The 72,089-nt window shown below is 36.8% G+C and overlaps 1 protein-coding gene across 1 annotated transcript; it reads right to left on the bottom strand.

The window, feature by feature from the left end:
• Positions 1-64,709: 64,709 nt before the first annotated feature.
• On the bottom strand, positions 64,710-69,810 carry LOC128132566 (uncharacterized). Its single transcript, XM_052769121.1, has 7 exons — positions 69,331-69,810; positions 68,984-69,225; positions 68,239-68,620; positions 67,189-67,842; positions 65,928-66,753; positions 64,825-65,531; positions 64,710-64,781 (listed from the first exon to the last, which is right to left on the bottom strand). Exons 1-7 carry the CDS (start codon positions 69,808-69,810, stop codon positions 64,710-64,712), a joined length of 3,363 nt encoding a protein of 1,120 aa, XP_052625081.1.
• Between the last annotated feature and the right edge of the window lie 2,279 nt (positions 69,811-72,089).

Raw genomic sequence — 72,089 nt, 5'->3', positions numbered from 1 at the left:
CTCCAGAGTTGGGATGTCCTTTCCTATGAGTAGTATGTCATCCACAGCGAATACCAAAAAGCAAACTATACTTCCACTAGCTTTGACATACACACAAGATTCATTTTCACTCCTATAAAAGCCAAACTCTTTGACTTTCTCATCAAAGCAAAGATTCCATCTGCGAGGTGCTTGCATTAATCCATAAATAAATTTCTCCAGCTTACACACTCTAATAGGGTACTTTGTATTGACAAACCCCTCTGGTTGACTCATGTAAATATCCTCAGCAAACTTTTCATTAAGGAAAGCGTTTTTGACATCCATTTGCCTTATTTCATAGTCATGAAATGCGGCTATGGCTAACAGAACCCTAATAGACTTAATCTTGGCCACTGGAGAAAAGGTATCATCATAATCAACTCCTGGAGTTTGTGAGAAACCTTTGCAACTAGTCGTGCCTTATAAGTGTGTACATTACCATCCATGTCGGGCTTCTTCTTGAAGATCCATTTGCACCCTGCAGTCTTACGACCTGGTACATTCTCAACCAAGTTCCAAACATGATTGTCATACATGGACTGTATCTCGCTGTCGATTGCCTCTTTCCACTTGGCTGACTCAGGGCCTGCCATGGCTTCCGCGTAACGTTTTGGTTCATCCAGACCTATCAGTGTCTCATCACTGATAAGTGTATCACCTTCTGCAGTAATATGGAATCCATAGTAATGCTCAGGTGCATTCCTAACCCTTGTGGAACGCCTCAAAGGTACAGACTTGTCAATTGGCTCAACAGGAGTTTCCTCCTCAAGATGAGTGCAAGAGTTTGAAGTTCCTTCACCACTTGACTCTTGAATTTCTTCAAGGTCAACTTGCCTCCCACTATTTCCTTGGATTATAAACTCTCTCTCTCTCTCTCTCTCTCTCTCTCGAAAGACAACCCTTCTTGCTACAAATACCACATTTTCACTAGGTCTGAAGAAGAGGTAACCAAAGGATTGCTATGGGTAGCCGATGAAAATACACCTCTCGCTTCGAGGTTCGAAGTTATCATGAGTCTCGCGTCTCACGAAAGCCTCGCAACCCCAAATCTTGATGTGGTCTAGTTTGGTTACTTTACCAGTCCACATATCATGAGGAGTTTTGGCAACTTTCTTTGTAGGGACCAGATTAAGGATATGTGCGGCAGTCTCTAAGGCATACCCCCAAAATGAGATTGGTAGAGAAGCTCAACTCATCATGGAATGAACCATATCTAACAAGGTTTGATTACTCCTCTCAGCCACACCGTTCAACTGCGGTGTCCTGGGAGGTGTCAATTGTGAGACAATCCCACATTCCCTAAGATAGTCGAGGAACTCTGAACTAAGATACTCACCACTTCGATCGGATCGAAGCATCTTAATGTTCCTGCCAAATTGATTCTCGACTTCCTTTTCTAAACTCTTTAAACCTTTCGAAAGTCTCTGACTTATGCTTGATTAAGTAGACATATCCATATCTACTGTAATCATCAGTAAAAGTCAAATAATAACGATTATCTGTAACGCCCCGGTTTTTCTCGGCACGTTTGGTTATTTTAATTTAATTATCCTTGTAACCTTGGATTAATTTATTTAACCAATGTCTGATTTCTTATGTTATTGGACTCTTTTGATCATCTTGTAAACTCCTTTTATTGAAGTCCATGGACTATGGGCCTATTTGCAAAGTCCATTTAGTAAACAGTACTTAATGTGTTAATTGAGTCATTTGGAACACACACAAGAAAAACACTCTAAACCCTCCCTCTCCCTCTCTAAAATCGTCCTCTATCTCTATCAGATCAAGAGCAGCCAAGGGGATGTTGTTTGGAGCTTAATTCTTATTCATTTCCAGCCTTGATTCATGTTGGTATGAACCTCCTTATCATTTCTTACAACTTGATTCTTAACCTTGTTCTAGTTTTATGATTTCATCTTCACTTCTTCTCCTTATTTCATTTGTAATTGTATGTTATACATCATCTCAAGGTCCTATCCTCACCCCATATATGGTGGATGATGGATCTCTGGGATTACATGTGGCAAAAGATCATGGAAACCCTAAAAGGGAGAATGGTGATTTTATGTGCTTTATGTTCATTTTCATGTTGATTGTTATTACAATCTAGTGGCAAAATGAAATCCTAATGATACCTAACGCTTTTTAGTACCACCATGATCATGGGGACTAAATTGGGATGATGAACACATCTTAAAATGTGTTTCAAAGGGAGAAGGATGGAAAAGCCAAAAAGGAATCACGGGTGGCTACGATTCTGTTTTCCAGCAGATCTGTAGTCATTTTGTAAAACTCATATCTTAAGCTCTAGAACTCAAACGGACCCCAAACCAGTTCCAAAAGTTCAAAAATTGAGTTGGATAACTTTCGTAAGAAGGCCAACCTCACTGATAAGGACTTTATCTATGGGAAAGAATGGCATCTTTTCTGTTAGGTCTGATCCGGGTCTGTTCTGATATGTCCTTTTGTTTTCATCATTTCTAAGGCTTGGAAAAGGATCCAGAGTGCTTCCAAGTTTCTATATGTTCCTTATATTATGAGTCTAAGATCTGGAGAATATGGGATGTTATTTCCAATTATAAATTGGTTAGGATGGATCCACACTCCAGATTAGTGGGCAGTCACCAGCTTTTGCTAGTGCTGTGATTGTCCACAATGTGAATTTTATATCTGGAGTTTGGGAGATGCTTTTCATTCAATTCCAACTCTGAGACTTTCAGTTGTATGTCCTTTACTTCTATTAATTTTGGTTTGGACGAATTCTACTCATAAGTTAGGTAGAATTGGCCAACATCACTTGACTGTATTGTTGGAGACAGAAGTGATACACCAGTTTGTAAAATTCATATTTAATTCATATTTTGGAGTTAGAATGAGTGCTTTATAGTTGTGGAATCCTGAGCAATCATAGTTTCCTATAAAATTTAGTTAAAGCTATGTTTCTGTTTTAGATTTTGGAGTAAATCCGTTTTAAACAGCAGGTCTGTTTTGGAGACCTTGCTGTGATTACTCCTTTCTCAACTCATAGTTTCATTACTTCTCCTTTCTAACCTTTGGTCCTTCTTAGGTGAGGTTTTGAAGTTTACTCAAGCCTGGTAGCATTACTTGATTCTTAGCTATCCTTACTACTCACTCAAGGTGAGTTCTCTCTCACCGCTCACCGTTGTATTGATGATTGTGTTTGCTAGTTAGCTCGTGTGTGATTATTTGAATTTATTATAAAAGCATCCTATATAAGTATTGTTTCAATTCGTACATGTGCACTGTATGTAACTAATCATGGATATGGGGACACCACCAAAGGATACGGATTTACCGGTGCGGTGGGTAGGTAAGATCACCAACATAATACTCATCGTGAGGTGCAGTGATTAGGGCCAAGTGATACGGGATCTTCCCGGTGCGGCTCAAACCTACTAGTCCTTCTTGTATTATTGGCGTTGATTCTTTCTTTTCCCTTATTATAAAACTATAATTGGAAAATGGATTAGGGTTAGTAAACATGAATGTTAGTACAATGTCTGTGTTTGAATTCACTAAGCTTTGTGCTTACGGTTTCCCCTTATAACTTTTCAGGTGTTAAGATTAAAGAGGCTGGGGCTTGACATGGAGCACCGGGACATCACTACTAGTTATTTTTGTTGGGACCTTATTATTATTATTACTTATGCACTTATTTTATAAGATTTTTAAGTAGATGGATTATGTTATGACTATTTCAGTTGTTTTGATTTAATGTAAGATGGATTTTAAAAGTTTAAAATTTTTGCAAAAAAATTTGGGTGTCACAAGTTGGTATCAGAGCGGCAGTTTGAGGGAACTAGGCATTCTTGTGGATGTTCTAGACTCAAATTTGTGGCTCTATAAGAGTTTATTTTCTTTTTAAAATATTTTTCAAACCTTCTGAAGACTAGTAGTGGAAGATGTCGCGGTGTGCCAGTCAGCCAGCCAAGTAAGCCTTATTTCTTATGTTAAATGTTTATGTTAAATTGTTGACTATGAATTGGATTCTACAAGCCTTAAAATATTAGATTACACACTTAGTTAGTATTTACATGTGAGAGAGTTGTAAAATTAACAGCTAGAGCGAACTAGAAATTTTGAAACTAGACGCGAATGCGAAATTGGAACTTGTGTGGAAGGTAGTAGAAGGGCCCCTACTATTTGAAACATCGGTGTCAGTTTTGGGTCGGGGCAAGGTTGAAAAATTTTCAGCAAGCTGTGTGTTTTGTCTTCCTAGAAATATGTAGGCTGAATTGTTTCTAAGATTTTCCTTCTTCTGTGGATACCAATGGCTCCGCCTGCTCGACTTAATCAGCTCCAAATGGAGCAAGTTAGGGATATTGTCGCTGAGGAATTCAATAACACTTTCAACGAACTAATCCCGGGTGTGACCAACGACATAATCAACCAAGTCGGTGCTCTTTTGGATGAGCGCCTCGCGGCTATTCTCGGGGGAGCATTACCGGCTTTGCCTGTTTAGGATTCGGCATACTACTTCGAGAAGTTCAGCAAGTGTAGCCCTCCTCTTTGGAACGGTGAATCCGACCTAGTTGCTGCTAAGCATTGGGTGTCAGATGTTGAGGGCGCCTTCATAACTGTTGGGTGTCCGGACCAGTACAAAGTAGTGATCGCCATGAATCAGCTGCGAAAAAGAAGAAAGACATGGTGGAACACCATCACCGCTCTATTGAACGAAGAATAAGTGAGGGCCATGTCTTGGGCCCAATTTGTGGAGAGGTTCGAGGCACAATATATGCCTAAGGTGGAGCAGCAGCGGATGCAGCAAGAGTTCATGGCCTTGCAGCAGACTACGGAGTCCTTTAGTGACCTGAACGCCAAGTTCTTGGAGATGCTATCTTTTTTCCCCTCGTTTGCAGGGAACGACGCCTGGTTTGTCAGCCGGTACACGACCACTGTACCGAGATTCGGGAATTCGTTAGCATGCAGGAGTTCCTGACTTTATCCGCGATCATGGATGCAGCGAGGAGGAGGGAAATCGAGTTGCAGACCCAGTCCAAGAGGAAGGCCAATGACACCTGCTCCAAGACATCCGGAGATGCCCAGAAAAAGCAAAAGCAGGGTGGTAAGTCAAGGTATGAGTACAGGCTGTCTTCAGGTCAGGGCGAGAAAAATCTGTTGATATGCTACAACTGCAAAAAGCCAGGGCATCATTGAAAGAATTGTAGGGCTCCCCTGCGAGTGCAGTTCCTCAGATTACTTCTGCTGCTCCCGTCTGCTATCACTGCAACGAGATGGGACACAAGAAGCCCGAATGCCCGAAGTTGAAGGTTGGAAAAGGAGGTGGGGGTACAAATCATGCAATTGCATCGTCTTCTAAGGGACCCACTATGGTGACACGAGGCCGTGCTCACCGGATGACTGCGGATGAGCCGGTGATTACCGCGACAGTGGCAAGTAAATTTCTTTTTTCTCTCCTGCCATTATTTAATAAATGGTAGTTAGAATTGTTTACATGATTGTATGTGGTAAATCAGGCACTTATTTGCTAGTTTCCGAGCCCGTTGTTGTTATGTTTGATAGTGGTACTACCCATTCTTTTGTATCTCACATGTTTATTAATCGTTTGGGGTGTAGTATCAGAAAATTGGCTCGCCCAATGGTTGTAGAAGTTGCGGACAACCGCACGATTTATGTCATCGATGTTTATCGGGGTTGCACTCTCGAGTTTTCTGGACTTAAATTCCCTATTGATCTTATCCCTATTGCGATGCGAGAGCTCTGCGTTATCATAGACATGGATTGGCTTGATGCGTTTGATGCGGAAATCCACTGTCGTAAGAAGCAAGTTCGTGTTCGAAACACTAGATGTGGAGAACTTATTATTCATGGGGACATTCCCCGCCTGGCTATGGATTTTTGCTCTTCTGCTATAGCACTAGACGACATTCCTATCGTTTCTGACTTCAACGACGTCTTTCTAGAGGAACTCCCTAGCTTGCCACCTATTCGGCAAGTGGAGTTTCACATTGATTTGGTGCTAGGTGCGACTCCGGTAGCGAAATATCCTTACCGCTTAGCACCACCTGAAATGAAAGAGCTCCAAGATCAACTTCAAGAACTAAGTGATAAAGGGTTTATATGGCCAAGCTGCTCGCCTTGGGGTGCTCCTATTCTCTTTGTGAAGAAGAAAGATGGATCCCAGCGAATGTGTATTGATTATAAGGAGCTGAACAAGCGCACGATAAAGAATAGGTACCCGTTGCCACGTATTGACGATCTTTTCGATCAGCTTCAGGGAGCATCTTGGTTTTCCAAGATTGATTTACGTTCCAGTTACCATCAGATGCGGGTTCGTGAAGAAGACATTGAGAAAACAACATTACGTACTCGCTATAGGCATTTTGAGTTCGTGGTGATGCCTTTTGGGCTCACCAATGCACCCGTAGTGTTTATGGATCTCATGAACCGGGTGTGTAGCCCGATGCTTAACCGTTCGGTCTTAGTGTTCATTGATGACATCTTGGTCTATTCTAAGACCAAAGAAGAGCATGAGCAACACCTTCGGGAGATTCTAGAAACTCTGGCAAGAGAAAGGCTTTATGCTAAATTCTCAAAATGTGAATTTTGGTTAGAAGAAGTTCAGTTCTTGGGGCATGTGGTAAAAAAACACCGTATTAAGGTCAATCAAGCCAAGGTTAATGCGGTTAAACAATGGGAGATTCCAAAAACACCTTCTGAAATTTGCAGTTTCTATGGTTTAGCCGGTTATTACCATAGGTTCATTAGAAAATTCTCTAAAATTGCCTTGCCATTCACCCGATTGACCATGAAATCAGTGAAATTCATTTGGGGTTCGGAGCAACAATTTGCGTTTGATGAGCTGAGGAAGCGATTGTGTGATGCTCTAATTTTGGCCTTACCTGATAGGGTTAAGGATATGGTGGTTTATTGTGATGCATCGCTTCAGGGTCTTGGTGTCGTGTTAATACAACAGGACAGGGTGATAGCCTATGCCTCCCAACAGTTGAAACCCCACGAACGGAACTATTCCACTCATGATTTAGAGCTTGGGGCTGTTGTTTCGCTCTTAAGATTTGGAGGCACTATCTCTATGGAGTGAAGTGTATCATATACACTGACCATAAGAGTCTGAAATATTTGTTCGAGCAGCGGGATTTGAACATGAGGCAGATCCGATGGTTAGATGTGGTAAAAGATTATGATTGTGAAATTCACTACCAACCCGGTAAAGCTAATGTTGTAGCTGATGCTCTCAGTCGTAAACAATCTGCCGAACCGATTCGAGCTAAGTGTCTCCGGATCACGATGGTGTCGTCTTTGCTAGATCTAATCCGGGACGCCCAAAAGACGGCAATATAGGAGGAAAACATCAGGCGTGAGAAGATTGGGAAAGAGTTGCCTAAGATGGAACAAGACGGGCGGGGTTTGCTGACTCACTACGGTAGGGTTTGGGTTCCATATATCGGGGGAAATCGGAAAACCCTAATGGATGAGTCTCATAAGTCAAAATTTTCTATCCATCCTGGTGCTACTAAAATGTATCGGGACCTTCATGAGGGTTACTGGTGGTATGGAATGAAGAATGATGTGGCACAATTTGTGGAAGAATGTATGACCTGTCGGAAGGTCAAGGCGTAACACCAGAAACCGCATGGGAAGTTGCAACCATTGGAGATTCCTGAATGGAAATGGGAGCATCTAAACATGGACTTCATTACAAAACTTCCTAGAACTACCCGAGGATCCGATACGATATGGGTGATTGTTGATCGTTTGACTAAGAGTGCTCACTTTCTGGCTATAAAGGAGAGCTCATCGGCGGAGAAATTAGTCGAGATCTTTGTTCGGGAGATTGTCTCATTACATGGGGTGCCCGTTTCTATCGTCTCCGATCGAGACACCCGATTTACCTCTCGGTTCTGGAGGAAGTTTCAAGAGGAATTGGGCACACGATTACATTTTAGTACCGCTATCCATCCGCAGACAGACTGGCAGAGTCAGCGGACGATTCAGACCTTGGAGGATATGCTTACGGGCATGTGCGATTGATTTTGGGGGTAGTTGGGATGACCATCTACATCTAGTTGAGTTTTCTTATAACACCGGCTATCACTCGAGCATTAAAATGCCTTCGTATGAAGCCTTGTACAGGAGGATGTGCAGGATGCCCGTTTGTTGGGGCGAGGTTGGGCAGAGGGTACTTGAGAGTACCGATATCGTGCTACGGACAACGGAGAAAATCCAAGTGATTCGGGATCATTTGGTCACAGCGAGCAGTCGTCAGAAAAGTTATGCCGACAAAAGACGCTCCAATCTTGAGTTCTAGGTGGGAGATTATGTGTTGCTTAAAGTCTCCCCTTGGAAAGGTGTGATTCGATTTCGGAAGCAGGGAAAGCTCGGACCCCGATTCATTGGACCCTACAAGGTCATAGCCCGTGCGGGGAAGGTGGCTTACCGTTTAGAGCTTCCTGACGAGCTTAGTCTAATTCATAATACTTTCCACGTGTCTCAGCTACGAAAATGCGTTGTTGATGAGACCGCTGTGATACCACTGGAGGACATACAGATTCACGAGCGTCTGAATTATGTTGAGAAACCAATCGCTATTTTAGAACGAAAGACGAAAGCTCTCCGCAACAAGACTATAAACCTGGTTAAGGTGCAGTGGCAACATAGGAAGGGTTTGGAATGGACTTGGGAACCGGAATGCGAGATGCGGGCTCATTATCCGGATCTGTTTCTAGGTGTTGACTTTGAGGACGAAGTCCGTTCATAGTGGGGGAGAGTTGTAACGCCCCGGTTTTTCTCGGTACGTTTGGTTATTTTAATTTAATTATCCTTGTAACCTTGGGTTAATTTATTTAACCAATGTCTGATTTCTTATGTTATTGGACTCTTTTGATCATCTTGTAAACTCCTTTTATTGAAGTCCATGGACTATGGGCCTATTTGCAAAGTCCATCTAGTAAACAATACTTAATGTGTTAATTGAGTCATTTGGAACACACACAAGAAAAACACTCTAAACCCTCCCTCTCCCTCTCTAAAATCGTCTTCTATCTCTATCGGATCAAGAGCAGCCAAGGGGATGTTGTTTGGAGCTTAATTCTTGTTCATTTCCAGCCTTGATTCATATTGGTATGAACCTCCTTATCATTTCTTACAACTTGATTCATAACCTTGTTCTAGTTTTATGATTTCATCTTCACTTCTTCTCCTTATTTCATTTGTAATTGTATGTTATACATCATCTCAAGGTCCTATCCTCACCCCATATATGGTGGATGATGGATCTCTGGGATTACATGTGGCAAAAGATCATGGAAACCCTAAAAGGGAGAATGGTGATTTTATGTGCTTTATGTTCATTTTCATGTTGATTGTTATTACAATCTAGTGGCAAAATGAAATCCTAATGATACCTAACGCTTTTTAGTACCACCATGATCATGGGGACTAAATTGGGATGATGAACACATCTTAAAATGTCTTTCAAAGGGAGAAGGATGGATAAGCAATGTGAATTTTATATCTGGAGTTTGGGAGATGCTTTTCATTCAATTCTAACTCTAAGACTGTCATTTGTATGTCCTTTACTTCTATTAAATTTTTTTTGGACGAATTCTACTCACAAGTTAGGTAGAATTGGCCAACATCACTTGACTGTATTGTTGGAGACAGAAGTGATACACCAGTTTGTAAAATTCATATTTAATTCATATTTTGGAGTTAGAATGAGTGCTTTATAGTTGTGGAATCCTGAGCAATCATAGTTTCCTATAAAATTTAGTTAAAGCTATGTTTCTGTTTTAGATTTTGGAGTAAATCCGTTTTAAACAGCAGGTCTGTTTTAGAGACCTTGCTGTGATTACTCCTTTCTCAACTCATAGTTTCATTACTTCTCCTTTCTAACCTTTGGTCCTTCTTAGGTGAGGTTTTGAAGTTTACTCAAGCTTGGTAGCATTACTTTATTCTTAGCTATCCTTACTACTCACTCAAGGTGAGTTCTCTCTCACCGTTGTATTGATGATTGTGTTTGCTAGTTAGCTCGTGTGTGATTATTTGAATTTATTATAAAAGCATGCTATATAAGTATTGTTTCAATTCGTACATGTGCACTGTATGTAACTAATCATGGATATGGGGACACCACCAAAGGATACGGATTTACCGGTGCGGTGGGTAGGTAAGATCACAAACGTAATACTCATCGTGAGGTGCGGTGATTAGGGCCAAGTGATACGGGTTCTTCCCGGTGCGGCTCAAACCTACAAGTCCTTCTTGTATTATTGGCGTTGATTCGTTCTTTGCCCTTATTATAAAACTATAATTGGAAAATGGATTAGGGTTAGTAAATATGAATGTTAGTACAATGTCTGTGTTTGAATTCACTAAGCTTTGTGCTTACGGTTTCCCCTTATAACTTTTCAGGTGTTAAGATTAAAGAGGCTGGGACTTGACATGGAGCACCGGGACATCACTACTAGTTATTTTTGTTAGGACCTTATTATTATTATTACTTCTGCACTTATTTTATAAGATTTTTAAGTAGATGGATTATGTTATGACTATTTCAGTTGTTTTGATTTAATGTAAGATGGATTTTAAAAGTTTAAAATTTTTGCAAAAAAATTTGGGTGTCAGATTCGCATCCCTTGTGGCATGTTTGAAGGGTCCACAAAAATCCGTGTGTATAAGATCCAACAAACCTTCACCCCTCTCACAAGAACCTGTGAAGGGTGATTTTGTCATTTTTCCAAGTAAGCATGATTCTCAACTATCATCTGACCTTAGGTCAAATGACTCCAAGACTCCATCATTTTGGAGTTAGCCTATGCGTTTCTTACTTATATGTCCAAGACGACAATGCCACAATGATGCTTTATCCAAGTTATTATCCTTAACAGAATCAATACACAATACATTATTTCCTAAGTTATCAACCACAAATACTGTTTCATACACACCATCACAAGGTATTGCTTTAAAATAAAGAACATTATTAAAGAAAGCATTAATCGAACCAACTTCATTATCAAATGAAAAGGTGAAACCTTGTTTATATAATGCATGAAAGGAAATAATATTTCTTGCCATTTCTGGCGAATAACAACATTTATTCAAATCTAAATTAAACCACTACTAGAAAAACAACCTTTTACGACGCTCATTGCGCGTCGTAAAAGGCTCAGATGACGCGCAAATGCGCGTCAAGGAAGGCCCTGTCATAAAGAGAGACGACACGATTTTGCGTGTCGTCTATAGACGACGCGCATTTACGACGCTAATTTACGACGCGCAATTACGACACGCGTTCACGACACGCAATGCGTATCAAGGAAGGCCCTGTCATAAAGGAAGACGACACGTATTCGAGTGTCATAACCTTACGACGCGCGTGTTAATGACACGCAATGTGTATCAAGAAAACCCTTGTCAAGAAAGGCCATGTCATAAATGAAGATGACACACATTTTTGCGTATCATAATTTTAAATGTTTAAAAAAAATATTATTTATAGATTTACTAATTTTCAAATTAAATAATTCATTAAAAATCTCATAATACAAAATAAAATACCATAAGTAACAAAGATAATTCATTTCACTAATATGTCAAATACAAATAATTAGTCCAATAGTGAGTAAATGTTATAAAAATGTCAAAGCAAAAGAAACACTAGACATATCATCATCATGCAAATGAAAAAGAAAAACAGACAACACAAAACCCCATTTACAAGCTGGAGGCTTCTCCTTTGGATGCTTGGAGCTGTAATGATCAACAAGCTGCTTCTCATTTGCTAACTGCACCAGAAAAGTCAAAACCCCATTTACAAGAACATAGTTCTAAGAACAAAATCAATAGCTGCTCAGCTCCTCCTCCTCTTTACCTCTTATTTATACTAAACTAACAAGTAAAATGACTAAAAGACCCCTAGCCCAAGCCTTGACCTGTTTGACCTTAGTTATTTGACCAGTTGACTTCCCCTTAATTTTCATATCTAACTCATAATTCCTTTGCTAAATTGATAGCCTATATCAGATGAAGACTAAGCTTAGTAACAACAAAGTTAAGGAGGAAAAAAATCATGGGAAACTGCTAACCGGGGAGTCATGTGCGATGCTTGACATTCGCTATCATCAACATTACAAGTTGTGGCAGCCTGATCCAAAGGACTTATTGTGACTTTTCCAGCTTTGGCTTCATTCGTACGTTTGACTTGTTATAATACACTCCATGTACTCCAAAATCTTTCTTGTTCCTGTGTAATGGCATTCTTGCAAGTGCTCCAAGATTATTCTTTCCAAGATTGTTTTCCCCAATAGTTTAAAACCAGTTTTTGTCAAGCTCAACTGATAACTGGATCAAGTAAGAACATCAAAATAAGTTGTTCCAACAGTATTGCTACTGACAATGAAAATGAGATGGGAAAGAACTGATATAACTATATATTATCTGTATATGGAGTAGCTTGTAACAGACATGAGGTTGATAGTTGAGTTAATAGTGATTTCTCCTTAAGGGTTTTCCAGCAACTAATCAAATTATCAATGCAGAAGCAAAATCATATGCTGATATTATACAATGTTTTGTGTATTCTTGAACTTCCTTGCTATATATGTCTAGTGTATATAGTCTAGGTGCTAAATATATGTGGGGTTCATTAAGTTGTCTAGTCATTTTGTATTTGCGCTATTTTGTGTTTGATATCATATGATAAACATTACCTGAGTGAAGTTTCTCATATCTGTGAATTCTTTTTTTTTATTGTAGACTATAATCCTGGAAGTCAATGGGGTATGCTGGATAGCTTTTTTCATCAAGTCCAGTAGACATGAGCAGCATTGCATCTCAGCCATTATCAACACCTCTTCAAATGGAACCTATTTCCAATCAACAGTCATCACTTAGTGTAGGCCAATAGAAGCTATTATTACCTTCAAAGAGTAAAGTTACAGCAGAATCCTTCTCCAATAATCCCTTACCTCTTCATTTATCAATTCCAAACAAACGTGTAGTTCAAATAGATGCTCATGTAAATTCAAGTTCACCTCGTGTGTCACCACTCTCTGCGAACAAGAAACAAACGCAAGTACAAACCACGCCTAATGGTCAACCGAATAAAAGAATGATGAGAAATTAGTCAATGTCAAATAAAACCGTGTCTCCAAGGGTAGAAATGTCAAAAGAGTATTTAAGCAATGATTCATAGTCTAGAATTTAAGTATTTAAGCAATGATTCATAGTCTAGAATTTAAGTATTTAAACCGTGTCTCCATGGGTACAAATGTCAAAAGAGTATTTAAGCAATAATTCATAGAAACTAAACAACCTAACAGCTATTGATACAAAACAACAAAATAAAAAGTCCAGAATTTAAGTATTTAAGCAATGATTCATAGCAAAAAAAAACTAAAGATAACAGTTCATTTTTTTGTTTTCTTTTTCATTTTTCACTTCCAGACATTTTCTAAGAGGCATTTTTAAATCAAAATAATAGATCAACAATCAATCACATAACATAGATTCACAAAAAATAGATTAACAAAAATAACTAAATAAGTTAGAAGAGACTACATGCACAGCAGTCAGCAACTCTCTCTTGGCCGTGTATATCCTCAGTCCTTTGAGCTCAAAACAGAAATTAGAAATCTGAAGATTAGAAAACAGAGATATCAAATTAAAACAAAATCATCTTTAAAATTCATAAATTTCGAATTAATCAAAATCACAAAAAACATATTAGCAAAAAAATTAAAAAGAGTTCTTGTACCCTGCTTAGCTGCTTTCTTAGAGTCTTAGTCTTTCGTTGTTCATACAAAATCGATTTTTGCAGATTCTCTATGAAACAAATTAGCAAAAAAATTCATAAAAATCCTTCCATGGAAACCCAAAAGAAATAAGAAGTCTGAAGTCTAAAAAATAGTTAAATAGAGAAATCGAATTAAGCAATGATTCGGACAAAATCGATTTTGCAGATTCTCTATGAAAAAACGAAATCAGAAAATTCTATTTCTATTTCAATGAATCAATGTCCATAGATAGATTTTGCAGTTGCGGATTCTTAATAAAACGTGTTCACAGTCCACAGATTCAAAAATTAGAGACTTACACATAAAAGCTTTCAATTCTGAAAGAGTACTCTCTACTCTGTTTCAGCCTTCAAAAGTTCACCACCTTAATATTAGAAATAAAATGATTTTTCAAAAATTTATGAAACACTAAAAACCAATTAAAAAAAACTCTGACTTGGACTTTGGCAAATAGAATCGTACATCCCTGGTGAAATTATCCATAATAGTTAAGAAATACTTAAAATGTGAGGATCCCACGCATAAGGATTTACAAGATCACCTAAGGCAATAGTTTTATGTTTACTCAACTAAAAATAATTCCTAGACTACTAGCCTTGTGACATATTTCACAAGGAGGAAGTGACTCACATTTAAAAGAATGTTTATCTTTTATCACATTTAAGGATTAAATAGTTGGATGAACCAACCTATTCTACCAAGTAAACTTAGACACATAGCAAGTAGTTTCAAGAGAAGAAGGACCATTACCTGAACTGTGAATCCTAACAAAACAATTAGATTCATAAAAACAACCTGATATTAATTATATTTATAAAGCTTATGGATAGAAAGTAAATTCACATTAAAATATGGAACCACAAAGACATCAAACAAGGTTATAGATTCAGATAAGTTCATACTCCCAATTTTATAAATTTTGCAGATGAACCATTATAATGATCCACCCTTAAATCAAGTTTTTAAACATCAATTGTACTTGAAAAAGATTCATTTATAGTCCTGTGATGATTTCCTCCTGAATATATAACTCGGCATTTTTAGTCACAAAAGAATTACAACAAAGACCTCTCATATTTGTTGCAACTTCGTTGGTGCCATGTTTGTCATTAATGAGACTATAAAATTTCTTATATTGTTCACCAGTAGGAAAAAAAATTGTTAGAAGAATTATTATACATGACATATGACAAAGAGGTATCAATGAAACCAGAAGTAACAATATTATTTCCAAAAATTGTTTTATTAAAACCTTGAGTCTCGTTTTCTAAACTTAAAATCCTAGGGTAACTAATGAGTTCCAAAAATTAATTTATTAAAACAATGTTCAAAATTATGACCCTTTAGACCATAATTTTTACATTAATATTAAATTCATATTACCACAAATCTTGTTTCATTGTTTTATCATTAAACTTTCCAACAAAGGCAGTAGCTTGAGACTCTGTGGAAGGTTGTGTAGTGGGAAAACTTTTTTGATGTAATTCCTTATGAGATACAATATAAAATTCATCTTTAACATTAGGAAATGGTTCCACAAGTGGAATGTGGCTCTTAACCTGAAACACCATACAACTCTCAGTCCTGTTGTGAATGAAAACCAATTCTGAGAAATTTACTTACCTGCTCCGTTACCTCTCAGTCAAATCACCTTTACGTGCTCACCATTGAAACCAACATCACCAACATCATTAATTGAGCCAGAAAATAGAAAAGTAAAAGGAGAAAAAGAAATAAGAGTGACCTGAGACCCTCCTGCTGCCAATCAAAACAAGAATAAGGAGAAAAAGAAATAATAGTTTTTTTGTTGTTCCCGTGATTTTCGTTTGAAGAAAAATACCAAAGAAAGTTTTTTGTGTGTTTTTCGTATGCATCAAAAGAACAAGAAAAAAACCACAGAACTGGAGGCCACCACCCTCTCAGAGCCCACTGTTCATCATCTTCTTCATCTCGAATATCTCAAACCTGCAACACAAACCGGAAAATGTTTTGCATTCAAAAAAAATAAATGTATAAAATATTATTTCAAACAAACATTAAATAAGTTGATATTTAAATGTTCAATCACTCTAATATTTCATATTTGAACAATCTTGTACTTACTAGACCTTGAGCATATTAAGACATTGACAGCTGCTTTCAGAAACTCCTTAGTTAAGGCATAACCTATTCCTGAAAAACAGTATTTAAATTAGCAAGAAAACCAGAATTTTCATATAAACAATAACTCATCTTTACATACCAATCATCATCCTCAGATTTTTCCTTTAATTTCCATTTTCTCAAAAAAAAATTAAATATCATTTATCTAGACAACAGTTAATAAGATTAAAATAGACCTATTAGTGGATTTCTACCCAATCTTGCTAGTAAGTTCAGTGATGTTCTATACTAATTTTGACTTTTCATCAGTGCTACAATAAGTCGGTCAATATCTCATGAGTCATTTCATAATTTTGGACAAATTTGCATCAAATAAATGAACAAAGTATAGAAATGGATCAGAAATCTCTATAATTCACATCTGATAACCTAACTAATTATAAATTGAACTCAAAAACATAATTATAAAAAGATAGATCCTGACCTTAACTACCTAACAACATAACAAAAGGTTACCCTAACAACCAAAACATTTTTGGAAACCTTGAAGCTCATAAGGATCAGATGAGGTGTCAAGAATATAAAGATGTGCCCTTATGTCACGGGTTACTGGTATCCAGACCCAATCTTTATCCACTTTGTACATAAACCTAGTTACGTTTTCACCAATTGAGTAACTGAAATCTTGTGATTTGCTCACATATGATTCATTTGCAAGTTTATTAAAAAAGAAAGTAAATGATATGTTATATGATTAAAGAAACATGTGTGATTTTTGATAAATGAAACACATGAATCACCTGAAAGTATTGAGGGTCTAATGGAAAAATCCCACCGAATGTTGTTATTATTTTCACCCTTGGTTTTTGACTCAATCTTTGTTGATCTGAGAAAAGAATTGGGCGGAAGAGCTGTTCTGTCGGCTAGGTAAGAAGATATTAGGATCAACGTAAGTAGGTATGGACGAGGTGGCGGTTCCTGCAATTGAAGGTTGTTGATGTGGAGGCAGTTCATCGAATAGATTACATCTTCTTCTTTTGATTACATTTTCTTCTTCTTCTTCTGATTCTAGAAGTGTTTAATTTAAGTCAGGCATTTCATCGAATGGCTAGAATGCATAAATTTTCTGTTCGAATAGATGGGTATCAAAGCATAGAAAACGAAATTAAATCAAATCGGTGATAGGATTGTATAAAGTAACGTAACATATGTATTCTTACCTTGGAGTCGATGCCTATACAGAGAAAGGTTGGAAGGCTAGTGAACAATGTTAAAGAATCTCAACATATAAGATCCAACATGATCCTAAGAGGTAAGATGCATCCTTAGATGATATCTATATACTCGAAATCAGAAGATAAGCAAATAATTTCAATTCACATGGTGATTGAATTGTTGAAGAGTTTAGAGAGAAAACCTTGTAGAACCCTAAGAAATTATGCCAACGATGGAGAGAGAAAGTGAATGATGGGGCTTTTGAAAATTACAAGAGGAGAAAGAATCTTCGTGGAATTATTTGGCGAGAAATGGAGGTTTGAAAAACCGTTGATGAGATTTGGATGTCTGATAAAGCTTATGTGAGAATGTTTCGTAAGTCGACTTAGGCTTAGATTATCAGTCAGATAGGTGGGAATATAAGATCTTTGCCAGACCATCTCTACTAAAAGATGCACCCTCAGATTACGACTTCTCTTCATAACTTCTTCAGGGGTTAACCATCACACGCTTCAGCAATATTCAACAAGGAAATGACGAAGAATTAGTTGGATGGCGAGGAGGAAGAGCGGATATCGTTGTTTTGCCTGAACATGATGATATAAAAGCCCTAGTTCATGGGTGGGCAGTTTTGAGGTCCAGAGCATAAAAGCCCGAGTTCTTCTTTGATATCGGAGACAAAAACCTTAAAATCGCCGACGATTTGAGTGTGAGGAGACGTAGACCCCCAATCGCTGACTCCATGAAAAATATCATGAGCTTTGATTTTTGGGGAAGGCGGGGTACTTGAATCTTTTGGGGATTTCGTTTTCCCCCTTAGTTGTATCAAAATGGGACGCGCGTATTAAAATTTTATAAAACGACATCTGTACACGACGCCCACTTAAATTTAGGTTCCTTCCGTGTTTGTAATTTTTTTTCATTGGACATTAATTTTAGGGCACGGAAAAATGCGTGTCTTCTATCCTTCAGATTTTGGAAAACTGACATTATATTTAGGACATGCCAAAAATGCGTATCGTAAATCACTACGTGTCATTGTTTGCGCGTCATTAAAGGGTTGTTTTCTAGTAGTGAACCCACTACTTAGCGATAAAGTATAAACTCCAATCTTGGTGACAGGTAAAGCTTTCCTATTCCCCATGTTTAAGTTTATTCTTCCATGCTCCACATTCTCACTTCTTCTTAGTCCCTGCAAATCAGAACATATATGAATATCACAACCGGTATCAAGGACCCAAGAGTTAAAATGGGGTGAGTTATTAGATAAGATAGTGTAAATACCTGCATGGTTGGGTATAACTTTCTCATCCTTCACATCTTGCTGGTATTTTGGGCAGTTCCGCTTCCAATGTGACTTTTCATGGCAATAGAAGCATTCAGCCTCTTTTGGGTCAGAAGAAGGAGTGATGAAACCTTTCTTGGTTCCACTTGAATAAGAGCCATCAAGGGTCCTAGCGTTGGTACCCTTCGAAGAGCTCTTTCTCTTCTTCCCTTGACCTTTCCTGATTGCCAAAACCGGGGTGGAGTTTGGAGTAGGAATATTAACAACCGACTTACCCTTAAGATCTGTTTCTGTGGTCTTGAGGAGTCCCTAAAGTTTGCTGAGTGTGACCTCTTCCTTATTCATGTGACATGTCATGCAGAATTGATCATAACACGATGGTAAGGAGTGCAAAATGATATCTATTGCAAGCTCCTCAGGGAAGTTCACATTAAGCTTCAGCAACCGATCCACATACCTTTGCATTTTCTGCATGTGGCTCGTGACGAATTCCCTGTCCTTCATCATGGTTGTTATCATGGAGAAAATGATTTCATACCTCTCTTTTTCATGCACTTTGATGGTATCTTTCCATCAGATCTTGGTGCATTTCAAAAGGGTAGAAGTCCTCATAGGACTTTTGGAGTTCCGCTGTCATGGTGGCCAACATGATGCATGCCACTTTTGTGGCATCCATTTCATGTGCCCGGAAGTCAGCGATCTCTTGGGGAGTTGCAGTGGTCTCATCAATCTCCTTTAGCTCCTTGTCAAGTACATATTCTTTGTCCTCATAGCGGGTAATCATCCTGATGTTTCTGATCCATTCATTGAAGTTGGATCCATCAAAAGTGACTTTCCTACACAAGCTCATAAGGGTAAAGGAGCCATTAGGATTAGAGCCAGAAGCAGCGTTGTTTGAAGACATCTGAAAGAAGAGGACAAGATTAGTTTAGATATTAAGGGAGTCCTTAATAAAACACCCAAATGTAATATTAAGGCTATGATCAAATCACAATATATTATAACTTAGAAGAGGTATGCCGTAATCCAAGCTATAACATATTTGAAAGGTGGGTGAATGACGATTCACTAATTTCCTCCATGAAAAACGAAATATAATTACTAGGTTTTTAATTAGTTATTAGAAATTCCTAGATTCTTTGAGATTCATTGAACTTTTCAAAGGCATGTTTCAGTCTTGAGTGTGCCCTCCAAGTTTTGTGACTGGGATACCGAGGATCACAAAACGAGGTGTGAAGTAACCATGCAAATCACTTGGTACCCTTAAAGTTTGTCACTTAATCGATGTGCCGATAAACCACACATGCTCCACCGATACTATGATAAACCTTAAGTCACCCTTCACCTACCTTGTTAAGTCCAAGTTAGTGTGTCGGTTACCACACACGCTCCACCAACGACTTAAACAAAGTGTAAAGTGTAATTTCATGGATTAGCACCTTATTCACATTTTTCCTAAAGTAACTAAGATTGGGAATTTAATAAAACATTTAGTTACTTTATAATATTCATCATACTTTTAATGAGAATTTATAAGTCCTTGTCTTACCCGTTCGGCTAACGACCCTCCACCGATCAAGGAAGCGGTGTGTGAGAGTGGACACCCATTAAGTTGCCATTTATAGGCAACAACCTTATAACCTCCTTATAGACCGGCTTCGTGAATGAGGCGTACTAGCGGTAAGACAACTTGATCTTATACACACACACACACACACACACACACATATATATATATATATATATATATATATATATATATATATATATATATATATATATTAACTTATAATAATATAAAGTATAAAGGTTGAATTTTAACTTTTAATATTCTAAGGGTTGGAACAAAAGTTTTAATCAAGACTTTACTTGTTCCAAAACTTGAGGGCAAGTTTTGTAAACTTTCGAAACATTTCATTTCTTATAACTTATGAGTTAATTGAGTAATAAAAATGAAGACTCTTCATTTTTTATAACTCTTGTGTTCTTTTAATGGCATTAATAAAAGTGTGACTTTTAGTTTTCCATTAAAACATTAAAACAAGTTATGGACTACATTAAAACACATTATGATCATGAATTAAACTACCATGAAGGTTACAAGCAATTCCTATGATCATCTAATCTTCATAAGTTCAAGAACATGAATATGAACACTTTCAAGAATCAAAAATTACACTTAAAAACTTGTAATTTTGATAATTGCCATTGCAAATGGATTAGCATAAACATTACACCATCTAAAACAAGTTTTCAAGTACCAAAACAGTTTAGGGTAATGTTTCTAGTCCATTTCCAACAACAAAAGTCGAAAATCTGCTGTCAGGGCCTCTTACTCGTCGAGTGCACGAACCTACTCGACGAGTAGGTTGAATACACACTTGAACTCGTCGAGTCCCCCCATGGACTCGGTGAGTTCGCTGATCAGACAGGAAACAGTTTCAATTTTTAACACAATTTTGCATAAATAACAAAAAAAACAAGCCGAGCCTCAGATACCACTAATGGGTTATGAGCATTCTAACACTTCTTGAGTGTATATGCAACCCTAATAACCTTGGATCTATGTTTGTCTAATTATCATACAAAGTTGAATTCCAAGGTTATATTCCTATCTAGCATACTGTTAGATATAGTGTCTAAGTCCATAACTATATTTGGTATGTACTTGACCCAACCCGGCGTGGTCCATTTGGGTTGCACTTCACCCGAACAATTTATGGATAATCTATTGAGAATAGTACAAGTTATGATTTATTAATATACTATAAGTTCTAATATATTAATATAAGATCATATTATTTAATTATTATTGATCTATAATTAATCTAGGATTAATTTAGAGATAAAAGATATTACTAATTAAATATGGGCTTCTATATTTATATAGTGTGGGCTAAGACTTATTTGGAATGGGCTAGTCTTGCATGGAAAAGTCCATGGATACTTCATGGAGCTTTAACCCATGGATCTCATGGAAATGAAGAGACATGGGTATTAGGGTTTACATGGATGTAAACCTAATCCACCACACTATATAAAGAAGGCTTTGGATCTTGAAATCACACTAGTTGACACTTGTTGAGGTGAGGGCCGATTTCAAGATAGTAGTGACTATTCTCTCAAAGTTCCAAGTTTGTGGTGATTTGTGATTTCCATTTGAGGCATCCACACTATTGGTGCTAGGCTCTAAAACTCCAAGGAGTCAACTACAACTACAAGGTAAGTATTTCTACTAGCTTCATTTGATTCAAGTTCCCCATGCCATGCTAGTTAGGATATGAACCTTGGAAAAATAATTATTTGCATGTATCTTAGACAAACATAGATCCAAGGTTTATTAGGGTTGCATGTACACTTAGGAAGTGTTAGAATGCCCATAACCCATCAGTGGTATCAGAGCCTAGGCTTCTTTGTTTGATACTTGATGCAATATATTGGAAAAAGTCGGAAAACTTGCTGTCTGCCTGGTGAACTCGCCGAGTCCATGGGGGGACTAGCCGAGTTCATGTGTATCTTCAACCTACTCGCCGAGTAGGTTCATGCACTCGGCGAGTAGAAGCCACACAGTGCATATTTTCGACTTTAGTTGCTGGAAATGGACTAGAAACATTACCCTAAACTGTTTTGGTACTTGAAAACTTGTTTTAGATGGTGTAATGTCTTTGCTAATCCATTTACAACAACTTGTTATCAAAATTAAAAAGTTTTATGTGTAATTTTTGATTCATGAAAGTGTTCATATTCATGTTCTTGATCTTATGATGTTTAGATGATCATAGGAATTATTTGTAACCTATGTGGTAGTTTAATTCTTGATCATAATGTGTTTTAATGGAGTCCATAACTTGTCCTCAAGTTATGGAAAACCAAAAGTCACTTGAATTAAAAACCATTAAAAGAACACAAGAGTTAGAAAAATGAAGAGTCGTCATTTTTATTACTCTATTAAACTCATAAGTTACAAGAAATGAAAAGTTTTGAAAGTTTACAAAACTTGCCCTCAAGTTTTGGAACAAGTAAAGTCATATCAAAAACTTTAGTTCCAACCCTTAGAATTTTAAAAGTTAAAATTCAACCCTTATACTTATAATATTATAAGTTAATAATATGTATATATATATATATATATATAGAGAGAGAGAGAGAGAGAGAGAGAGTTAGGTTCAAATGTTTTCACTATCTATTGTGTGCCCGTATGATTGATTCTGGACCAATCATTTTAGTTATTTTAAGAAAGTAATTAATGCATATTAAATGCTGAAGATGTAATTAATACCTATTATATCTTCAAAATGTAATATGCATTAATTACTTTCTTAAAATAACTAAAATGATTGGTCCAGAATCAGTCATATGGGCACACAATAGATAATGAAAACAAAATAACCTAACCCTATATATATATATATATATATATATATATATATATATATATATATATAAGATTAAAGTCTTCTTACCGCTACTACGCCTCATTCACGAAGTCGGTCTATAAGGTGGGTATAAGGTTGTTGCCTATAAAATGGTAACTTAATGGGTGTCCACTTTCACCCACCGCTTGCTTGACTAGTGGAGGGTCGTTAGCCGAACGGGTAAGACAAGGACTTATAAATTCTCATTAAAAGTATGATGAATATTATAAAGTAACTAAATGTTTTATTAAATTCCCAATCTTAGTTACTTTAGGAAAAATGTGAATAAGGTGCTAATCCATGAAGTTACACTATACACTTTGTCTAAGTCGTTATCGGAGCGTGTGTGGTTAACCAGCACACTAACTTGGACTTAACAAGGTAGGTAAAGGGTGACTTAATATTTATCATAGTATCGATGGAGCGTGTGTGGTTAACCGGCACATCGATTGAAGGGTAATTTGTTAAGGGTACCAATTAATTTGCATGGTTACTTGCACACTCGAGATTGAAACATGCCTTTGAAAAGTTCATTGAATCTCAAAAGAATCTAGGAATTTCTAAGAACCAAATTAAATATTTTAATATTTCGACTTTGGTGGAAATTGGTGAATCGTCATTCACCTACCTTTCAAATATGTTATTACTTAGATTACGGCATACCTCTTCTAAGTATAATATATTGTGATTGGGTCCCAGCCTTAATATTACATTTGGGTGTTTTATTAAGGACTATCTCTATATCTAAACTAATTATTTCTTTCTTCTCTTACTAGATGTCTACAAACAACGCTGCTTCTGGCTCTAATCCTAGTGGCTCCTTTTCTCTTATGAACTTGTATGGGAAAGTCACTTTTGATGGATCCAACTTTAATGAATGGATCAGAAACATCAGAATGATTACTCGCTACGAGGACAAGGAATATGTCCTCGATAAGGAGCTTAAGGAGATTGATGAGACAGTTGCTACTCCTCAAGAGATCGCTGAGTTTAGGGCACATGAAAGGGATGCCACCATAGTGGCATGCATCATGATGGCCACTATGACTGCGGATCTCCAAAAAACCTATGAAGATTTCTACCCCTATGAGATGCACCAAGACTTGATGGAAAGATACCATCAAAGTGCTCGTCAAGAGAGGTATGAAATCATCTCCTCCATGATAACAACTTGCATGAAGGATGGAGAACCCATCACGGGCCACATGCAGAAAATGCAAAGATGTGTGGACCGTTTGCTGAAGCTTAATGTGAACTTCCCCGAGTAGCTTGCAATAGATATCATTTTGCACTCCTTACCTTCATGTTATGATCAATTCCGCATGACATACCACATGAACAAGGAAGAGGTCACACTCAGCAAACTTCAAGGACTCTTCAAGACCGCAGAAAGTGGTCTTAAGGGTAAGGCGATTGTTACTCCTAATCCTACCAACTCCGCCCCTATCTTGGCAATCGGGAAAGGACGAGGAAAGAAGAGAAAGAGTTCTTCGAAGGGTACCAAGGTTAGGACCCTTGATGGCTCTTCTTTAAGTGGAACCAAGAAAGGTTTCATCACTCCTTCTTCTGACCCAAAAGAGGCTAAATGCTTCTATTGCCATGAAAAGGCACACTGGAAGCGGAACTGCCCAAAGTACCAGCAAGATGTGAAGGATGGGAAAGTTAAACCCAACCATGAAGGTATTTACACTATCTTATCTAATAACTCACCCCATTCTAATTCTTGGGTCCTTGATACCGGTTGTGGTATTCATATATGTTCTGATTTACAGGGACTAAGAAGAAGTGAGGATGTGGAGCAAGGAAGAATAAACTTGATCATGGGAAACAGGAAAGCTTCACCTGTCACCAAGATTGGAGTTTATACTTTATCGCTAAGTAGGGGGTTTAGTTTAGATTTGAATAAGTGTTGTTATTCGCCAGAAATGGCAAGAAATATTGTTTCCTTTCATGCATTGTATAAACAAGGTTTCACTTTTTCATTTGATAATGAAGTTGGTTCGATTAACGCTTTCTTTAATAATGTTTTTTATTTTAAAGCAGTACCTTGTGATGGCGTGTATGAAACAGTATATGTGGTTGATAACTTAGGAAATAATGTATTGTGTATTGATTTTGTTAATAATAATAACTTGGATGAAGCATCATTATGGCATTGTCGTCTTGGACATATAAGCAAGAAACGCATAGGCCAACTCCAAAAGGATGAAGTCTTGGAGTCGTTTGACCTAAAGTCAGATGATAGTTGCGAATCATGCTTACTTGGAAAAATAAAAAAGTCACCCTTCATAGGCTCGTGTGAGAGGGGTGAAGGTTTGTTGGACCTTATACACACGGATGTGTGTGGACCATTCAAACATGCCACAAGGGATGCTAATCGTTATTATTTGACTTTTACTGACGATTACAGTAGATATGGATATGTCTACTTAATCAAGCATAAGTCAGAGATTTTCGAGAGGTTTAAGGAATTTAAACAGGAAGTCGAGAATCAATTGGGCAGGAACATTAAGATGATTCGATCCGATCGAGGAGGTGAGTATCTTAGTTCAGAGTTCCTCGACTATCTTAGGGAATGTGGGATTGTCTCACAATTGACACCTCCCAAAACACCACAGTTGAATGGTGTGGCTGAGAGGCGTAATCGAACCTTGTTGGATATGGTTCGTTCCATGATGAGTCGAGCTACGCTACCAATCTCATTCTGGGGGATGCCTTAGAGACTGCCGCCCATATTCTTAATCTAGTCCCTACAAAGAAAGTTGCCAAAACTCCTCATGAGATGTGGACTGGTAAAGTACCCAACCTAGACCACATCAAGATTTGGGGTTGCGAGGCTTTTGTGAGGCACGAGACTCATGACAAGCTAGAACCCCGAAGCAAGAGGTGTATTTTCATCGGCTACCCATAAAGATCCTTTGGTTACCTCTTCTACAAACCAAGTGATAATGTGGTCTTTGTAGCTAGAAGAGGAGTCTTTCGAGAGAGAGAGAGTTTATAAGCCAAGGAGACAGTGGGAGGAAAATTGATCTTCAAGAAATTCAAGAGTCAAGCGGTGAAGGAACTTCAAACCCTAGCCCTCAACTTGAGGAGGAAACTCTTGTTGAGCCAATTGACGAATCTATACTTCTGAGGCGTTCCACAAGAGTTAGGAATGCACTTGAGCATTACTATGGTTTCCATATGACTGCGGAAGGTGAGACACTTATTAGTGATGAGACACTAGTAGGTCTGGATGAGCCTAACAGCTACACGGAAGCCATGGCAGGCCCTGAGGCTGCTAAATGGAAAGAGGCTATGGATAGCGAGATACAGTCCATGTATGACAATCAAGTTTGGAACTTGGTTGAGAATGTACCAGGTCGTAAGACTTTAGGGTGAAAATGGATCTTCGAGAAGAAGAACGACATGGATGGTAATGTACACACTTATAAGGCTAGACTGGTTGCAAAAGGTTATTCTCAAACTCCGGGAGTTGATTATGATGAAACCTTTTCACCAATGGCCAAGATAAAGTCTATTAGGGTTCTGTTAGCCATTGCTGCATTTCATGACTATGAAATATGGCAAATGGATGTCAAAACTGCTTTCCTTAATGGAAAGTTGGCTGAAGATGTTTACATGGTTCAGCCAGAGGGTTTTGTCAGTACAGAGTACCCCAATAGAGTGTGTAAACTCGAGAAATCCATTTATGGATTGAAACATGCACCTCGCAGATGGAATCTTTGCTTTGATGAGAAAGTCAAGGAATTTGGCTTTTCAAGGAGTGAAGATGAATCTTGTGTCTATATCAAGGCTAGTGGGAGCATAGTCAGCTATTTGGTACTGTATGTGGATGACATACTACTCATAGGAAATGACATCCCAACCCTGCAGCAAGTAAAGTCCTGGCTTGGGAAGTGTTTCACTATGAAGGACCTTGGTGAAGCTGCCTATATCCTAGGGATAAGGATTTTGAGAAACAGGAGTAAAAGACTAATTGGACTTAGTCAAAGCACCTATGTGGACAAAGTGTTGAAAAGATTCAACATGCATAACTCCAAGAAAAGTGAGTTACCCATTCAGAGTAATGCCAGATTGAGTAAGACACAAAGCCCTAGTACTGAGGCTGAGATAGCAGAAATGAGTCGACTACCTTATGCTTCAGCTGTAGGATCGATCATGTATGCTATGACGTGTACTCGACCTGACGTAGCCTTTGCTTTAAGCATGGTTAGCAGGTATCAGGGGAACCCGGGCAAGGCACACTGGACTGCGGTAAAGAATATCCCCAAGTACCTACGGAGGACTAAGGATTGGGTCCTTACCCTCGGTGGGAGTGATAACTTGAGAGTTGTATGGTATAGTGATACTAGCTTCCAAACTGATAGGGATAATTTCCGATCTCAGTCGGGCTGGGTCTTTACCTTAAACGGAGGAGCAATCACTTGGAAGAGTTCCAAGCAGGAGACAATGGCTGATTCCACTTGTGAATCAGAGTATATAGCAGCAAGCGAGGCTGCAAAGGAGGCTATATGGCTAAAAAATTTCATCAGAGACCTTGGAGTTGTACCAGCTATAAAAGAGCCAATGGAAATTTTCTGTGATAGCAATAGTGCGGTTGCCTTAGCCAAGGAACAAAGAGATCATGGGAGATCCAGACACATTGACAGAAAATATCACTTCATCAGACATCGAATAGAAGAAGGAATCCTCGTGGCAAAGAGGGTTTCATCGGATGAGAACCCAGCAGATCCCCACACGAAGGGACTGAGTAGGGTTAAGCATCTCCAGCATGCTCGGAGCATAGGGCTGAAGGATGATATAAGTTTTAGTAGTTAGATAAATTATGAAATTTGTAAAGTGTAATTGACATTAGATGATGAATAAAAGGTGTTTTATTCATGAGTAAAGTGTTGCTATCTCTTTTCGATCGTTTACTATATTTCTTTTGCATGCTTTGACTTCCAGAATAATTATGTTTGGTATATCATATTATTCAAACCTCCACAGTCGGTCTTATGTTGGAAGTAGGTATGAATCAAGACTGTCACGATTGGTTGCAGAGGTCTAAGGTGTTGGACATGGCTACAACAATCATGAGTGCTCATAAGTTCTGAGTATTGGACTCAACCCTCGCTCACTGGAATCACTTCATGGAATTTTATCTCGAGTGATCGTGAGATGGTAATCTCATATAAGTCTTCAAACCGAGAGATATGATTTGTTACTTACGAGTTGGTTATGCATTGATTGTACAAAAACGCATTGGTAACTCAATGTTATAAAACATGCCTTTGTGTATAGTTCAATGAGTGGTAGAACAAACATATGAGTCGAAGTTTATCTGTTCCTTCTTGGATTAGAAGTTGATATCTGGGCCCCTCGATGATTTTGTTTTGACCTATGTATCGGGCCCGGTCAGAACTAAATTGATGTGTTCAGTTAAGTTCTATGTTAAACAAATCGGAAATCGGGAAACAAATGCTGGACAAAAAGTAAGACCATGTTCCATGTATTTGTCCGGCTGATATCTTGAACAGAGGATTATATGATCACTTATCTGAAATGGTGCGTTCTAGTTCAACAGAGTTTAAAGAGCTACGATTGCTAATCGGCTCCTGAAGTCATACTTGCAACTATAGTTATTAGACTTATCCAAGTGGGAGATTGTTGGATATAGTGTCTAAGCCCATAACTATATTTGCTATGTACTTGACCCGACCCGGCATGGTCCATTTGGGTTGCATTTCACCCGAACAATTTATGGATAATCTGTTGAGAATAGTACAAGTTATGATTTATTAATATATTATAAGTTCTAATATATTAATATAAGATCATCTTATTTAATTAGTATTGATCTATAATTAATCTAGGATTAGATTAGAGATCAAAGATATTACTAATTAAATATGCGCTTCTATATTTATATAGTGTGGGCGAAGGCTTATATGGAATGGGCTAGGCTTGCATGGAAAAGTCCATGGATACTCCATGGAGCTTTAACCCATGGATCTCATGGAAATGAAGAGACATGGGTATTAGGGTTTACATGGATGTAACCCTAATCCACCACACTATATAAAGAAGGCTTTGGTTCTTGAAATCACACTAGTTGACACTTGTTAAGGTGAGGGCCGATTTCAAGATAGTAGTGACTATTCTCTCAAAGTAACAAGTTTGTGGTGATTTGTGATTTCCATTTGAGGCATCCACACTATTGGTGCTAGGCTCTAAAACTCCAAGGAGTCAACTACAACTACAAGGTAAGTATTTCTACTAGCTTCATTTGATTCAAGTTCCCCATGCCATGCTAGTTAGGATATGAACCTTGGAAAAATAATTATTTGCATGTATCTTAGACAAACATAGATCCAAGGTTTATTAGGGTTACATGTACACTTAGGAAGTGTTAGAATTCCCATAACCCATCACATACATGGGGAACATTTTTTAACATGAATGAAAGATAGAATAACTTACCTTGTTGTTTATTATGATCCTTGAAACGTTGTGAGCCTAGCACCCCAAGTGCGATGCCTTAAATGCTTCACACAACACCAAATGCAAAGGAGTAAACTTTTTGAGAGAATACACACTTGAAAAATCGGCCCAGCCCTCACTTGTTCTTGTGTAGCCAATTTTGGTGGAGAACATGTTCTTTATATAGTGTTGACACATCTAGGGTTACACCATGTAAGCCCTAATGTGCCATGGCTCTTCATTTCCATTACCCATGGGTTTGTAACTCCGATTGAGCATCCTATGGGTTTAACCCAACTTGATAATCCATGGAGCCTCTTAGCCCGTTGTACAAGTTATGGATGATTTAGATAATCAACCCATATATTTAATTAGTTATCTTTTGATCAATTAATTAATTCTAAATTAATTCTTGTTCAAAACAATTAAATAATACTATTAATATATTAAAAATTATAATATATTAATAAACCACGAGTGTTATTTCTCTCATTTAGTCTATCCAATTGCATGGTGCGATGTAACCCAAATGGACCATGCCAGGTTGGGTCAAGTACATACCAAAAATAGTTATGGACTTAGACACCTTATCCAACAACTTCCTCTAAAACCTGGAAGTCAAGCGAACATCTCGGTCTGAAATCACTGAAACCGGCACCCCATGTCAAACCACCAACTCCCGAATGTAAATCTCATATAGAATCTCAACATATATACTCTCGGCAATAGGTATGATCTGTGCACTCTTGGTTAATCTGTCAATAATAAACTAGATCGAATCAAGTCCACACATCGTCCTTTGTAGCTTTGTGATAAAATCCATGGTGAGCTCCTCTTATTTCCACATGGGAATGGGTAATGGCTACATCATGTCATGGGGTCTCTGATATTCGACCTTGACTTTACGGAAGGTCCTGCACTACTCAACAAACAATGCTATCTTGCTTTTCATACTTGGCCACCAATAACTGAACTTCAGATCCCTATACATCTATGTGGCCCATGGGTGGATTGAAAACTTTAATTTATGAGCCTCTAGCTACTAACACTGTCTGCCTTGCCCCACCAGTAGTCGTGTGACATCCCCTATTTCTCATAATCATTTAAAACATTTTATTTACGCTTTATAAATTGAGATGCCGATACTCCCAATTAAATAAAAGATTTTTAAGATAACAAAAGTTATTTTATTAAAACCTTTAGGATGTTATTCGTTCATATCCAAACATATGTTACAACATAAATATAGAAGGTCCTGGAACTACTATAACCGACACATCTCTTTATTCCACTCAGAATCCTTCTAGACTACTACAACCTTGGTTCCACTACCTATGATGCATAAAATGAGTGGGTTGAGTTTGGGAAAAACCTAGTGAGATATGTAGGGTTTTCAATTTCATAATAATTTATTGATATTAAATAATATCATTTATGCAAAACAATATTATCAGATAATATATATAAAATCTAACCTAATACCAACTACCGAACCCAACCGCTCCTCTTAGATCGTAAAGAAACGATTATAAGGAGGAATCACCCAACCTGATGAATCGTTTAAGCAACTATTTGACTACACAGCTAGGAGTTTCCTTGGCCAATGTTAGTCGTATAAGGCAAACAATGTTCATAGATTTTATAAATATGGTATCCCATTTTATCTACGTCCGTCGGTTATAAGTCCATGCTAGCAACGTAATTCACTAGACTACCTAGAATAGTCATGTGTTTATAATCTACTTGGTTCGATGACACAGACATACTTGTCATCTGTCTGATCTGGACCCACCGTCATGAGACCTAATCGATATCTAACTTAATTTCAACGAAGTATCCTTTATAAGTCTTATTCTTAACCTAAGGCAAGACTTATATTTAAAAGCAATCGATTTCCAATACAATTTCTAATTCGATTATTATCCTCATTATACAAATAGCATATATCACAGATAAAACATGCAAGGATTTAATGTCTCATATAAATAGTACTTTTATTTTAGATTATGATTTTGATAGAAACCACGAACTCACCTGACAATAGTGTCTGATGATTGGTGAATTGGGTAGAGCTTCGCCCTACCCCTTTTCCAAAAAACCTAGATGTAAATAACACTAAGCCTTAGTCTAATATATACTCCATGGAACTATTATCCTAAGGATTTAGGTTCCCCAATAATCCCAAAGTCTACTTCAAGAACAAAACAATGAATAACCGAGTAGGATCAAATTATAGGTAAGATCGGTTTCGTATATAGAGTATACTATTTGGAAATCCCACTTTAAACATCTCATTAAATCCGGCCAAGGAATTATTCCCGTAAATAGATCGAGCAATATTATAATTTGGATAATCACTTGTAAATCTTACTTAGACGTTCCTAGTAATGAATCATAACTTATAATTATAGATTACACAAAGGCAGAGTAAGTGTAGCTCACTTAGAGAGTACAATAGATGAGAACTAGAATCTACGCGGGCAGAATACTGAATCGGGATCTCGTACTTGAAGGCTACTACTTACAGAACTACTCACGGTATCGTAGGGATGTGACGCATAGTAGAAACATAGGAAATGATTTTTTTAAGATTCAGCGTAGTAGTATGCAACTCAGAAATCGAATTTTAGATCGATCTATTTTTAGTCAAAACAATCTAAAAGAGAGTTGAATATCTCACTAATAGGAGTTGAACAATATAAAGTCTGTCAAAAACGGACAGTAGATGAGAAATTATGCATTTGATACGGACTTTAACAGTCTAAGCCTATGTGAAAAATATAAATTCGAAATTAGTCGACAAAGTCTAAATGAAAGTTATAGATCTCATCAAGAGCTTTCCGATGATATAAAGAACCTCACAATGGAATTTGTATGAAGAAGATACATAACTTTGAAGTTTGAAAAACAGTATGTGTGCGCTGATAGCGTCGTACGCCCGACAAGACCACACAACCCCACCTACTTTTTGCCATGTGTCTGGCCAACATTTTGCCACATCATCACTATCGTATTATGTAAGTTATTATAAAAACTAATATGACACATTAAAATTTGTTCGATATTATAAGAGTGTTCGGTAAAAGTAGCTCGTAGTTGGTATGAGGTAGCTGGAAGCTGAAAACAATAATTATTTCTATAAGAGTATTCTCCACAAATAGCTTGAAGCTTTTGAAATATATAAAATTATATAAAATGATATATCAATATAAATTAAAATTTGAAATATATTGATGATAAATTAATTGTAATCTATAGTTATCAAAAGATAAAAGCCATCAAAATTTTAATATCAACTACACTGGTTAACTTTATATATTGGTAAACATGTTTTTGTATGAATTTTAGTAATGAAGAATTTCTTACAAATAAAGTAAATAAGACATTTCAATTATAGTTATGTTTAACGTACTACCTGAAAACCTAATGGGTAGTAGAAAAACAAGTTTGATAGTCGAAAAGCTAGCATCTAGCTTATCAATTAACTTATAAGTTAGCTGATAAAATGATGTTTGGTAAAATATAGTTGATATAAAAAAATTTAGGATAAGGAGTTTTCTATAACTAATTAAGGTATATTTGAAATATTATTTTTATTTTTAAAAAAACTTCTGAAAATCTAATATAAGTAATTTTTTTAGTCCAAGCTCATTATCTATTTTTTGGTTTGCCAAACATAACAGATTAAATAAATAAGTTAGCTTGTCAGCTAAATATGGCGTGCATAACACAACTTTTGTAAGAACCAAAACCAAACTTTTTTACATATTACAAGTGTTTTGGTGTTAAAAAAAAACAATATTATTGTATGATATTAATTTTGATTTATAAATCTATATAACAAATATTTATAATTTTGTTAAATAAATATTATTAAAATATAAAACAATATCAGGTTTTTTCTAATTAAAGCATCGTAATTATTTAATTATATTTATAATTAATCATATAAGATATATTTTGTTTCAAATAAAGGCATCAGATTTGTTAAAATATATTTATATTTATTTTTGAAAGATAATTACAAAAGTATGAATATTGTTTAACTTAAAAGCTAAAAGTTTTTACCCATTTTCTTTTTTATTATTTTATTTATTTATTTATTTTCTTAAAAACTAAAAATTATAAGCTTCTAAGAACTACATGCAGAACACGCCTGTTCCAATGTGAATGGCTTTGGATCTAGTAAACTTCCTTTAATAATTAAGTGGTTAAGCAAAAGGTCTAAACCATTTCCCGTGACTAATCCTTGGCTTATTGAGAAAATAAATTCTAATGCACATGATTACCTCATAGTATTTTGGAATCACGCTGATTTTTTTAGAAGGCCGGATTTGTTTATTTTAGTAAAGAACATTTTATACTCAAGTATGATCTCTCGTATAAATTCATGTGTGGCTTCATAAAGATTTGAATTCAAGTGAAAGGTACATTAAATTTAAAAATCAAACTATATTAAATATTTTTTTGCAACATGTCATCTTCTCATTTATTTGGATACATGACATTTTTTAGATTTTTTTAATTTTCTATTTTTCATTTGTTATTTAATTGTATTTTTCATTTTATTTAATTAAAATTTCATATTTAATATGTAAGGTAATATATATATATATATATATATATATGTAATATATATATATATATATATATATATATATATATATATATATATAGGGTTAGGTTATATTGTTTCTAGTAACTATTGTGTGTCAGAATGCATAGATCTGGACCATCGGATGAATAGAATCAACAATCATAATCTGAGGGTCTATGATATTACAATAGGGTATCATGTATCCTACAATCACACAAATTTCAGCAAAAGAGTATTTTGGTCAATTAACCTATTTTAAAAAAGGAAATTTTCGAATTTTAAGGGATCATTAATTCCCTTATTTTTAAAAAATCTGAATTTTTTAAATTAATTCTAATTCAAATTTTAATATTACTTTTAATAACAACCGATTTTATTCTGTCAGAATGACAAAAAGTCAACAATAAACTAATAAACATATTGCGGTTTTATTATTGCAGAATATTGTTTCGTTTAATATATTATTTATATTAAACATGCTTAAAGAATTATACAACATATTATTAAGAATAACATTTTCTAAAGAATACGGATTTTATTCTTTAAGAATCACTATTTACATTCATCAGTAAAGAAAAATACTATAAACAATTACTACAATCATTCTAAAAAAATTATGACTAATAATGGTTTAATGATTACGTTTATTCTTAAAGATTAAAACTACAAATGGTTAAAAAAGAAAAAAAAAATCATCAAAATCTAACAAAAACACTACTCTATTCTGAAAAAATATTATTGCTAAGAAACAATTTATAAATTCTGACAGAATACATTCTGTCAGAATACAAATATCGTTCTCCATGGTTTCTTCATTTTCCACATTAATGGCAACATCTTCAAAACCTAAAATCACAAGGAAAACATAATCAATTTTCAAAATAATAAAAATTTTAGTGCATTAAATAGAATAAAACAATTAATCCATATTCCATTCCAACAGAACTGGAATTCGTGATTCAAAATCAAAATCAAAAGGCAATTGGTTGAAAAGTTCATAGATGTGATTCATTTTAATTAATAAAGTTTGCAAAGTAAATGAGTTACACAAGAGGGTATACCTCCTGTGTTCGGTTTCTAAGAGAATAAAAACTATAAAAAATATCCATATTCCATTCCAACAGAATTGGAACTCTTGATTCCATTCCGATAGAATTTGAATTCAAGATTCAGTTATCGTATGCATTCTATTGGAAAAATATCAAAGTGAAAAATGCAAAAATCAGTAGAACAATGGAGATGATATGCAGAATCGATAAACATTCGATAAAAATTCAATCACTAACCATGAATACAATTTGAAGCCATGACATGTTGAGCAATCAATACGGTAATATTTCTCTTTGGCATTTCATCAAACACTTTTAGGGCAACTGTTAATTTGGTCCTAACAAAACCATCCAATTGAAGTAAAATCGAAGCACACTGATCAAATCTCAGATAATAGAATATTTTAATCAATAAAGAAAATAAGACACCTGATTGAGTTTTAAATTAACTTTTATTCTGTTTTAACATGTGTTTCCTTTTGATTGACAGTCAATGAATCACTAAAGAAGCAACATCCAGTTACCTTATTTCTTCTTCTGAGTATCACGTTCCAGTCAAGAACACGGTATTGTTCTTGACAAATCAATCAAGAAAATGGGACATCACACCTTCATTGCTTATCCTTCATTTTCCCTGTCAAAACACCAAAGCTCAAACACCCAATCAAAACACCCATGGATTTCCTTCAAAACTCAAACCCATATCCCCTTCATTATATCAATTTTCTAGGAAAACCCAAACACCCCAATGATTTCTATTAAACATCAAATAAAAAAAAGAATTTTTTACCTGATTGGTGATCGACGACCGGTGAACGAGCCAAACACCCCTTGATCGACGAATGATAACACCTCTTGCGGCCAGTCAAAGACCGGAGACCCTTTCCCTTACTTCCCGTCGATCCTCACTGCCAAACCACCCTCATCAGAGATGCTGTAAATGAACAACAACAAAAGACCCATAGAATCATCGACCACCACCAAGTTCTCTCATCCCCCACTCGTTTTCCTGTCGGGTTTAAGGCTTCAAGGGTGGCTCCTTGCCATACACCACTGTCTTCTCCATCGTAAATCTTCGATTAAAACTTCCATTCTCTTACAAGAAATTCTCGAGAAATGATTTTGAGACGAGATGATTTTGTGATCGACGGCGGACTGATAAAGGGATGTTAGTTTGGTAGAGTTTAACTAATTAAGGAGAGATTAATTGAAATATTCTTTTACCATAATTAGATAAACCAAGTTTACCATTATACCATTTTTAATTTATTTAATGATTTATTAATTCCTGAATTCTCATTGCTGCATTTAGGCACACAATACTTGCTAAAAACATTTAAACCTAACTCTCTCTCTCTCTCTCTCTCTCTCTCTATATATATATATATATATATATATATATACACACAAGGTATTTATTAGAAAGAGTTTATATATGTAATGTTTTCAATATATTAAAGTTTCCTTAATTTTAATATTTCAAAAAATTTCTCATTCTCTTTATAAATTCGAACTTTTCAAATTGTTAAAACTTAATATTTAATTTTTTTAAATAAACTCATTTAATACATGGGTCTCACACCTAATCGTTTAATGTATAAATATTTTTTTTTTCAAATGACCAATAAGGAAGATATAGTTATATCTAGTTTTGTGATCTTGGTTTTTTATGAGGACAGTTGACACATAGGCAAACTATTTTATTTTTTTATGTTTATTTATTTTATTTTGAACATATTTTTAAGAAGCAGTCTATATGCAAGGAGTTAGGAAAACAAAAAGAACGAACAATTACAAATAATTCATCGGGTTTTTCAACCAATCAGTCCAAATGAAAGAGATTTTTCAATTTCTATTAGAAAACCACATGAAAGAAAATTTTCTAATGCAATCCAACAACCCATGTTTCTTCAGCTTTCCAACTTCATATAGCGTATCATTTCGTAACTTCCATAAAACCCATAAAGTAGTGCACACTATCAAATCCGCAATGATTCTCTTTTTTGAATTTATACTTAAATTATCGATAACTATAAAAAGACCAAGAACAGAGTCAAATTGAAGCTGAGATATCTCCACCCACCTAAAGATAGCATCCCATGTTTCAGCTGCAACTTCACATTTGACAAAAAAATTGTCTAATTCTTCAACTTCTAAGTTAAAGTTAGGATAGAGGATAGATGGAAAATCTATGTCCCTTTTTGAAAAATTTACACTAGTTGGGAACCTATCAAACAGAATACTCCAAACCATAATGTTTACCCTAAGCAATAACGAATTCCATCTTGAGCATGATCTAATCTGTGATCTTTTTTACTAACGACATCAGTCCAACAACAAACTTAATACCAATATGCTACAAAGTCTTTGGGGGGGGGGGGGGGGGGGGGGGGGTGAAACTTGTTACCTTGAAAATTTGGATATTAATATACTTATTAGAGCTTATATTGACCTTACATTCAATACAATTGTGCAACTTTGTAGAAAACACAATGATATTGCAATGAACTGCAATACACATTTAACATCACGTATGTGCCCTCTCTCTAGTAAACGTGAAACTTATACACAAAATCATACTTTATTCGAGTTCAATTACAATGAAGATGTCTATAGAATTGTCACCAAATTATGGATACATGGAATCGTAGGAAATTCCCATGTTGACAGGCTCTAGTTGTTTGTCAGCTTAGAGGGGATAACCCTTTTTTCATTGTGGATGTTGTTTACACAGCTATGATGTATAAACAATGATATAACTATGGCTTCTCCCTACTTTCTCATATTGATTATTGGTTAGAGGTTAATTGAGAGATTAAAGCATATTACTCGAAATGTTCGATTAATCAAGGTTGAAGATGTTCAAATCGATTTTGTAACGAGATGGACGTTATTCATTTTGACAAACCTTGTAGATATAGAATATGTCATCAATCTGGTCATAATAGGAGAAATTATTCAAATTCTCAACCAAGATTAAATGCGAAGTGAACTACGCAATTGTTTCTTGTAATTTGTGTTTAAGTTATTTTATAATTTGGTCTTGTAATTTTATGTTTAATTAATCTGATAATTTCGTTTCATTGTAATATATTAGATTTTTGTTTAAGTTCTCTTAAATGTGTCGACACGATTTTTCAAATGATATAATTTGCTAAAACATATTCAATTATATATTTTTAATAATTTGTATGTCATATATAATAAAGATCAAAAGTAGGTTCTTTAATATAAAAGATGCAGAAATAAAATAACATAATACTTGAAGGAGTTGACGTATAAAATAAAATCTGAATAAGAAAGATATGTTGTTTTGTGAATATAAAAGGTGTAAAATAGCCTACGAAACCGTAGGTTTTAAGATTGGTCTAATGTTTCACTAATTCGTCTACTATTCATGTTTTGTATAAATGTTTTTTATTTTTTTATTTTCAAGATATATAACCGTAGCTTATTTCAAAACCTAAACGGTTTGGGTAAAATATACGTTTTTTTTTTTTTTTTTTTTTTTTTTTTTTTTTTTTTTTTTAACTATGGTTTTGGGGGTAAAATCTACGGTTTTATTTATATTTATATTTTTATATTTTTTTAATAGAGAAATTTTTTTTGAGAATTATTTTGATTAAAAGTAGTTAAGTTTAACAAAAAAGTAGTCCACTCTCAAAAAAATACTCTCTATTAAAAAAATAAAAATAAATACAAAAATCGTAGTTTTTTTTTTTATCAAAACCGTAGATTTTACCACAAAAAACGTAGATTTTACCTAAACCGTAGGCTACGGTTTGGAAAACTGTAGTTTATACAGAGAAAACCGTAGGTTTTAAAGTAACCTACGGTTTATATCTTCAAAATAAATTTTTATACAAAATATGAAAGAGTAGACGAATTAACAAAACAATAGAAGAATCTTAAAATCTACTCTTTTGTGGGTTAGTTTTGGCTAATGTGTTTTTTTTTTTTTTTTTTTTTTTTTTTTTTTTTTTTTTTTGCTAATTTTAAATAGGTAATTAAGGATTTTGGCTAGATTAATATTTTTCCTTAAAATAAACCATTAAACGAGAGCCAATTGATTTTTGTGTGGGGTAACCCTACAAATAAATAATTCTTACAAATGAATTGAATCAACTTACGTTTGCAAAGGTTTTCTAAAAATAACAGTTTTACCAAAAAAAAAAAAATTGTATTTTCGAAATTCTGGGTAGCTTGCAATTTCTATCGCTCATAATTTCGTTAAATTGATTCAAAATTTTTCATACCCGTCTCACTTTCTCAATCATATTTATGCATGAGCTGATAACATAAATATTAGGTTTTAATTTGAATCCATACATGCATGCATCTGCCTGCCTGTGTACTTGGTATTTCGTAAGAAATTGTGAAAGAAAAATGTCGCCGTGTAATGGCACACATGATTGTTAGAACTTGTTATCTCGTTTTACTCTTAAAACCCTTTTGTTAGCCTCATGTCATCTTTGAGATCCTTGTAAGTGTTTCTATGTCTTTTTATTCCTCAAAATACCGATCATTTTGAGCAAATGACAATGTACATTTCAATTATCATGAATGGATAAAGAAATTATGATTCGATTTTGTTCTCGCAAATTTCATTAAATAATTATCATAATTTGAGATGATCTCAAAATAGGTGTACATTTTATGCTCTTAGAAGATTATATTTTCTATGTAAATAAATTTTCATGCATAATTAGACAATTATCATACATTTTTTTCACTTTGCAAAAACCGTTTTGTTCATCGTAAATCGACTAATTGAAAATCAACCAAAGTGTTGAGAGGTTGTAGTGCTGTTAATGAATTAACCAGTGAAATTAGAACAAGATTACACAAGTGGTTTACAAGGAAAACACTTGATCATTGTTAGGATCTCCGACATAAAACATTGAGAGGTAAGAATGATCACTGTCTTAATGATTTTATTGATTGAAATGAATGATTACAAAGAAAATAGAATGAGTAAGAGTACAAGTGCTAGTATTCTGCCAAAAATCATGTGTAGTGTGATGAATACAAGTGTTTTACATAGTTAAAACCTAATAAATAGAACTCCGAAAATTTCGGGATCCTCCGAGATCAACTTATAGCCATTGCTTGACTTGGTCTTTCGGGTCTTTTTCATGGTTGTGATGACTATTCGTTGAGAGAGTGACTTTGACTAATTATTTCTGCACATGTGAGAAAGACAAATGAATATATGGCCGTTATAAATAAATATTAGTCAAGATCCTGGAGTTTATTCAGGATCCTGAGGTTTGAGGATCCTTAGACTTCAGGATCTCAAAGTAGTTTCGAGATCCTAGCCCTAACAATTGCCCCTAAGTTAATCCTAAAAATAAATAAGTTAGTTTCGAGAATATTGATGGGATAACTTAAAGTAAATAAAAAGAAATTAATATGATAAAGAGTTTTGAATTTTGAACTCTAACAGATAGGATTTATCCATTCAAGAGTCATCATAGCAGGTCTAATCAATCTTTCTCTTTCTTTTGTCGTTAACAGAAATATAGGCAATCGATTAGGGCTACTCCTCCATGTGTCCTTAAGCTTTCTTCCAGTCATCTTGTAAAGTTACATTTCTCCCCTCTTCTCCTTAATTTTTCCTTTCTGTAAGAATGGGTAAGAAAATGATCGTGTCTCGCAAGAACATCCTCGCGTCTACTGATGATGATTTCATTGACCAGAGGATTTTATCGATAAAATACGACGAAATCTGTTCTTTTGACGATGATAATATTGAATCGTTAAAGACAGTTGGAACTTTTTCTAATGAATCTCTCTTCAAACCTTTCGATCTAAAATACCAACCTGACTTCGCTTCCTCATCTTGGGTATGCTTTCCTGGATATCATTTTGGTCTAGGTCTAAAATAGCCTTTTTTTGGGATTATCTCCAAGTTCTTCAAAATCACCCACATTACTTATATGCAAGCTATACCCATCGTCTGGAGAATCTTATTATGGATCGAGAAACTGAAACAATCCAGAGGTTTAGATATATGTTTAGTTGATTTGGCTCACGTGTACGACCTCACTACCTTTAGGAACTCTTGTTTTCTTCTTAGGCTCAAACCCCACAAATCTCATTTTTTTCTGAAAATGAAACATAACGATGGTACTTGGAAGGATAAATACTTCTTTATGGGACTCAATTTGATACCTGGTGGGGATTCCCTACCGAAGACTTGGGTTAAAAAGGGTAGGGATAACTTTTCCTTATTGTGGATCCTGGATTTCACGTTTCGTTACATTGTTTGGTGTTTTGCAGCTTTCAAGTTTGAAGAATTTATTCCTATTGCCAGAGATATTGAAGAGAAGATAGAGAAGCTTTTCTACGTTTCTACTGCTGACAAGTCCTTCAGGTTTGATTGTTCTAGTCTTCATGAAGGTTCATCTGCCACCGCGTCAGTGGCTATTAATGAGGGTCCTAAGTTGATAAGGATCTGATGTGTTGTGTAGGATCCAAGGCTATCCGTTCCAATGCCCGATTTGCTTATCTGATCTTGAATATGATGTGTCCAGTGGCTTGATCATTTCCAAGAGGGAGAAAGTTTCCTTGCCCCTTCCAAGCCCGATTCGCTTTATCAGATCTTGAAGATGATGTTTCTAGTGGCTTGATCATAGCCAAGAGGGAGAAAGCTACCTTTCCCTTCCTCTTAAGAAGTCCCTTATTGATCTTACTGTGAAGGGCTCATGTTCCCGTAAGAGGAAGACCTTAGAAGCCGTAGATCTAAATTTGGAGAATCTTGGAGCCGAAGAGTCGCTTCAGAAATTGGTTTCCTTTTCTCAAGTTGTGAGTGTTTCTTTTATATTAGTTTCTGAGTTCCAGTAGTATCTATTAATGTCATGCTTATTTCAAGTTTTCGCTCATGTTTCCCAATCAATGGTCGATTTAAAGGCCCGAAGGAGGAAGCTGAGCGAGTTCTGAAGGAGGGAGAGAAGGAATGGAAGGTGACCCATGAAGATCTCTTAAAGAGGATCGAGTCACTGATCAAAGAGAAAGCCGAGAAGGAGGAAGAGCAAATTTTGGAGATCGAGGAGGTGATTGCTGATGCAAAGGCAAGCGTGGTGGTGGCTATATGGGAGGCCAAGATCAAGTTGGTTGAAGATCTTGATAATTCAGGATCCGGGAACATAGCTAGCCAAAATAACTGTCAAGCCTGCCACTGCTACCGAGGATCCTGGGTCGCTACTTATAAAAACAGAGAAGAAGAACATGACCACTGATGACCAAGCTAAGGTCTAGGCCTATATGAAATTAGTTTAAGTTTTTTTTTTTTTTTTTTTTTTTTTTTTTTTTGTTTTAGCAATGTCAGACGATTAATCTTTTGGTGGGTTGGTGCGCAACCCCTTTTTCGAATACAATGGTTGCATTTTCTTTTCATATCTTTCTTTTGATCATCTTGCATAATTGTTTATGATACTGGGATCCTTAGATCACTATGATCATGAAGAACTTAGTTCCTACAAACAATCCTAAAAAATATCTTAGTAAATTATAAGTAAACCTTTTAAACTCTAAGACTTAAGTTTTGGTAACTAAATAATCTTTGTTTAGGATCCTAAAAAGTTTATGTAACATCCCGACTCCTAGGTATGATATTTTAAGGATTTTTGTACATCATATAAGACCTGCTCCACGAATTGCAGGCCCAATTCGTCGTGTAGAAGCTAATAAGGCCGCGTGGATTATGGAACCTACTCGACAAGTTGGAGGACCCCAACTCGATGAGTTGAGGCTATGCATGAAAAACCTAATTTTTAGGGTTTGCATCCTATTTAAAGGACTTTAAGCCCCCTCACCGGCGTCCCTTACCACCTTATTGTCCAGAGAGAAACCCTAGCTGTGCTTTAATGTTTTCTTGAGTGTGTGTGAGATTTGCAGAGTAAATCTTGTTTTCTTTTGGAGGAAACTAGAAGCTTGAAGTGGTTGGATTGCGTAGAAGGCCTTAGATCTGGAAGCTTCACTTTTTTTGCAACCATCTGGAGGTAAAAAGTCGCCATCTAGATCACTCATTTGTTAGATCTCTCCATTAGAGAGTTTATGGTCATTTCTAGCTTATTCTTTAGTCATTATTTGTTTTGAGCATGGTTTGAAGCTAGGACTTCAGATCTGAGCATCTTAAGGCCTCCTTGGACTTAAAGTTGCCAACTTTATTATGTCTTGGCCCTCCTTCATGCTCTAAAACCCATAATAAGCTTCATATGAGTGTTTTAATCCCTTTGATGCCTTGCATGCACATAAAGCTAGCAACTTTATGTGGTATCTTAGTCCTAAGGGGCTAGATCTGTAGTTTAGGGCCTTGGATTCGAATGGAAAAGGGTAAATACATTAAGACAACAACACTTGATGAGTTTCTTAGGTAACTCGACGAGTTGGATAGGGTTTCCCGCTTTCTGGATACTAAGTGAACTCGACGAGTTGGTGAGATAACTCGGCGAGTTGGCTAGGGTTTTCCCCGTTTTTTTGGACACTAAAGAGCTCGACGAGTTGCTCTGGTAACTCAGTGAGTTGTCTCGAGCTTTTCACGATCTTCTGAGATACAAAGGAACTCGACGATTCAGTAGATGCATTCGACGTGTTGGGTCAACATGGACTATTGACCCTGACTGTTGACTTTGAATTTGACCATGTTTTCCCAAGTTTGACTTCTGAGGGTATTTTGGTAATTTTGGATTTTAATGGAATTAGTCATATGGTGGTTACAGGCAGTTAAGTTTGGAGCTGTGAGTTGGGATTCGATTTTATCGGTTCAGCACTACTCGTGGGGTGAGTTTTTCTCACTATGCTAACAGGGTCGAAGGCACCAGGGCCGACCCTTTTTGGATTCTTATTCTGGTTATCACATGATGCTATGTTTAGTGATCTGTTACATCTTTGTCCTAGTATATAGGATGGTATTGTGTTCAGTGATCTGCTAGATCTATATCCTGGTATATAGGATGATGTTATGATTAGTGATATGTTAGATCTATATGATTGTTTATACATGCTACATAGCATTTGGTATCTATATGTTGATGGTGTGTTTGCAGGTGGGTTGAGGTCGTCTTGCTTTGTGCTCTAGGCCAATAGATCTAGGGCGGCCCGGATAGACTGAAGGACCAACGAGGCATACTAGTCAGGCCGAAGGCCCGGAGAACGGTCCAGACAGGCTGAAGGCCTGGTAGGATAGACTAGACATACTGAAGGTTCTGAGAGTGGGCCGGATAGGTTGAAGGCCGGTGCGGTGGTCCAATCGACTCTATATGCATGCTGTTTGTTATAATATTGTTATGGTTTATATGGCGTTGGTATTTGGGGGGACTTACTAAGCTTCGAGCTTACAATTTTGGATTTTGTTTCAGGTACTTCGAATGATCGCTGGAAGGCGAAGGCTTGATGTGCACCTCCTCACATTTTATGATTTTGATTTGTGGGATTCTCTGATATGAAACTATTTTGAAAACATTTTGTAATATATAATGGTTTTTAGATGTTTGAAAAAGTTTTAATTTTTTATGAATTTTCTGTGAGTTGGAGGAACACTCGTGTGAATCCAATCTCAAATTAAGGAAAATATTTTCAAAATGGTTTTCAAAATACTAAAGGAGGATGAGAAGTGTACAACCAGCCGGAGCCAATAAGTAGACCCCAAAATACCATACTGTTATTTGATATTGTGATATGTTAGAATAGCATGCTAGTGATTGGCTAGGGATCTTCAGGAATTGCATGGTATAATTTCCTGATTATATGATGCATGATAGCCTAGGGTTTTCCTTATATGAAATTGACATCATTACCATAGTTGCTTAGTGTATGCATCACAGTGTTGGGTTTTAAGCACTATAACACTCCTATGGTGCACATGTAACCCTAGACACCTTGGATCTATGTTTTCTCTAATTAAACATGCAATTTCAATTTTACAAAGCACGCATCCTAAATAGCATGCAATAGAGGATATACAATACAACAACTCATAGTTAGATGAATACCTCTTATGTAGTTGTAGTTCTTGGCCTTAGAAAACTTTAGCACCTCATGTGTGATGCCTCTAATGTGTCACAAACACCAAATGCAAGAGGAGACTTGAGAGAATAGGCTAGTTAGCTCAAAATCAATTATCACTCTCTTAGAATGAATGGTGCAACTGATTTTGGCTCTAGGGGATTGCTTTTATATTGTTACAAAGGCTAGGGTTTCATCCATGCGAACCCTAATGCACTATGACCCTTCATATTACTTAGGCTCCATGGGTTAAACCTCTATGGACTATCATATTGGTTTAGCCCTTCCTAATTAACCATGGATCATTGGCCCACACTATAAGAATCATTGATTTACTTGATCAGTCCTCGTATATTTAATTAGTCTCTTTTGATCACTAAATAAATTACAAATTAATTCTTGATCAATACTAATTTATAGTATAATTTCTCAATTAATATATTATAATTATAATATATTAATAAATCACAAATAACCTTATTCTCAAAGTCCATCCTATCAAATTGCACTAGTGAAGGCAACCTAAAAGGACCACGCTACTATCAGGTCAAGTACATCCCAATTATAGTTATGGGATTAGACACCAAATCCAACACACGATTGTACATAACTAAGATCGTATAGCCTGAGAATGTTTGGTTTTGCCTTATTTCCTATTCTTTTTTGATGAGGGGCTTAGTGTAGGATTGGATATTCGAATGTCTATATGGTCCAGTGTTATGTATGGCTAGCATACACGAGTGTTGTAGGGTTGGTGGAAGTTTCATGGATGAGTTGTGTAGGGTCATTCGACCATTTGTGAGATGTTTAGCCTTCCTCTAGGAGTGAGGATTGAGCATTATCCTATGCATATGTATATTTTTAGGGCATTGTGATGATCCTTGAGACCAATATGGGTAGGTGTGGAAAGTAGTTTGGGCTCGTACTACTGAAAGCACAGTACCCATATGGGTAGTAAGGAAGTCACAAACCCTAGGGCTTTGTTGGGAGTTGGTTCCCCGTTATTATATGAAATGTATGATATCTTCCTCATATATATTTTCAGTATGTTTACTATGAGGCGATTGGAGATCGGACCCGGGACGGGATCAGGAGCTTGCAGATAGGGCGAGCTAGCATTGTCGGGGACTATTGGTCAAATGAGACCAGATGAGTTGGATGTCAGGATTTAGGAGATTCTGCTTGATGAATTTGCTACACTTACCCGGGCTCAGTTGCCAGATATGTTTGGGTCTATTAAGACCGATATGGTTAAGTACTTTGATGAGCGCTATGGAGCCATTGCTGAGACGGCTGCTGCTGCAGCTTCCGTTGTTGTAGCAGCTACAAGTACAGGGACAGGTTGGGCTTCCAGTAACGGGACTTTCATAACACGAAGCCCCTGATTTTTGACAGGATTCAGGACCCGATAATAGCCATGAGGTAGCTATCTGATGTTGAGGGATGCTTTTTCACATGCTCATGTCCTACTGACCAAAAGGTCAGGTGTGCTTTGAACCTACTGAGGTCCGGAGCGAATGACTTGTGGAGATTGATGATGGGGGTCGTATTCTGATGAGCAGAGAGTTGCAATTACTTGGGATCAAGTTAGGGAGATGTTATGCACTTGCTAGATTCCGCGGGTTGAGCGAGAGTGGATGGAACAAGAGTTTTTGGATTTGAGATAGGGATCAGAGATGGTGACGGAGATCACCCGGATGTTAACGAGAGGGCAATGTGTTGCCTGAAGTTTGCTTCCGAGCAGGCTCAGATGACTCGTTATCTGAGAATGCTCAAGACTAACATCTGACAGTTTGTTGCAACCCAACATTGTGATACATTACTGGAGTTACAGGATGCCGCTAGGCGGCGTGAGCTTCATATTGAGCTGCAGTTGAGAGAGCATATGTAGGCCCCGGCGCAGTCACAACCTACGCCGAAAAGGTCCAAGACCGCAAATTCTAACACTGGAGGCCAGCACAGCCGCACTTATCGGAAGTGTGGGAAGGGTCACTATGGAGTTTGTTGATCCAGTGGTGTGTTTCGCAAGTTCAACAAGGAGGGGCACTTTGTGAGGGATTGCTGCCAGTTAGACCTGGTTCAGGATATGAGGATTTGTTACCAATGCGATCAGGTTGGTCATATGAAGACTGAATTCCTATTGCTTACGGCCAGGCTGGCGCAGGTTGCAGCGCCGGCTATACTGAGGATTACTGACAAGAGTCAGAGTAGAGCAGAGCCCCTGAGGGCTCAGGGACACGCTTTTCAGCTTACAACCGATGAGGCTCGGACATCACTAGATGTGGTGGTTGGTATGTTTCTATCCTTTATCTTATTGATTATATATGTTTTATGCCTATTTGTTTGTACCTATGTTAGGTACGTTCATAGTAAACTTCTTACCTATGCTGGTATTGTTTGACTCGGGGGCGAGTCAGTCTTTTGTCTCTCAATCTTTTAGTAGGGATTTTGGTTTGCCCTTCATAGTGCTAGAGTATCCGTTGCGAGTCCCCATAGCCAACGAACACGGGATTTCTGCTTCTTCAGTCGACGGGGTTGCGTTCTGGAGATCTTCGGGGTATATTTCCCGATTGACTAGATTCTAATTCCCATAGGAGATGTTTGTATGATAATGGGTATGGATTGGCTGAGTTGTTTCGGTGCCATGATCGACTGCGAGGGTCAACGTGTGGTAGTTCGAACCCTAAGTAGGGGAGATCTGGTTATCTATGGTGAGGGCACCAGGTTGGGTTTAGGGTTCTGTTCAGCCACCAGGTCTCGACAAGATATTCAAAACGAGTGTGCGGGTTATCTGGCATATGTGGTGGATACGTGGGTCATGGATCAGGTCTCATTTTCAGAGTTTCCAGTCATTAGAGAGTTTGTGGATGTGTTTTAGGAGGAGTTACTTAGAGTGCCTCCGGAGAGGCAGGTTGATTTCAAGATCTCCTGAGATGCAGAAGTTGTTATCTCAGTTGTAGGAGCTGCTAGGCAAATAGTTCACCCGTCCTAGCAGTTCTCCGTGGGGAGCACCGATTCTCTTTGTCAAGAAGAAGGGTGGTTCACACCAGATGTGCATTGATTATCAGGAGTTGAACAAGTTGACGGTGAAGAGTCGTTATCCTCTTATGCGGATAGATGAACTTTATGATCAGTTGTAGGGAGCGTCTTAGTTCTCCAAGATAGATATGAGGTCCGGGTACCATCAGGTCAGGGTGAGGGAGGAGGACGTGGAGAAGACCGCATTTTGGACTCGTTATGGACATTACGAGTTCGTGGTGATGCCATTTGGGCTCACCAACATGCCAACCGTATTCATGGGCCTGATGAATCGATTATGCAGACCGATGCTCAATCACTCAGTCATTGTGTTTATAGATGATATCTTGGTGTATTCCGTGACCAGAGAGCAACATGATGAGCATCTATGTGAGCTATTGGGAGTGTTTAGGCTAGAACGACTGTATGCCAAGTTCTCAGAATGCGAGTTTTGGTTGCAAGAGGTTCAGTTGCTTGGACATGTCATTAACTAGGAGGGGATTTTGGTTGATCGGCCAAGATCGAGGCGGTTATGCAGTGGGAGGTTCCAAAATCTCCCATGGATATGAGGAGCTTCTTGGGATTGGCAGGTTACATCTGGAGATTCATACATTATTTCTGCAAGAATGCAACACCCCTCACACGTCTAATGAGGAAGGGGGTGGATTTCCGGTGGGGCCCCGAGCCGCAGACTTCATTTGAGACTCTACGACAGCAACTCTGCGAGGCGCCAGTTTTGACACTCCCTGAGGGAGTTAAGGATTTCATGGTGTTTAGTGATGCATCGATCACCGTTTTGGGAGCATTCCTCATGCAGAGAGGACGGGTGATAGCTTATGCTTCGCGGTAGTTGATGCCGCATGAGACGAGATATCAGCTACACGTTGTGGAGTTGGGAGAGGTTGTATTCGCTCTCAATATTTGGAGACATTATCTCTATGGGGTCCGCTGTACCATATACATGGACCACAAGAGTTTAAGACATATTATGGATTAGCCAAACCTGAACATGAGGCGGCACAGGTGGCTGGATGTAGTCAAGGATTATGACTGTGAGATCCTTTACCATCCGGGTAAAGCGAATGTTATGGTAGATGCACTAAGCTGCAAGTCGGTTGGATCTTTTGTTCTAGTGGCATGTATGAGGATATCAGTGGACTCTCCCCTTGTAAGCTTGATTAGGGAAGCTCAGGACGAGGGTGTACAACAGAAGAACTAGAAGCTGGATAGGATTAGGGGCGAGATGACCATATTCGTGTAGGATAGTCGGGGATTGTTGAACCGTTGTGGTTAGGTATGGGTTCCAATGTCTAGTGGGGTCAGACAGATTGTACTAGAGGAGGCTCATAATTCTCGTTTCTTTACTCACTCGGGAGCCACCAAGATATACTGAGATATGAGTTTGAGTTACTGGTGGTCGTGCATGAATAGAGATCGCTTGATACATTGAGAGGTGCTTAACCTGCAGGCTGGTCAAGGCCAAGCGTTAGAGGCCACATGGTAAGTTGCAGACTCTGGAGGTTCCCATGTGGAAATGGGAGCAGATCACGATGGACTTTATCACCATGTCGCCAAAGACGAGGAAGGGATATGATGCTATATGGGTCGTCGTGGATCGATTGACCAAGATCGCTGTGACAACCTGAAATTTCCATTCTATATAACATATAAAGTCAATAGAAGTCAGAACAGTTACTGCAAATTTTCAGACTTTTTGGAATATGTTGAGTATTTCCGGATTTACACTTTAGGAGAAATCCGGAGAGAGGATGCCCTAGATTATTTTGAGAATCTTAAAAGTTTCAAAAATCCACAGGGTTGGAGTTTACGGCTCAAATGATATTTTGGACCAAAAACCCTAAGGGGTATAAATATGGCCCTTAGCCATATTTGTTTCATTTGTTCCATTTTCAACTAGAGAAACTCCCGATTCTCTCACAAGGATCCTCAGTCTTTCATCCCAAATCGTAATTGATTCTATCTTAGAGTATAATAGGGCTTGTTATATGTCTATACATCAAGAAATCACAAGGAATAACCTAGATCAAAGAGTTTACGGCCCAAGAACACCTTGCACCGTAAACCCTTCTTTGACGGCAAAAGTGTGCCCTAGTCCCTTCCTTTCCTTGTAAAACTAGTGTAAACTCATATCTTAATGTGTGTAGGACTTGAAAGCACAAAATACCATGGTCCATAGTAGATTACGGCCGCAAACACCAAGGGATTTTGTCTTAGGGCTGTAAACCCCTTTTAAGGGTACAAATGACACCCTAACACTTTAGTGACCCTTGGATTTTAGCATAGAACCTTATCCCTTTGAGTTAAGGGCTACATTTCACGAAATGGTACTCCTTACCATGAGTTAAGGGTACAATAAAGATGGTCATTGGACCATAAACTCCCGTATGAGGCTTCGCACTCCTTTGTTGCAACCCGATAGCCTCCTAGCACTTGACCAAAGTGTTTTCCTCGCAATAGGATATTTATACATGTTTAATTAGTGTTATAATCACTAATTGTTTATATACATATGTTTTCATATGTAATTAGGATCATTGTGTGTGTCTAAGTCTTCACTTGACACCAAGCACTTGTCCGACACTTCCTTCCGATTCGTTCACTGCAGGTGAGTTCATACCCCTAGAATTAACCTTTTAAATGTTGTTAAATATTTATAAATGCTTTATAGGGGGGGGGGGGAATACAAGTTGAATCATGTTTAGTTATTATATCAATCACATGTGATTAATAATTAAAATGCAAATGCCTATACTTTACGTAACTGTTTACCAATCGGATTTCTTCAAATGTTTATCTTAAACGTTTTTAGGTGTTTAAAACACTTTATTAAACTGTTTATCAAAACCTGTTACATTGTGTTTCAAACAAAGGTTCCTTTATACTTAAACTGTTTTTGTTAAGCAAATACTTCCAAACCGTTTTATAAACTGAAATCAAGTCAATCTTTTCTTAGGTATTAATCTTTTTCGAAGGTTTTATAAAACTCCTTATATGCTTTTATTTCCATTTCCCCGTTGGGATGTGGTCTGGTAGGGTATCGGGTATCCGTCCGAGGGTCATTTAACTATCAGTTATATATCATGTATACATATAGAGACATAAAAGTTTCCTCATTCGGTTCAATACCTTTGGGTAGCAAAGGCATACTTCAGGTTATACACATACATGGTTAGTAACTATTATATGCATAGTTAGGAGATACCACTTACTATTCCAAGTACAGGATATCACACAAGAGTCACTACATTCATGAGTCTATACTAGTACATTACATGATACATGAGTACATTACATGATACATGAGTACTTTACATGATACATAGTACGTTTACATAGATACGCTTACATGAATACTTTTACGTAGATGTTATATGGCGAGTTACTATTACATATTATATGTGTAGATACTGTTGTATAATTCTCCTTCGTATCTTTACTTTGTGATGCAATCACATAATCGACGAGATAGATTGGACTTTATATCCTCGTTCTAAAGAATACTTTGCGGGACTAACCATTCCTATCACCACTGTTAGCTACAGAGGTAAATGCACATCTACGGATGTCTTCGGTTGATACCATTATAGGTATACTTTAAGGGACTAACTATTCCTACACCCAACTGTTAGCTACAAAGGTAAATGTACATCTATGGATGTCTTAAGTTAACACTGTTAGTTATCCTAGTACAAAAGGATAATACTTAGGTCATTATATTATTTCTTCCTTTACTTTGTGACACATTCACATGATCGACGAGGTAGGATATATTTGATATAGATAACTATTTTCCTTATTACCGTTATATTGTGACTCCTATACATAAACGATGAGCTATATTATAGTTTTATACTAATAGTTAAACAGGGAAAAACCATCACATTTACAGAGATGCTTACTTTCAAAACGGTAGGGTCTTCGTAGAAGACTACTTTCAAAACAATAGGGTCTTGGTAGAAGACTACTTTCAACACAGTAGGGTCTTGTTAGAAGACTACTTTCGAAACAGTAGGGTCTTAGTAGAAGACTTCTTTTATAGGGATCATAAGGATTTGTAGGGTTATTCAAACGCTTTCCATTTCTTACAAACATTTACATACTTATACGAACTTTCTTTCAAAACAATGTCAAGACTTTCATTGCAAGTATTACAAATCAAAGACACATTAATACTTATGAATTCACCAGCTTTTTGGCTGATACTCGCTTTCAAAATAACTTGTATTCTTAATAGACAGGTACGACAACCAGGTTTCGTGAAGACGAAGCAGTTCAGACTCGTCTTTTATTTTGATGATTCTTTATGTTGTCTTATATTATGAAAGAACACACTTGTAATTAAAATTATACTATTAATGCAATGGATTATGTTGTTGCTTTTTTACTACTTTACATTGTTGTGATACATTACATGACGTCCTCCTCCCCAGAATGTTTCCGTCGTTCTCGGTTTTGGGGTGTGACAAATTGGTATTAGAGCACTGTTTATGGTGAATATAGTATATCAACCCATAAAAGATATACTAACTATAAATAAATTGTGATTAAAACAATCTTTCTAAGAGTTATACTTGTAAATACTAAAATATTTAAGTAAGTATACATGTCTGCATTCATGCTAAAATCGGTGTCACAACGACAAGAACAAAAGTATTACGATTGTTGAATATCACAATTAAGCATGGGGATATATGGTCAGTCTTGGGAGTGGCATAGCCTGATCAACTATGTTGGTCTGAGGAGTGATTAGCATATGCCCAAGAATGGTTGTGATATGGCAACAAGTCTAAAAACTTACCAACATTACCACAATGATAACATTATAATAGAACCTAAGTCTAAAATACCATAGGGGTGTTTTGTGTTATCATAATTAGTTACTTGAGAACTAAAAAGGATCTTCATTACTAAGTTGATAGTTGCTAAGTGGATACACTAAGGATATATGTAACTAGGATGTTATAGACTTAGAATCGGTGAAATTTTTGCTTTACCCCTATTCCTTGTGTATTTGGAGTTAAGGTCACTTATTCGAAAGCCTATCCTGTGTTGATAAAATATGACTGGTATGCACTTTAAAAATAGTGATGTAACTAATGAATATTTTCTAATAATTATCTAGATAGTCCGTCTAATAATTATTTCCTTATCCCAATTCTCACGTAGATAACATGGCTGGACTCCATCCCCATGGCAACCTGTACCTTCCGAACAAAGTCATTGCTGGATGGTTTGGAGAAGAACCAGAGAATGATCATCCGATCCCTTTGAATGATCACCACGCTGAAGACCACATGGATGATGATAACTCTGAACCCGAAGTTGAGAACCTACCCCATGCAGCTCCCTTTCCAAATCCTAACCCTCGTCAGACTTTACATGGCCCGACGCCTCCTTAGGTAGAATGCTTGGAAACATGGAGCCAAGGAAAGAATCAGCCTACGCCGTTTAATGGAGACCGAAGCTTTTATGACCTGAGCAATTGGGGCTCAGCAGACAGAATCTTGCCAATCCTGGTCCACAGAGTGGCCCGAAATGAGATTCAAGGCAGGACGACCATACATCAAATCACAGAAGTTGTCACCAATGCGAGAATGCATACCATTTGCACCATTCGTTTGGAAGATGCTCGGGAGAGATCTGAAAGAGACCATGAAACCCTGCTTCAAGCACTAGCTGAATCACGAGCCGAAGTCATAGAACTCCGAGTACGCCAGAGGGTATACGAAAGACACCTGCTTGATATGGAACGTCAACTGGCTGAGCTGAGAGTTCACCAGAGGGATGAGCGTCACTAGTAGGAGATACTTTACTTTCTTTCTTGTTTTAAAAGAACCGTGTTCCTGTCTATGTCCTATGTGACATTTTCTGTGGAACTGCCTTGTACTGTAGATACTTTTAGTTAGGCCTTTATGCGGCCGAAACTTTTGCTAATACGGATAAGATGTAAGACCTTCCTCAAGGTTAAATTTTACTGAACTTATTACATCTTAAACATCGATGATGTTGATAGTCGGCTAACTTCCGTGTCATGCTTTTTTTCAAATACTCTCATCAAAACTTCATTAGAGTGTATCTGAAACTTGCTTTAGTAAAAGTCTTTGGACTATAGTAATTTAACTCCAGAATCGTTCTCAAGCCTCTTTCAAGGGTTGGATCATGTTATTCACCAACTAACGATACCTTGGCTTGAACAACAAACGTCATGAGACCATTATACAAACTTAATTCCACTCTTTGCTAGGACTGCATCATAGGGATGTAGGTCGAACCCATGATAATATACTTCTATTCTTTACATAAATGATCGAACTACGTCTAAGTCCAACCATGCTCGCTCACAAATTCATTTTCTTTCCGTGAAAAAGAATCATGTTGCTAAAGAGAAACGATCAACCCATCAACCAAACACCAACTCTTCAGATTGATGCAACTACCTTTCAAGCTGCAGTCTCGGCTGTCGTGTCAGCTATTCAGACCCACCTTAACGCTAACAACGCGAATGTTAGCGGGATTGTTAACAACAATTCCAATCTAGGTAACAATCAAGTACCTCAACGAGCAAAAAACTATCACGACACCCTGAGTTCCAAGACCAAGAGTAACAAATAGAAGTTTTGGGCTAAAATTAAGGATAAATCGCTGCGAGGGGCGAACAAGAAACACCACCGGTAACGACCTTCACAGCTACGACATCTGTACCTCCTACTACCATTGCTTTTGGTATCCCAATTTCCCCTAACCCAGCCAGACAGTATGCTGGAAACTTGCCGAAATGCAATAAGTGCAACTTCCATCATTTGGGAAGATGTCGTCTACCGCACTGCTTTAACTGCTAAAAGGACGGGCATACTACCCGCTGATGCAGGATTCAAAGCCAACACATTACATTAACCACCAATGTTGAAATCTCTCGGATATGCCATGTATGTGGCGTAACAGGACACTTCAAGAGGGACTGCCCATCAGAGCAGTACGACGATGGGACAGGAGGAGTTTGACCTCAGAATGAAAACAGGCAACGAAGGACCCTACTATAGTATAGGTTCACTTCTAGTCGTCAGTATTTTGTAAGTTGTTGATACATGATTAAAACTAGTGCAACTCGAGTCTTATCTTTTGCGAGATACCTTTGGTTAAGGGACCCTCGCACTGCGTATACTTGTCTTTTGTAGTATACTTTGTTCGCAACAGTAGTCCTATAGTACTCTAAAGTACTGTAACCCTGTAAAAAGCTGCACCGTTGTGTTTTATCTGTAACGCTTTCATGTTAAAATCTAATGTCTTTTAATTCTAAGTAAGTCCGACATTATCATACATCTTAAGCCAAATCGATCCACACAATACCAGTTTCGTCCATACATCTCCTTCTCTGAAAACGTCTTGCTAGCGAAGCCATCATTTCAGAGCTCCGAAGTACTCATGCCAGAAGTACCTCATCTTCAGAAACCTCAACAGGACTTCCATTAGAAATCATTACTCTCTGCCTCGCATAGATGAATCAGTTGACCAACCGCAAGGAAAGATGTACATTTCAGAAATGGACCTAAGATCCGAACATCACTAGTTGGGAGTGTGAGTGAAGGATGTTCTGAGGACAATCTTCCGAATTCGATACAGACACTACGAGCCCGTAGTGATACCCCTCGGATAGGACCAATACGCCTTTAGTATTCATGAACTTCATGAATTGGGTACGCTATTCTTACTTGGTTTAGTTCGTCATTGTCCTTATAAATGACTTACTTATCTACTCTCATAGTAAGAAGGAAATCATAAAGAGCATCAACAAATGTCACACCCCAAAACCACGAACGGCGGAAACGTTCCGGGGCGGAGGACGTCATGTACAGTATCACAAACAATGAATAATAGTAAACAAGCGACAACATCATCCATTTCATTAATAAAATAATTTCATACATGTGTGTTCTTGTCAAAGTTATAGACACCAAAATATACATATCAAAATAATAAGATGAGTCTTGAACGAACTCCATCTTCTCAAAAACCTGGCAGCTGTACCTGTCTTGTAGTGACCTGAGAATACAAGTTATTTTGAAAGCGAGTATCAGCTTAATGCTGGTGAGATCATAAGTATATTAATATATGAGTTTGTATGAAAACGTTAGTAAGATTTTTCTGCAATATTCTTTTGTGTAATGTTTGAAATCTCCTAGAAAACCCTATGTTTTCTACTAACTGTAGCCTTCTACCAAGGCATCTAGTGTCTGTGCGCATGTCTCTTGAGAGAGCGTGTGTTTTCCCCACTTTCTACTATCATTTACCGAAAATATAGATTCTACATTACCGTGCATCGTGTGAAAATTCACGAAGTGAATGTAAATGGGAAAAATGAGATAGTACTATGGTGTAGTGTCGTATTTAAACGACCTTCGGATGGGTACCCGATATCCCACCAGACCACATCTCAAGCGTGAAAAGGAAATAGGGTGGGCAGGCCTTCCTAAGATTTTCAAACATTTCTTATATAACTATACATACCTAGACATGCAATTGATAATAAGGAAAACAGAGTTACGCGAAAAGTCTGAAAATATTTTTATTCCTGAAATGATCTCTAGTATAATAGAGTGTTGGAATAATAGTGTTGCACAAAACCCTAGTGCACCTACTCTCCTGATATTTCCTGAAGTGTAAAAACTGAACTAGTCAAACTTACGTGAAAAGTTTGAAAATTAACTGTGACTGCTATAACTTCTATTGAAGTGATATAGTTTGTACAGAATGGAAATTTCGGGTTGTCACAACAAACCCTGGAAGCATTTCAATCAGAGAAGCTTTACGCGAAGTTCTCTAAATGCGAGATTTAGATTTGAAGAGTTGAATTCCTAAGACACATTACCAGTAATGTGGGAATTCTTGGCGACCCTACCAAAAATCAAAACCACTGAGAATTTGTCACCACCAAAGACGCCGACAGGAATTCGCCAAATGTTAGGTCTCGCTGACCTACTATCAAGAGTTAATTCAAAACTCCTCGCGGATTACGAATCCTCTTATGAATTTGACTTGGAAGGCAGTGGCCCTTGACTAGGAAGACATGCAAGAGGAAGAAAACCTTGGAATTCCAGGTGAGAGACCAAATCCTTTTGGAAATCTCACTCTGGGAAGGCTTGATACGCTTCGGAAAGCGTGGTAAGCCAAATCTAGAATAGTTAGGACCTCCGAGATTCTTTCCAGAATCGGTCCTGTAACTCACAAACCCAACCTACACCACGAACTCAGTAGCATACATTTTACCCTTCGCGTCTCGAACTTGAAAACATACCGTCAGGACTCTTGTAAGCTCACTCGACGAGATCGAGATCAACGAGATCCTCGCCTTCGTGGAAGACCCGTAGTGACCCTCGACCGAGTGGTCAAGCGGACGAAGCAAACGTTGTCGCCCATTAGTGAAGGTTTGTTGGGATACCAACCGAGGACCCGATTTCACTTATGTGCACAAGAACCAAATCGATTAGGAAGTTTCCCCACCTCCTTTCTCGATTATTCATGCCTACTCCTCTACCTAAATTCTAATTTCGGGACGAAATTCCTTCTAACGGGGGGATGATGGGACAACCCGAAATTTCCATTTTGTATAACATATCAAGTCAATAGAAGTTAGAACACTTACTGTAAATTTTCAGACCTTTTGGAATAAGTTGAGTATTTTTGGATTTACACTTTAGGAGAAATCAGGAGAGAGGATGCCCTAGATTATTTTGAGCATCTTAAAAGTTTCAAAGATCCACGATGTTAGAGTTTACGGCTCAAATGATATTTTGGACCAAAAACCCCAAGGGGTATAAATATGGCCCTTAGCCATATTTGTTTCATTTGTTCCATTTTCAACTAGAGAAACTCCTGATTCTCTCTCAAGGATCTTCAGTATTTTGTCCCAAATCGTAAGTGCTTCTATCTTAGAGTGTAATAGGGATTGTTATATGTCTATACATCAAGAAATCACAAGGAATAACCAAGATCAAAGAGTTTACGACCTAAGAGCACCTTGGACCGTAAACCCTTCTTTGATGGCCAAAAGTGTGCCCTAGTCCTTTCCTTTCCTTGTGAAACTAGTATAAGCTCATACCTTAATGTGCGTGGGAATTGAAAGCACAAAATACCATGGTCCATAGTAGATTACGGCCGCAAACACCAAGGGATTTTGTCTTAGGGCCGTAAACCCCTTTTAAGGGTACAAATGACACCCTAACACTTTAGTGACCCTTGGATTTTAGCATAGAACCTTACCCCTTAGAGTTAAGGACTACATTTCACGAAATGGTACTCCTTACTATGAGTTGACGGCCGTAAACTCATGGGGGAGTGGTCCCAGGGCCGTGAACACCCAACAAGGTCATTTTAGGACCTCAAACCCTCCCAAACACCTGTTTGAAGCTTTTGAGAACTTAACCACTTAAGCCCTTAGAGTTTTAAGCCCCTTTTGGTGACCAATTGAGAGTTTACGGCCAGGAGTAAACTCCCCTGGGCCGTAAACTCCAATAAAGATGGTCATTGGACCATAAACTCCCGTATGAGGCTTCGCACTCCTTTGTTGCAACCCGATAGCCTCCTAGCACTTGACCAAAGTGTTTTCCTCGCAATATGATGTTTATACATGTTTAATTAGTGTTATAATCACTAATTGTTTATATACATATGTTTTCATATGTAATTAGGATCATTGTGTGTATCTAAGTCTTCACTTGACACTAAGCACTTATCTGACACTTCCTTCCGATTCGTTCACTGCAGGTGAGTTCATACCCCTTGAATTAACCTTTTAAATGTTGTTAAATGTTTATAAATGCTTTATAGGGGGGGGGGGGAAGACAAGTTGAATCATGTTTAGTTATTATATCAATCACATGTTATTAATAAGTAACATGCAAATGGCTTTACTTTACGTAACTGGTTTACCAATCAGATTTCTTTAAATGTTTATCTTAAACGTTTTTAGGTGTTTAAAACACTTTATTAAACTGTTTATTAAACACTGTATGTTCATATCAAACCTTGTTACATTGTGTTTCAAACAAAGGTTCCTTTATACTTAAACTGCTTTTGTTAAGAAAATACTTCTAAACCATTTTATAAGCTGACATCAAGTCGATCTTTTCTTAGGTATTAATCTTTTTCAAAGGTTTTATAAAACTCCTTATATGCTTTTATTTCCTTTTCCCCGTTGGGATGTGGTCTGGTAGGGTATCGGGTATCCGTCCGAGGGTCATTTAACTATTAGTTATATATCATGTATACATATAGAGACATAAAAGTTTCCTCAGTCGGTTTAATACTTTTGGGTAGCAAAGGCATACTTCAGTTTATACTTATACATGGTTAGTAACTATTATATGTATAGTTAGGAGATACCACTTACTATTCCAAGTACAGGAAATCACACAAGAGTCAGTACATTCATGAGTCTATACTAGTACATTACATGATACATGAGTACATTACATGATACATGAGTACTTTACATGATAGATAGATACGCTTACATAGACACCCTTACATGAGTACGTTTACATAGACACGCTTACATGAGTACGTTTACGTAGATGTTATATGGCGAGTTACTATTACATATTATATGTGTAGATACTATTGTATAATTCTCCTTCATATCTTTACTTTGTGATGCAATCACATAATCGACGAGATAGATTGGACTTTATATCCTCGTTCTAAAGGATACTTTGCTGGACTAACCATTCCTATCACCACTGTTAGCTACAGAGGTAAATGCACATCTACGGATGTCTTCGGTTGATACCATTATAGGTATACTTTAAGGGACTAACTATTCCTACACCCAACTTGTTGGATATTATTCCTTTTATATATCAGCTCAGATACCGATTGTTGGAAATATAAAAATCTGATCACTGCGACAAAAGGCTCGGTTACCGGTCACTGTGTGATAGATATATAAGTTTAAGATATAAGATGTAAATATATATAAAGAATAATAATTGCGGAATAAGTATAAATATGAAAGCTATAAATGACTGAAAGCTATAATAATATAAATGACTATATTTAAATGACGTAAAGCTATAAATAATATAAATGACTGTATTTAAATGACATAAAGCTATAATAAAATATATATATATATATATAAGTATATAAATATATATCAAGTAGGTTCGTCAATAAATTGACTGAACTGGACTCGTGGAACGACTGGTCGATATTTGTTCTCTTGGAAGGACCGGTCGATATTGGGACTCTTGGAACGACTGGTCGATATTTGTTCAAAGATCAATCCGGTATTTGATAAGTAGTAAAAAGTTCATTTTCATGTAAAATGGATTGTTTACAAAACAGTGCAAAGTACACGAGTCATGTATTTGTATACGGGTATCGGGTGTTTTGAGGAGATTTGATGAGGTTGGAGTGGGTATTTGGAGGGTGTTAGGAGGTGGAATAAGGTTGTAATTTTGGTGGTGTAAGGCAGCAAAGATGGTGAAGTTGAAGGAGCTTTGGGTGGTGATGGATGTAGATTTTCGGAGTAAATCTCTCTGGATAGCCAATTCTCTCTCGCGTCTCTTTGGGGTTTCCCGTGGTCAAAATCGTCCACGAAAATTTCTAGATGTAGGTAATGTCCTGAAGAATTGATGGTGAAAATCTCCCTAGTAGTATTTTGGCTGTGTTGTTCTCGCTTTTTGATTTTCTAACATGAAGATTCTGAACTCAAAAACAGAAATCTCTCTGGATAGCCAATTCTCTCTCGCGTCTCTTTGGGGTTTCCCGTGGTCAAAATCGTCCACGAAAATTTCTAGATGTAGGTAAGGTCCTGAAGAATTGATGGTGAAAATCTCCCTAGTCTTTTTGTGCTTGTACCGAGCCCAGTTGTCTTCGTTTCTGACTTGAAGATTCTGCTGTCGAAAAACAGCAAGTGGTGATGGTTGTGGTTATTTGAAAGGGGTTTTTTTGGAGGAGGTTTAAGGATGGTATTTGGAGGGTGTTAGGAGAGTATTTTGAGGTTGTTTGGAGGTTGGAATGAGGTTGATATAAGGTGGTGAAAGTTTATGAAGATGATGATGTTTGATGGGTTGAAGATGAACACCTTGAGTTTGAATGAAGAAGATGAAGATAGTTGATGATGTTCTTCATTTTTGGTTGTTGTTGATCTTGATGTTCTTGGTTATCTCCAGGGATGAAGATTGAGAGGGTGTGGTTTTACAAAGGAAAATTCACTATAACATATGAATCTCTCTTAGTCTCTTATATTCTCACTAACTCTAAACATACACTACATACACATGTATATATATGAGAAACAAATATCTAGTAGTAGTACACTTGAGTGTAAGTTGAAAGATGCAAGTTGATGTAGAGCTAGGAGCAAAGAACGTGGGAAGGTTTTAGGCTTCTTCATCCTTGACTTTTCTTGACTTCCTCCTTTGTTTGACTTATTCAACACATATACATATCTATATATATAATACATATATATATAACACATACATATATATAATACATATATATACATACGTATATATATATATATATATATATATATATATATATATATATATTGGTGAAACTTTTTAGTCACACAGCTAATTTTCTCGTCTATGCGCGTGCTTTCGTATTTTCCGTTTTATCACGCATTCATGCAACCTGAAATAACTGATAATATTTGTTAGATTGTATAAAAACAGTTCATCTTATTTCAGTTATGGTCACATACAAGGTTACATAAGAACATTTTTCAACAATTTCCCCCTATGTGATCATTGCTGAAATAAGGACAGGTATGATATAATCATATTGACAGTTTAACTTTTGAAGATTCGAGATAAAAGATTTGTCAATAGATAAGATATATATAAAACCATAGCAATTGATTTGAAAGTTTGTGACTTGGTTTAACATATCTTATGTAAAAGATTTTCAGAAATTTGTTTCCGAATCAAAGTCTCAGGTTCGGTTATCAAAGGGTAGCCATATATGTATCTAAAGAAATTTCTTAAGATTTTATAGCATTATTAATGACGACAAGTGGTTTAACAGGTCGATTCAGATGAACGCTCATTGGTATAGCTCACACTTCACTTGGGTGTTTAGTTGTTCTGGCAGCAGAACAAGTTAATGATCACTAAAAATGAGTGATATCTCTCTCTGACGACTCACACTCATATTGGAGGTGTTCAACTATGCTTTTCTTGAAAGGTCACTTAGTCTCATTATTAGATAATCAATCACATAAGACTGGTTTCGGCATTACTCAGCGGGTTTCTTCATTCATGCCATTAACTTTCTCTCTCTCTCCGTCGGGAAATACATGTAGAGGGGTTTAGCAATTTTCATAGTGCAGTTTGCAACTAAGAACTTTCATTGATGAAGGCTACAGTATCCCGGGAAATCCTTTGTTGTTGCAGCTTTTTCTTTGATGGTATCCTTTTTGTTGATCAATATCCTTTTTGTTGTAAAAGGATATTTTGTTTTAGCATCGAGAATTTGCTACATTTGAGAAAATTGGGATTTTTGAGAGTATCTATCTTGCGGGATTAAGATATCCCTTTTTGTGAAAAATGGTTAAAAACAGATCACGAGATCTTTTGATGTTTGCTTTGAAATAACCATTTGATTGAACTTTGTTTGAAAATACCAAATGTAGAGTTTTTTTTGTTTTGTTTGGTATTTCTTCGGTGAATGATTTGGCTTTCTTGTTGATTCCTTTTTATCTTGTTTCGTCTTTTCTTGTTGATGGATCACGGGATCTCAAGACATCATTTTTGGTTGGCTTATATCTAGGTAGGGATTAGTGGCATAAAAGACAGTTTGTCTAGTATGTATGAAATGAATGTATCGTCCCTGGTCATTTTGATATCTAAGCAAAAATGAGACCGTGACAAGGTATAATCGGATATACCTTATAAGCAATAGTGACACACCTAAGCTCACAAGAAATGAATTCCACAATGATTCAGATTGATGAGGCACAAATTCTCACATGGGTTTTTGTTTTCATCTGAACCTCCTAACCTTATGTCCCTTTTTGAAATCATCAATAATGAAATAAAATTGAAGGAAATAAAGTTATGTACATTATGAAAAGTAGGAGATTTGAACCTTCACTCCAATTGAGAATCAATATGACTTAATATCTTCATCGAGCATAAGCATCTGAAAATTAAGTCAAAAGACGATTAATCACAAGGTTCTATAAAAGCTTATTATGGCAAGTCTTTTATAATATTTTTGAAGATTTGTTTTTCTGAATGTTTTTGGAAATATTGGTTATTTCAATGTTTTTGGTTTTTTTGAAAAGAAAGCAGTTTTCAAATGTTTTTGAATTTTCTTTTTGAATGAAAGTAAACACACTTTTGTACAAACAAAAAGTAAAAGTTTAAGGATGGATGTTATCTGGATTTAACATTCCTAGACGGCCTAGGAAGTATTGAAACTTCGTTTCATCGAGAGCCTTAGTGAAGACATCGGCAATTTGATCTTCGGAGTTGATGAAGTGTAGTTCGATATGACCCTTTTGAATGTTGTCTTTGATAAAGTGATATCGAATGTCGATGTGCTTTGTCATGGAATGGTGAACGGGATTGTGAGAATTGGCAATTGCACTAGTTGAGTCACAAAATATGGGAATTTGTGAGATTTTGAAGCCATAGTCACGCAGTTGAGTTTGCATCCATATGACTTGTGAACAACAGCTGGCGGCAGCGACATATTCAGCTTCTGCTGTTGATGTGGATACACACGTCTGTTTCTTTGAAGTCCAACTCACTAGTCTACCTCCTAGGAATTGACAGCTACCAGATGTACTCTTCCTATCTAGCTTGCATCCTCCGTAGTCTGAGTCGGTGAAAGCGTTCAGCTGAAAATCGGATTTAGCTGGATACCAAAGGCCAAGTTTGGGAGTGCCTTTAAGGTATTTGAAGATGCGTTTCACAGCAACTACATGGGATTCCATAGGATTTGCTTGGTATCTAGCACAAACACATGTAGAAAACATGATGTCAGGTCTGCTGGCAATGAGGTACAAGAGTGATCCGATCATTCCACGATATCTTTTCTGGTCAACGGGTTTGCCATTTAAGTCTGCATCAATTTTGTATCCAAAAGCCATTGGGGTTTTTGCGGTATTGGATTTTTCCATTGAAAAACGAGTGAGTAGGTTTTTGACATAATTCTCTTGGTTGATGAAAATGCCATCAGTTGACTGTTTGATTTGAAGTCCGAGAAAAGTAGTCATCTCCCCAATCATGCTCATTTCAAATTTGCTCTTCATTAGATCTGCAAACTTAACACTTAAAGATTCATCAGTAGAACCGAAAATAATGTCATCAACATATATTTGTACGATTAACAGATGTTTATTAAAGATTTTACGAAAGAGTGTTTGATCAATTGAACCTCTTTTAAAACCTGATTCTTCGAGAAAGGTTGACAACGTGGCATACCAAGCTCGAGGTGCTTGTTTCAAGCCGTAGACAGCTTTCTGCAATTTAAAGCTGTGATCTGGAAATTTGGGATCTTCGAAACCTGGTGGTTGTTGGATGTATACTTCGCGATCTATCTCTCCATGTAGGAATGCACATTTAACATCCATTTGGAATACTTTGAAATTCTTATGTGCAGCATATGCAAGAAAGATGCGAATTGCTTCAATTCGGGCAACTGGAGCATATGTTTCATCGTAGTCGATTCCCTCTTGTTGTGAATATCCTTTGACTACAAGACGTGCCTTGTTTCGACAAATGATTCCTTGATCGTCAGTCTTGTTTCTGTATACCCATCTTGAACCTATAACAGTAACATCGGGTGGAGTAGGAACAAGATTCCATACGTCGTTTCTTTCAAATTCTGCTAGCTCTTCTTGCATAGCTTTTACCCAATCTGGATCTTTTATAGCAGAATGTATGGTTTTGGGTTCGGTCGTGGATAAGAAGGCTCCAAATAAACATTCATTTGTGGATGCGCCTCTAGTCTGAATGCCTATGTTGGGATCTCCGATGATTTGGTCTGTTGGATGATTTCTGGTCCACTTTATTAAGCGATTCTCTTCCGCTATAATAATTGGAGTTTCAGTATCCCATTGTTCTTCTCCGGGCGTTTCATCTTGGAATAGGTTTGAAGGTTCCCCCATAAATGATGCATCGGGATTGTTTTGGCTATTTGGGGTTCGGGTGTTTAAAGGAGGATTTGGTGTTTGTTCCAAAGAGGAAGTATGTGTTGGTGGTTCCCCCTCGAATTGATTTGCATCATTTTGGTTTGTTTGTGGAATTACTTCACTGGGTGTTCCTGTAGGGTCAATTAAAGTAGTTAGAAGTTCAGAATTGTAAGCGGTTTTTGGTTGTTCAAAAAGCAAATCAAGATCGATTTCAATGTCTATGTCAGGAGAAGGTGTTTGTTGAATTGGATTTTGAAAAATATTTTCAATCATTTTTGAACCAAAATGTTCACGATCCAATTTCCTAACATAAAATTCATCGAAATGAACATCGGTACTTTCTTCAATTACTCTAGTACGTTTATTCAGTACTCGATAAGCAGCTGAAGAAAAAGAGTAACCAAGGAAAATTCCTTCGTCCGACCTTGATTCAAATTTTGAAAGGTGATCTTTATTATTCTTTACGAAGCATCGACAACCGAAAATATGGAAAAATTTGATGTTTGGTTTTCGGTTGTTAATGACTTCATATGGTGTTTTATGAAGATGTTTATGGATTAAGGAACGATTTTGAGTATAGCAAGCTGTGGCTATTGCTTCTGCCCAGAAGTATTGTGGCAGATCAGCGAAGATAAGCATTGATCTTGCAGCTTCACATAGAGTTCGGTTCCTTCTTTCGACAACACCGTTCTGTTGTGGAGTGTATGGGGCTGAGAAGTTGTGTTCAATTCCTTTGTCTTTGAGAAATGAATCTAGAGTATTGTTTTTGAACTCTAAACCATTATCACTTCGGATTCTTCGAACAGGTCGTTTCAACTTCAGCTCGATTTGTTTGATGAAGTTGATCATCTCTTCAGGTGCTTCTGATTTTAGTCTTAAGAAAAAGACCCAAGTAAAGCGCGAGAAACCATCAACGACAACAAGAATGTACTTCTTCCCTTGAATGGTTTGGGTTTTGGCAGGGCCACAAAGGTCTATGTGCAACAACTCTAGTGGTTCGGACACACTAGATTCTGAGATGCTTTTGTGAGTGGATTTGGAAAGTTTTCCTTTTTCACATGCGGCACAAAGAGTTTCGTTATCAAGCTTCAGAAGTGGTAGCCCTCGAACAAGATCATCGCCGATTAATTTGTTGATGTACCCAAAGTTTAGATGGGAAAGGCGGCGGTGCCATAACCAACTAATATCTGCTGGGGCTTTAGATAGCAGACATATATCGGGTTTACCATAGATAAGATCCATGTCAAGTGGATACATATTTCCGGCACGGTCAGAATCAACTATAACATCTTTGGTTTTGGCGTCCATGATCAAGCTTCGTTGTTTGGTGAAAAGAACTTCAAGATTGTTATCACACAGTTGAGAAACACTGATGAGGTTGTGTTTCAGGTCATCGACGAAGGCAACTTTCTTTATGGTAAAATTACCATTTGTTATGTTTCCATAACCTTTGATTTTTGCTTTCATGTTGTTGCCGAAGGTAACATCTTGATTGGTTTGTATAGGTTTGAAGTCACGTAAGTAGTTCCGGTTTCCTGTCATATGCTTGGAGCAGCCACTATCAATATACCATGTATCATCATTGGGTTCTCCAGCATTAAGTACCTACAATCAGACAGAAACTTTAGGTACCCAAATCTGAATGGGTCCTGGTTTGTCAGTTGTTATTTTGGGTGCTTTTCTTAATGAATTTCTTTTATCATTTGACTTCACATTATTGTAATGGTTTGGTTTATAACGATGGAATGGTTGAGGTTTGATTTGATCTATCAATTTTACCCAAAATGCGATTTGTTTTTGAAAACCTGTGGGTTGATAAGATCTGTGATTTGGTGAAAGATATCCTAGATGTGAAGGTTTGTTTGAAAAGTTTTCTTCATATCTGGGATGTGATGGGCGGTTTTGAAAAGCTTTTTGAGGATGATGGTTTGAAACTTTCGGATGTGATGGTTTTTGAAAGTTCCTTGAATGATTAAAAGTAATATCTTGAAAGCGGTTTTCAAAAGGTTTTTGAAAAGATTTTGGTTTTTGTTTGGAAACCTGTTTATGAGGTATGACGTTTGGTTTCTTTGGTTGTTTTTCAAAAAGGTTTGGTTTGATTAGTGGGGTTTTGGTGACTTGAATGGATTTTTTGCTTGTTTGTTGTTTCTTGGAGTATTTTTGTCCCATACTAGTTTTTCCAACAATTGATGAAGTCATTGTAGGAAAAGCAGTTGGTATAGAAGTACTACCATCCTTATAAGAGGAATTTTCTCCATTCAAAAAGTTTTTGAGTTTAGTGGTTCCATCAGTATTTTTGATTTGGTGAGTTAAAGAACTTGCAGAGTCTGTTTTAGAATTTACAACTCTTTTGAAAGACTTTTTGGAAACACTGAAAGCAGTATCATCTGGACTACAGTTGATAACTGTTTCGTCATCTGAATCTTCCTCATTAACAGATGTGAAAAGATTATGTAGAGTAGATTCAGAGTTTTCACAATTCGTCATGTTTTTCTGTTTTGCTTGTTCAATTTCAAAGGATTCTCTTCCAATTCCTGGTCTATAATTCGTATCAATTTTGCCAGTTCCCAAGGTGTTTGCCTTGGTGAAAATATCATCACTTAGTTTTCTGGCAACTTTGATAGAATCCATATTCCATATCAGTCTTTTATTCTCGGTTTCAAGAGAATTGATTTGTTTTAAAGAATCAGTCAGCTTTTCATTTAAAACATTGTATTTGTCAGTTGATTCTTGAAAGTCTTGTTTCAACTGAAGGATTTCCATTTCTAAAACATCTTTTATTTCAGAAGAAATGACTGACTGATTTTTTAGTTCCAAATCCCTTTTCTGAATTAGGGACTGATTTAATTGTTCCAAGACGTGATTATAATCTTCTGATTTTCTTTCAACGTCTCTTTCCAATTTGCTTTTCGTTCTTGTTAATTCTCCAAATTTGAGTTGCAAGGTTTGTAACTCAGATTTGCAAATATCATAATTGACCATTGTGTCATGATATGTTTTGAGATCAACTTCCAGACTAGTCTCAATTTTGGTTATGTGGGACTCAAAAATTGTTTTGGAAAAACCAAGTTCAGAGATCATAGACCATACCTGTTCTATGACGTTTGGAGCTCTTGAAGGTATTTCAACACCAGCTACGAAGCAGAAGTTTGATTGTGTTGGTTCGTGTTCAGCTTCGTCATCAGAAGTTGGCCAGTATTCCACACTTGGTTCATGGATTGCCATCAATGCTCTTTGCTTTTCTTGGTTTTCCAGTTTCTTCAATTCATCGGCTCTTTGAGCATAGTATGCTGAGTCTTTGATTTTGGTTTTGTTTTTGGCTCGACATTCTCTGGCATAGTGATTTGTTCCTTTGCAGTTGTGACAAATGATCACTTCTTCATCACTATCATCCTTTTGACTTTTAATCGGAAGTCTTTCAGGTGTTTGAGTTTGGGCTTGTTGGGAAGGTTGAGAATGGTTTTGTTGGAATCTAAAATTTTGGTTGTTTTGAAAACCATTGTTTTGATTGTTGTAACCTTGATTTTGGAAACCTCTATTTTGATTTTGAAAACTATTGTTTGGATTGTGATTATGACCTGAGTTGGGATCGTTTTGAAATCCCTGGTTTTGAAAACCTTGGTTTGAGTTATTTTGGAAAGAAGGTCTTTGAGAATTTTGTCCAAAGTAAGGTCTAGGTTGAAAACCTGAGTTGTTTTGACCAAAAGATGGTCTTGGTTGAAAACTTGAGTTATTTTGTCCAAAAGATGGTCTTGGTTGAAAATTTGGTCTAAAATTTGATTGACCATGATTTGGGATAAATCTCTGGAGATTTGTGTTTGCAACCAACGCACACAGTTGTTGATAATCTGCTTCATCATTTGAATCAGACTGGAAGGCTTGGTTTTGAAAAGATGTAGTCTGATTAAAATGATTAAAGTTTTGATCATTGAAAGGTGTTTGGTTTTGAGAAGTTGTGGACACAAGTGCAAGTGGTCCTCCAAAAGCTGCAATGGTTGGTGGGTCAATCGAGGATTCATACGATTGAAGTTCTCCATACAAATTGTACAAAGATTCGGTATGAATAGCTGGATTTCCCTGAATAATGAGTTTAACCATTTTCCAGCTTTCGAAAAGATTGTTTAAAAACTTGAGATTTATCTCGTGTTGTGTCTTTTTGATACCCAAATTGTTCATTTTAACCATAATCAAATTGAACCTATCATGAGCATCATGGATAGTTTCTGATGAAAGCATTTTGAAATTATCGAATTCATTCAAAACAGATGTTCTTTTGTTTCCGATAATTCTTTTATTTCCACAAAAACGATTTTTCAAATTTTCCCAAATTTGATTTGCGGTTAACATCATAATGTCATCCATTTGACTTAGAATACTGTGAGGTATTCCAGACACAAGTTCCTTTTTGGCTTGGAGTTCCAACTTTCTTATGATATCGGTTTGAGTGGCTTGATTCGTAGCAAGAGTAGCCATATTTTCTGGAGTAACATATGTTCCTTCTACACACTTCCAGATATCTTCATTTATAGCGTTAAGATGAAGATTCATACGGCCAACCCACGAATTATACTCTTCAGGAATAAGTATGGGTGCCCGTGAACCAGATCCTAAGCTATTTGCAATGGACACAGAGTTCATGTTGGAGTAATTTGCCAAAGACATTTTTTTTTTTTTTTTTTTTAAAGGATTTTGAACAAGTGATATTAAAATGAAATTTTTAAAGACAAACTTATGGAAGGTTTATAAACGCTATAACCAAAAGTTTTTCGACAAAAATTTCAAGGTAAATCACACAAGCTCTGATACCAATTGTTGGATATTATTCCTTTTATATATCAGCTCAGATACCGATTGTTGGAAATATAAAAATCTGATCACTGCGACAAAAGGCTCGGTTACCGGTCACTGTGTGATAGATATATAAGTTTAAGATATAAGATGTAAATATATATAAAGAATAATAATTGCGGAATAAGTATAAATATGAAAGCTATAAATGACTGAAAGCTATAATAATATAAATGACTATATTTAAATGACGTAAAGCTATAAATAATATAAATGACTGTATTTAAATGACATAAAGCTATAATAAAATATATATATATATATATATATATATATAAGTATATAAATATATATCAAGTAGGTTCGTCAATAAATTGACTGAACTGGACTCGTGGAACGACTGGTCGATATTTGTTCTCTTGGAAGGACCGGTCGATATTGGGACTCTTGGAACGACTGGTCGATATTTGTTCAAAGATCAATCCGGTATTTGATAAGTAGTAAAAAGTTCATTTTCATGTAAAATGGATTGTTTACAAAACAGTGCAAAGTACACGAGTCATGTATTTGTATACGGGTATCGGGTGTTTTGAGGAGATTTGATGAGGTTGGAGTGGGTATTTGGAGGGTGTTAGGAGGTGGAATAAGGTTGTAATTTTGGTGGTGTAAGGCAGCAAAGATGGTGAAGTTGAAGGAGCTTTGGGTGGTGATGGATGTAGATTTTCGGAGTAAATCTCTCTGGATAGCCAATTCTCTCTCGCGTCTCTTTGGGGTTTCCCGTGGTCAAAATCGTCCACGAAAATTTCTAGATGTAGGTAATGTCCTGAAGAATTGATGGTGAAAATCTCCCTAGTAGTATTTTGGCTGTGTTGTTCTCGCTTTTTGATTTTCTAACATGAAGATTCTGAACTCAAAAACAGAAATCTCTCTGGATAGCCAATTCTCTCTCGCGTCTCTTTGGGGTTTCCCGTGGTCAAAATCGTCCACGAAAATTTCTAGATGTAGGTAAGGTCCTGAAGAATTGATGGTGAAAATCTCCCTAGTCTTTTTGTGCTTGTACCGAGCCCAGTTGTCTTCGTTTCTGACTTGAAGATTCTGCTGTCGAAAAACAGCAAGTGGTGATGGTTGTGGTTATTTGAAAGGGGTTTTTTTGGAGGAGGTTTAAGGATGGTATTTGGAGGGTGTTAGGAGAGTATTTTGAGGTTGTTTGGAGGTTGGAATGAGGTTGATATAAGGTGGTGAAAGTTTATGAAGATGATGATGTTTGATGGGTTGAAGATGAACACCTTGAGTTTGAATGAAGAAGATGAAGATAGTTGATGATGTTCTTCATTTTTGGTTGTTGTTGATCTTGATGTTCTTGGTTATCTCCAGGGATGAAGATTGAGAGGGTGTGGTTTTACAAAGGAAAATTCACTATAACATATGAATCTCTCTTAGTCTCTTATATTCTCACTAACTCTAAACATACACTACATACACATGTATATATATGAGAAACAAATATCTAGTAGTAGTACACTTGAGTGTAAGTTGAAAGATGCAAGTTGATGTAGAGCTAGGAGCAAAGAACGTGGGAAGGTTTTAGGCTTCTTCATCCTTGACTTTTCTTGACTTCCTCCTTTGTTTGACTTATTCAACACATATACATATCTATATATATAATACATATATATATAACACATACATATATATAATACATATATATACATACGTATATATATATATATATATATATATATATATATATATATATATATATATATATATATTGGTGAAACTTTTTAGTCACACAGCTAATTTTCTCGTCTATGCGCGTGCTTTCGTATTTTCCGTTTTATCACGCATTCATGCAACCTGAAATAACTGATAATATTTGTTAGATTGTATAAAAACAGTTCATCTTATTTCAGTTATGGTCACATACAAGGTTACATAAGAACATTTTTCAACACAACTGTTAGCTACAAAGGTAAATGTACATCTATGGATGTCTTAAGTTAACACTGTTAGTTATCCTAGTACAAAAGGATAATACTCAGGTCATTATATTATTTCTTCCATTACTTTGTGACACATTCACATGATCGACGAGGTAGGATATATTTGATATAGATAACTATTTTCCTTATTACCTTTATATTGTGACTCAT

Source organism: Lactuca sativa, chromosome 3 (genome assembly GCF_002870075.4).
Source record: "Lactuca sativa cultivar Salinas chromosome 3, Lsat_Salinas_v11, whole genome shotgun sequence".
Lineage (NCBI taxonomy): Eukaryota > Viridiplantae > Streptophyta > Magnoliopsida > Asterales > Asteraceae > Lactuca > Lactuca sativa.
The sequence above is the reverse complement of the archived record's forward strand: the minus strand, read 5'-3'. Positions and strand labels throughout refer to the sequence as shown.

Bases quoted from the DNA above. Each gene is read 5' to 3' on its own strand.
- LOC128132566 (XM_052769121.1), bottom strand. From the start codon at position 69,810: ATGTCTTTGGCAAATTACTCCAACATGAACTCTGTGTCCATTGCAAAT. The intron at 69,226-69,330 runs GTTAAAATGAAC...CTCATTATTCAG, and splicing joins ATAGGTTCAATTTGATTATG to GGAAATCCAGCTATTCATAC. The intron at 65,532-65,927 runs GTTTAGAGTTCA...CTTTTTCTTCAG, and splicing joins AAGAATCCGAAGTGATAATG to CTGCTTATCGAGTACTGAAT.